At 38.5% G+C, this 72089-nt stretch overlaps 1 pseudogene; it reads left to right on the top strand.

Annotated features, from left to right (window-relative positions):
• The first annotated feature begins 24407 nt into the window (after positions 1-24407).
• LOC129619561 (amine sulfotransferase-like) lies at positions 24408-68613 on the top strand (annotated as a pseudogene).
• The last annotated feature ends 3476 nt before the right edge of the window (positions 68614-72089 follow it).

Genomic DNA, 72089 nt, shown 5'->3' with positions numbered 1-72089 from the left:
ATGTGTTCATGCTAAGTCACTTCAGTTACGGCTGTCTCTTTGCAACCCTGTGGGCTGCAGCTCACCAGGCTCCTTTGCCCATGTGATTCTCCAAGCAAGAATACTGGAATGGGTTGCCATGCCCTCCTCCAGGGGATCTTCCCAACCCAGGGAATGAACCCATGTCTCTTATATCTCCTGCATTGGCAGGTGGGTTCTTTACCACTAGCACCACCTGGGAAGCAAAACAGGGTGGTTCATCAAGATGATTAATCCCCATTCTTATGCCCAAGACCCAGGCACATACTAAGAAAGTAAAGAGCATAATTTCTGTCTCTATAACTTGACTTTTCTGGACATTGAAGTTCATTCATGTTGTACCATTGTATTAACATTTTTTCCCAGTTTTATTCCTCAATAGTATGCTGTTTTATGGATATACAATATACATATTTTACAAAATTTACCAACTATATACATAACATACTTTAATTTTGTACAATGTTAATTATAGTTCAGTTTTAGCTAAGAGCATTGTGGGAAAGAAAAGAAAGAAAAGAGGTGGGATATGGTAGGGTGCAGATTTGCTTTTCTAGAGCATAGAAAAGTCCCATCAAATTCAGTGAAGGATGAAGAAGTGATAATAGAACCTACATAAATAGTTACGAATTTTGTAGAATGTAAATTACCTGCATAAAAAGAGGCAATCTGTGGCATCAAAATACAAAAGGTGAGGAGTAAAAGGGTAAATCCATTAAAGGTAAATAAAGATAAGTTTTTATCAGCAGAAAAAAAGAATATTTTAAGCTATTCGATGTTTTATGTAAGCTTCTATACTAAAGATATGAAACATAAAAGAAAGGGGGACCTAGCATGTTACTATGGAAAAACCACTAATTCACAAAGAAAGAAAGAGGAAAAATGGAGTTATAAAATATCTAGAAGTCAAAAAAGAAGGTGGGAGTAGTAATTCCTTCCATGTCAATAATCACTCTAAATCTAAAGGAAAAAGCAATAAAGATCAAAGTGGAACAAAATGAATCATCAACAAGAAAAACAAACAAACAAAAAAAGGGTCAATTAAAGAGCTGGTTCTTTAAGATAAATAAAATTGACCAGCTGTTAACTAGATTGAGATAAAAAGAGAGAAGACTGAAACAAATACAATTAGAAATGGAAAAGGAGACATTGCAGGGGATACTACAGAAACACATAGAATCATAGACATCATTACGAACAATGATATGCCATTGAATACATAACCCAGCAGAAACGTATATAGTTCTAGAAATACAATCTACCAAGACCAAATGAGAAAGAAATAAATAATCTGAATAGAAAAACACTGAGATTAAATATGTAATCAAAAGCTTCCCAATAAAGAAAACACCAGGATATGAGGTTTTTACTACTGAAGTCTATTAGATATCTAAAAACTAACACAAATTCTCCTCAAAATCTTCCAAAGGATGAAGGACAAGGGAATATTTGTTAACTTATAGTAGGAGGCCAGAAATACCCTGGCCAAAAGCACATAAAAATACCACAAGCAATGAAAACCATTTATCAGTATCCCTGATGAATATAGATGCAAAAGTTCTCTACAAAATATTAGCAAGCTGAATTTAAGAACATATTAAAAAAAATTACACACTGTGGCCAGGTGAGCTTCATCCCTGGCATCAAAGATGATTCACCAAAAGGAAACCAATAATTATAATATATCAAATCAATTATATGAAGGGTAATAAAAATATCATCTCAATAGATACAGGAAAAGAGTTTTTAAAAATAAATAGTTTTGTAAAGAAATAAAGCATTAATAGATTGGGTATAGAAGGAAAATATTTCAACTTAATAAAAACCACATACAACAAACTCACAGCTAACATCATCCTCAGGAAGAAAAGTTTAAAACCTTTCCTCTAGGAACAGGAACAAGACAAGGATGCCTATTCTCCTGGCTCCCATTCAACATAATATTGTAAGTCCTACCAGAACAATTAGGCAAGGCAAAGCAATACAAGTAATCCAAATCAGAAAGGAATGAGTAAACTTGTTGCAATTGACAGATGTTACAATTTTATAAATCAGATCAGATCAGATCAGTCGCTCAGTCGTGTCCAACTCTTTGCGACCCCATGAGTCGCAGCATGCCAGGCCTCCCTGTCCATCACCAACTCCCAGAGTTCACTCAGACTCAGTCCGTCGAGTCAGTGATGCCATCCAGCCATCTCATCCTCTGTTGTCACCTTCTCCTCCTGCCCCCAATCCCTCCCAGCATCAGAGTCTTTTCCAAGGAGTCAACTCTTCGCATGAGGTGGCCAAAGTACTGGAGTTTCAGCTTCAGCATCATTTCCTCCAAAGAAATCCCAGGGCTGATCTCCTTAGAATAGACTGGTTGGATCTCCTTGCAGTCCAAGGGACTCTCAAGAGTCTTCTCCAACACCACAGTTCATAAGCATCAATTCTTTGGCGCTCAGCCTTCTTCATAGTCCAACTCTCACATCCATACATGACCACAGGAAAAACCATAGCCTTGACTAGACAAACCTTTGTTGGCAAAGTAATGTCTCTGCTTTTGAATATGCTATCTAGGTTGGCCATAACTTTCCTTCCAAGGAGTAAGCGTCTTTTAATTTCATGGCTGCAGTCACCATCTGCAGTGATTTTGGAGCCCAGAAAAATAAAGTCTGACACTGTTTCCACTGTTTCCCCATCTATTTCCCATGAAGTGATGGGACCAGATGCCATGATCTTCGTTTTCTGAATGTTGAGCTTTAAGCCAACTTTTTCACTCTCCACTTTCACTTTCATCAAGAGGCTTTTGAGTTCCTCTTCACTTTCTGCCATAAGGGTGGTGTCATCTGCATATCTGAGGTGATTGATATTTCTCCCGGCAATCTTGATTCCAGCTTGTGCTTCTTCCAGTCCAGCATTTCTCATGATGGACTCTGCATATAAGTTAAATAAACTGGGTGACAATATACAGCCTTGATGTACTCCTTTTCCTATTTGGAACCGGTCTGTTGTTCCATGTCCAGTCCTAACTGTTGCTTCCTGACCTGCATACAGATTTCTCAAGAGGCAGATCAGGTGGTCTGGTATTCCCATCTCTTTCAGAATTTTCCACAGTTTATTGTGATCCACACAGTCAAAGGCTTTGGCATAGTCAATAAAGCAGAAATAGATGTTTTTCTGGAACTCTCTTGGTTTTTCCATGATCCAGCAGATGTTGGCAATTTGATCTCTGGTTCCTCTGCCTTTTCTAAAACCAGCTTGAACATCAGGAAGTTCATGGTTCACATATTGCTGAAGCCTGGCTTGGAGAATTTTGAGCATTACTTTACTAGCACGTGAGATGAGTGCAATTGTGCGGTAGTTTGAGCATTCTTTGTCATTGCCTTTCTTCGGGATTGGAATAAAACCTGATCTTTTCCAGTCGTGTGGCCACCTCTGAGTTTTCCAAATTTGTTGGCATATTGAGTGCAGCACTTTCACAGCATCATCTTTCAGGATTTGAAATAGCTCAGCTGGAATTCCATCACCTCCACTAGCTTTGTTCGTAGTGATGCTTTCTAAGGCCCACTTGACTTCACATTCCAGGATGTCTGGCTCTAGGTCAGTGATCACACCATCGTGATTATCTGGGTCGTGAAGATCTTTTTTGTACAATTCTTCTGTGTATTCTTGCCATTTCTTCTTAATATCTTCTGCTTCTGTTAGGTCCATACCATTTCTGTCCTTTATTGAGCCCATCTTTGCAAGAAATGTTCCCTTGCTATCTCTGATTTTCTTGAAGAGATCTCTAGTCTTTCCCATTCTGTTGTTTTCCTCTATTTCTTTGCACTGATTGCTGAAGAAGGCTTTCTTATCTCTTCTTGTATTCTTTGGAACTCTGCATTCAGATGTTTATATCTTTCCTTTTCTCCTTTGCTTTTCACTTCTCTTCTTTTCACAGCTATTTGTAAGGCCTCCCCAGGCAGCCATTTTGCTTTTTGGCATTTCTTTTCCATGGGGATGGTCTTGAACCCTGTCTCCTGTACAATGTCATGAACCTCTGTCCATAGTTCATCGGGCACTCTATCTATCAGACCTAGTCCCTTAAATCTATTTCTCACTTCCACTGTATAATCATAAGGGATTTGATTTAGGTCATACCTGAATGGTCTAGTGGTTTTCCCTACTTTCTTCAATTTAAGTCTGAATGTGGCAATAAGGAGTTCATGGTCTGAGCCACAGTCAGCTCCTGGTCTTGTTTTTGCTGACTGTGTAGAGCTTCTCCATCTTTGGCTGCAAAGAATATAATCAATCTGATTTTGGTGTTGACCATCTGGTGATGTCCATGTGTAGAGTCTTCTCTTGTGTTGTTGGAAGAGGGTGTTTGCTGTGACCAGTGCATTTTCTTGGCAAAACTCTATTAGTCTTTGCCCTGCTTCATTCCATATTCCAAGGCCACATTTGCCTGTTACTCCAGGTGTTTCTTGACTTCCTACTTTTGCATTCACAGTAAATCCTAAATGTCAGCCAAAACCCTGTTGGAGTTAATCAATAATCTCAGTGAATTTGCAGGATACAAAATCAATACAGTCAGTTGTATTCCTTCACATTAGTGATAAAATACTTAAAAATAGAAGAAAACTACCTCATTTACAATAACAACAGAAACAATAGAATACTTGGGAATAAATTTAATGAAGGAAATGAAAGATATGTACAATGGAAGCTACATGAATTTGCTGAAATCAAAAAAGACACAAACAAATGGAAAGATGACTCATGTTTCTGGATGGGGAGAAACAGCATTATTAAAGTGTCCACAGTACCCAAAGTTATCTACAGATCCAATACACTTCCCATCAGAATACCAAAGGCATTTTGCACAGATACAAAGAGAATAATCCTAAAATTTGTGTTTCAATGGTTTGCAATGACATACCTTGCTGTAATCTATTCACGTTTTTATTTGTTGTTGGCTGAGCTGCATGTGTGCTTAGTCACTCAGTCATGTCTGAATCTCTGCGACCCTGTGGACTGCAGCCCGACAGGCTCCTCTATCCCTGGGGATTCTCCAGGCAAGAAAGTTGGAACGGGTTGCTATGCCCTCCTCCAGGGGCTCTTCCCAACTGCAGGATTGAACTCAGGTCTCCTGCATTGCAGGTGGACTCTTTACTGACTGAGCTACCAGGGAAGTCCATTGAGCCGCATAAATGCATAAATTGTTTTTCATCAAGTTTGGGAATGTTTTGGCCACAGCTTCTTCAATTTCTTTTCCTACCCTTTTCTCTCCTCTCCTTCTTGTACATATGTTGATATAATCAAAGCTTTTCGTGGGTCTCTGAGAAGAATTTTTATTTTTCTTCATTATATTGTTTTTCATTTCTACAGATTGATGGTTTCTATGAATTTATCTTCCTATTACCTGATTCTTTCTTTTGTAAAATGCCACTTGCTGTTGAACTCTCCTAGTGACTCATCATAAAGAATATATTTTCAACTGTTGCTTTGTTTGCTATGTCCAACACCTGGGTGCATTCAGAAACTTTTGAAAATAAACTGCTTTTTTTTTTTCCTGCATGTGTGGCACACTTCCCTGCTTCTTGGCATATTTAATTGACCATTTTATTAGAAACTGAACATTTCAGGTAATACAGTTTCTCTAAATTCTGATCTCCTCCTGAAGGAGGTTTGTTTCTGCCTTTTTGCTTTGTTTTGTTTGTAATCATTTGTTTTAATGATTAACTGGGCTTCCCGGGTGGCACTAGTGGTAAAGAACCCACCTGCCAATGCAGAAGACATAAGGGAGATGCAGGTTTAATCTCTGGGTCGGGAAGATCCCCTGGAAGAGGGCATCGCAACCCACTCCAGTACTCTTGCCTGGAGAATCCCATGGACAGAGGAGCCTGGCAGGCTAAGGTCCATGGGTTCGCAAAAGAGGTGGACACGACTGAGGTGACTTAGCACGCAGCACGGAATAGATTCTACAGCCACTTTCCTCAGCAGTGTGCTGATTTTGATGTCTCCACTCATTTCTTTTTTAAATTCTTGTTTATTTACATCTGAGCCAGCACAGCTTAGTGCTCAGTCAAAACTTGGTCAGAGCTTGTGCTTAAACATCTAAAGTTGGTAAGATTTTCATCTTACAACACAGGCGAAAGTTAAAATTTTCACTTTTATAAATTTCCATTTACTTTCTTCAATTACTTATTTTGGGAGAATTTCATAATTATTCTTTTCTAATTATTAATGTATTTTCTCCCTAGAAATAGATTATGTTTTAAAATTTAGAAATCCCAGTGGACAAAGGCAGTCTGAATAATTACAGTATCAGATTTCTGTCATATCAAACCCTATTTTCTTAGCTGTCAATATTTCTCCAATAAAAGAAACTGAGGTTTTCATTTGAATCAAATTTTTATAAGGAAAGATAATAATAAGAAAAATGAACCCATGAACTCCTCAGCTACTAAGAGCAGTTATAAGTAGGGAATCCAATGTGACTTTCCCTGGTGTAGTGACTACAAGATAGGGATGAGGGAAATTGTGTTATGAATAGCTTGAGTTTTGTTCCAAATCCAATAATGTGCCCAGTGTAAAATCAACACGTGCAAAGTAGTCATGATTTTCCTTAGTTTATGGGAATAAATATCTGTGTGTCAAGAAACACTAGCAATAGAAGAGAGCCATCAATTAATGTCAATAACCCAAATGAATATACAGGGAATTTGAATAGACTTTAGACTATCTATCCTTATGTCCATTCCATTTAGAAGACAAATTTACTTGCTAAATTGTAGAACCCATTAAAAAGATGATACGAAACAGTACCTGAAAGCTCAATCCCAGACCTATTTTCCCTCTGTGATATAGTATTATAAGGGCCTTCCCCGGTGACTCAGCAGTAAAGAATCCACCTGCAATGCAGAAGTTGAGGGGACACTGATTTGATCCCTGGGTCAGGAAGATGCCCGGAAGGAGGGTATGACATCACACTCCAGTTATTCTTGCCTGGAGAACCCCATGGACAGAGGAGCCTGTCAGGCTACAGTCCATATGGTCACAAAGAGTTGGACAGGACTGAAGAAGCTTAGCACGCATACACACACGTCTGGCTTTATTTCACTAAGCATAATATTCTCTAGGTCCATCCACATTGCTGCAAATGGCAATATTTCATTATTTTCATGGTTGAGTAATATTCCATTGTATTTGTCTTAATCCAATCATTTGTGAATGGGCAATTAAGTTGAAAACACCCTCTTCCAAAAACAAAGGAAGACTCTACACATGGACATCACCAGATGGTCAATACTGAAATCAGATTGACTATATTCTTTGCAGTCAATGATGGAGAAGCTCTATACAGTCAGCAAAAACAAGACTGGGAGCTGACTGTGGCTCAGATCATGAACTCCTTATTGCCAAATTCAGAATTAAATTGAAGAAAGTAAGGAAAAACACTAGACCATTCAGGTATGACCTAAATCAAATCCTTTATGATTATAGAGTGGAAGTGAGAAATTGATTCACGGGATTAGACTGATAGACAACATGCCTGAAAATTATGGATGGAACTTCAAAATGTTGTACAAGAGGCAGTGATCAAACCATCCCCAAGGAAAAGAAATGCAAAAAGGCAAAATGGTTGTTTGAGGAGGCCTTAAAAATAGCTGTGATTAGAAGAGAAGTAAAAGGCAAAGGAGAAAAGGACAGATATACCCATTTGAATAGACTTTGAATTTGGAATATTCAAATAGGGAATTTGAATAGACTTTAGAATATCTATCCTTATGTCCATTCCATTTAGAGGACAAATTTACTTGCTAAATTGTAGAACCCATTAAAAAGATGATACAAAACAGTACCTGAAAGCTCAATCCCAGACCTATTTTTCCCTCTGTGATATAGTATTATAAGGCCTTCCTGGTGGCTCAGCAGTAAAGACTCCACCTTCAGTGCAGGAGTTGCAGGAGACACAGGTTCGGTCCCTGGGTCAGGAAGATGCCTGGAAGAAGGGCATGGCAACACACTCCAGTATTCTTGCCTGGAGAATCCCACAGACAGAGGAGCACAGCAGGATATGGTCCATGGCATCGTAAAGAGTCAGATAGGACTGAAGCGATTTAGCACACATAGTTCTATAAAGACCTTATCAACATTTTCCCAATTCAGTGACAAAGAGCACACAAATGATGATTGACTGTTAGATAGGTATTAAATTTGTGGCAAAAATACTGCAGAATTTGGGAATACCCTAATCTTTCAAAGTAAATCTATTTACTACATGGAGATATCACATTCTTCCCTCATCATCTCAGTTCTTCATACTACACCTATTCTCAGTTCTGTTTCATCAGAAACAAGACAACCACAATGATTTAAAGGTGCCATTCTAGTGCTATTGAAGTAGAACAACCCAATCTATTGTATTTATGATGTACAGACATAGGAAGACAATGAATGGGACACCAAGCAACACATCCTTACTCTTCAGAATTATTCAAAAGTATGGACCTTGAACCTTACCCAGAAGAACTGAGTAGCACTGAGCTGGTTGAATCATTTGCTAGCATTATTTGTGGTGAATGGATTACACTCTGTCACCATTCTACAGTAGATCATAAGAAGATCTACATTTCAGCATCAGCCTATCACTCCTCTTGAGAGAATTATTGATTTTGGGAGCAGTACTATAATTGGTCATCCATAATATCTCTTTGTGGAATATTCAGTCTTCACATTCTCCTTTGGAGGCAAAATAGTTATTCTTTTAACTTGCATTTGTGTCAGAAGTTACCTCTTCATTTCAGCTAATCTCTCCAGTGAGTAATTTCATACATGAGTAGAGGTGGAAAATGTTTCCCTTCTTTTCCTCTGTGTCCTTTGGCTGGTCTAGTAATTCAAGAACACAAACCAGATTAACAGAAGAAAAGCAAATTCAGTTTCATATTTGACAGTGCCCCACAAAGATACGAAAACTCAAAGATACAGTGGCAATTGTGTTTATATTACATTCTTAGCTAAGGAGAAGGGGAAAAGAGTCTAGGATTGGAAGGAGAGGAAGAAAATTCACAGGAAGGTGAGGAGAACAAATGCCTGGCAAACAGATGGTGGCTTTGCCAAGCAGATGATACAATAAATTATCTCTAGTGCTCAAACTACTGCCCAACTGCACTTATACCACACGCTAGTAATGTTCAAAATTCTCCAAGCCAGGCTTCAACAATATGTGAACTATGAACATCCAAATGTTCAAGCTGGTTTTAGCAAAGGCAGAGGAACCAGAGATCAAATTGCCAACATCTGCTGAATCATCAAAAAATCAAGAGAGTTCCAGAAAAACATCTATTTCTGCTTTATTGGCTATGCCAAAGCCTTTGATTGTGTGGATCACAATAAACTGTGGAAAATTCTGAAAGAGATGGAAATACCAGACTACCTGACCTGCCTCTTGAGAAACTTGTATGCAGGTCAGGAAGCAACAGTTAGAACTAGACATGGAACAACAAACTAGTTCCAAATAGGAAAAGTAGTACATCAAGGCTGTATATTGTCACCCTGCTTATTTAACTTATATGCAGAGTACATCAAGAGAAACGCTGAGCTGGATGAAGCACAAGCTGGAATCAAGATTGCCAGGATAAATATCAATAACCTCTGATATGCAGATGACACCACTCTTATGACAGAAAGCGAAGAAAGACTAAAGAGCCTCTTGATGAAAGTGAAAGTGGAGACTGAAAAATTTGGCTTAAAGCTCAACATTCAGAAAACTAAGATCATGGCATCCAGTCCCATCACTTCATGGGAAATAGATGGGAAACAGTGGAAAGAGTGACAGTTTATTTTTTGGGGCTCCAAAATCACTGCAGATGGTAACTGCAGCCATGAAATTAAAGGACCCTTACTCCTTGGAATAAAAGTTATGACCAACCTAGATAGCATATTGAAAAGCAGAGACATTACTTTGTTAACAAAGGTCCGTCTAGTCAAGGCTATGGTTTTACCACTAGTCATGTATGGATGTGAAAGTTGGACTATAAAGAAAGCTGAGAGCCGAAGAATTGATGCTTTTGAAATGTGGTGTTGGAGAAGACTCTTGAGAGTCCCTTGGACTGCAAGTAGATCCAACCAGTCCATTCTAAAGGAAATCAGTCCTGAATATTTATGGGAAGGACTGATGTTAAAGCTGAGCTTCCAATACTTTGGCCACCTGTTGCAAAGAGCTGACTCGTTTGAAAAGACTCTGATGCTAGGAAAGATCGAAGGCAGGAGAAGGGTTGACAGAGGATTAGATGGTTGAATGGCATCACCAACTCAATGGAGATGAGTTTGAGTAGACTTCAGGAGTTGGTGATGGACAGGGAGGCCTGGTGTGCTGCAATTCATGGGGTCGCAAAGAGTCAGACACAACTGAGTGACTGAACTGAATGAGCTGAGTATCATTTTTGGCCTCACCATGTTGAATGCAGGATCTTAATTCCCAGACCAAGGAGTGGATCCATGCCCCCTGCAGTGGAAGCACAGAGTCTTAACCACTGGACAGCCAGAGAAGTCCTTCTAGTAATATTTATTTTTCTGGTACTGGGCTTTTATCTAAATTCTTTCATACAGATAAACCAGAGATGAAAAAATTTCCAAGGCTGTTTAGTCTTAATTGCCTTCAACTCAAAACAATGCACATGCCAAAGTAACAAATATATTCATCTTCCCTTCGCTTGTTTGTACTGTACTAATCAAGACTCTTTAGTTATTTGATAATTTTTAGAGCCACCTAAATATATGAAAGCTGTATGCTCATATAAGAGGGCAAAAATTCTGTAACTGTTTTGCCTTGATTTCTGATAAACCTAGCCCTATATAATTCCAAAATATTTATTTAGAGATTTAGGAACATATTCTGGGTTAGGAGTATATCCTGCAGGAGGGCATGGCCACCCATACCAGCAGTATTCTTGCCTGGAGAATCATGGACAGAGAAGCCTGGTAAGCTACAGACCACATGGTTGCAAAGAGTCAGACATGATTGAAGAGACTTAGCAAAAAAACAAAACAAAACAAAACAAAAAAAACACTAACACAAAATTTTAATTCACCATGATGGTGATATTTACCATGATTCTAGTATAAGTAGACAATAAACAGTAAAATCTTACATGATTTGTGACAGTAGACTGAATTTTTTTGTCTTTTTTTTCTATTCTCTTCCCCTATGATCACATTAAACGTTTCCATATCTTTCAAAAAATGTCTCTCTAGGAAAAAAATCCCATTCATTCATGATGGGTCCCTTTTTGTCTTCTCATTTTGTTTCATTATCCTCTTTCATTACAGTAATACATAAGAAGAAAATTGATGCTTCCTATTATTAGGATGTTCACACAATTCTACACAAGCATCCAGCAGCACCAATTTGTTCTTCATTGGCTCTCCTCCTAAACTAGGCTTGATCGTTGTTCTCAGAAGCAGTATCTTTTGGCTACCTGTGTTCTTTTCGGAAGGCTCTGGGAAAGAATTCACTTCCAAGCTTAGTCAGGCTTTTGGGAGAATTTGAATCCTTGGGGAGGTAGGACTGGACTTATGTGAGGAGACATGTAAGGCCTTGGGGAATACACCCTGGAGATTTGGGGAGGGGATCATATATAAGCCTACCCCAAAACGCATGATCTAGGCCAGATGTTTAACACATGGCAAATGCTCATCACTTTCTGTGGGGCTTTGAGATATTCTACTGTTTACTCTCTGCTGCCTTCTATGAGAATGGCTCAAGGAAGAAGTGGGAGGAAAGTCTTCTTCTTAACCAAACTGCCTTTTTCTCCAATCTGAAGGGTCGAACTCTTGGAGCAACCAAGTCCAGGATGGCAGTATGTGATCTGTGGAAACTTAATCCAGAAAGGAGGGAGCTCAAAAAATGCAGACACCTCACGACTAAGAATGGCATGACCTCCTTTAATGATGAACATTTGTGACTTGCAATGAAGAATTTATTTGCATCAAAAAACACAGAAAAAAGTACTTACATGAAAAAAGGGAAGCTAGTCAGATAGGTGAGGTCTTCTCAGTGGAGTTCACTGCTCCTGTTCACTCAGGTGGCCAATAACATGAACGACCTGAACCACCGACACAGGTATTACGCCTCTTAAGTAACATTCCATATTTTCAAATGAAAAATTGGTCTCTCACCTGCACTGTAAATTGGTACCAATGGGAAAGAACCCAGGAGTCTGGGGGCATAGGAGGAAGCTGGGAAAATAAGATGGTGATTTTAGCTTGTGTTTTAGAGATCATAAAGAGATCATTAGGTTGTATTTTATTTCTTTTATTATGAAATACAAAAATTATCAGATCAGATCAGATCAGTCGCTCAGTCATGTCCGACTCTTTGCAGCACGCCAGGCCTCCCTGTCCATCACAAACTCCCGGAGTTCACTCAGACTCACGTCCATCGAGTCAGTGATGCCATCCAGCCATCTCATCCTCTGTCATCCCCTTCTCCTGCCCCCAATCCCTCCCAGCATGATAGTCTTTTCCAATGAGTCAACTCTTCCCATGAGGTGGCCAAATGAACAATTTATCTACAAACCAGTTTTAGAAATAAGATATTACTCTACACTGCTTCCCTTGTAGCTCAGTTGGTAAAGAATCTGCCTGCAGTGCAGGAGACCTGAGTGTGATTCCTAGGTTGGGAAGATTCCCTGGAGAAGGATATGCCAACCACTCCAGTATTCTTGCCTGGAGAATTGCACAGACAGAGGAGCCTGGCAGGCCACAGTCCATGGCATTGCAAAAAGTCAGACACACTGAAGCAACCTAGTATGCATGCACACAGAGTCTTACCCATGCAGAGTGTGGGTAAGCATGCAGACTTTAGTAGCTGCAACTTATGGGCTCTCTAGATTTTGCATAGCCAGTTCAGTTGCTCCTTTGCTTGTGGGATCTTAGTTTCTTGACTAAGGATTGAACTTGCATCCCCAGCTTTGGAAGGCAGATTCTTAACCACTGGACCACCAGAGAAGTCCTATTATACTCTATTTTATTTCCATCAATAGTACCAAAGAGTTTCTATTGCTCCACATTCTCCCGTATACTTAATATCACTTTCCTTCTGACAATCTAATGGGTATGATGTAGTTTTAGTTTGTATTTCCGTGATTAGTAGCAATTAAGTATATTAAAAAGTATTTAAACTCCTCATTTAATTCCTTTTATGTTTGCCTATTCATAATTTTTGTCATTTGTTCTTTTGTGTTATATATATTTTTGTTACATATTTATGTGAAATTTTATAGATAATAAATGCTACTGTTTCATAATTACATGCATTCCAAATAACTTCTAGGAAATTAGGGTAAATAGAATTTTTATATAATTTCAAACATAAAAGTTATAAAAAAGGGACAAGGAATTCTCGTGTGCCCTAAAGACATAAACCTCAAATGTTCATATTTTGCCCCAACTGCTTTGCGATTCTCTCTCTCTTTTTCTCTCTGGACTGTTTGTGATTCATTTTCTCATTTTTCTCAATTACTTGTTTAATTATTTCCGAGAAATAAAGACATTCTCTTTCATATACACAGTAGCACTAACAAAAATCATGAAAATCTGTTCAAAATTCTTTGACTGTTATAATGTTTTTTTTTTGTTTGTTTTTTATTTTTATTTTTTCTGGGACAGGATGAAATCCATACTCATGCATTACATTAATTGACAAGTTTCTTTAGTATCCTAATTCTGAAGTAGATTTTTTCCTTTCTCAGTGTTATTTGACCATAGTATTTCTGAATAGTACATATTAGAATGCTGCTCATTTTTAGTTTTTCTAATGTTTCCTCAGCATAGGTTAAGATTTTGACATAGGAAAGATTTTGACATAGGAACATTTTGACAAATTATAGTGAAATTTTGTGTCCTTGTCGATCATAATAAAAGTTCATTAGGTTGATGTAATTCAATAATAGGGATGTTGGATTTGACAACTTGAAATTTTCTGCAAGGGTTTTTGCATTGTGAATTTATTTGCTTTTGTTATTAACAAATTAAGAACTTATGGGGATTTATTTTGAGAATATATACAGCGCTGACTTAAAGTTTTTACACATTTTTAAAACATAATAAATAATTTCCCCATTACTTATTCTAAATGTATTACTTGGTACCATGAAAGTGAAAGTGAAGTCGCTCAGTCGTGTCCCGACTCTTTGTGACCCTGTGGACTGTAGCCCACCAGGCTCCTCTGTCCATGGGATTCTCCAGGCAAGAGTACTGGAGTGGGTTGCCATTTCCTTCTCTAGGGGATCTTCCCGACCCAGGGATCGAACCCTGGTCTCCCACATTGCAGGCAGATGCTTTAACCTCGGAGCCACCAGGGAAGCCAAATTTCCCTTCTCTATATTAATTTATTAATCTATTCATTCATATAGCATAGATAAGGAGTTGTCAACCTATAGCTGTTAACCAAACCCAACTCATTACCTGTTTTTGAATGAGTTAAGAATTATTTTACAAGTTTTAAAGACTGAAAAATAATTAAAAGAGGAATATTTTGTGACACAAGCAAATTATATGAAATTAACTTTAAGCTTAAATGCATAGAATTTTTTTAATACATACACTTACGAATTTATGGATGTCTATGGCTGCTTTTGCACTCCAATGACTGAGTCGAGTAATTGTGATAAAATCAGTCCATCATACTATACATGCTTGTTGCTTCATTCTGCTGCTTGTAGCCACTACTAATCACAATCATCATTATTATTGTTGATTATTGGAATAGGGTCATTTACCTTTTTAACATAAGAATTTAGTATTTTCTTGTGTATCCTTCCAATATTTTTACATGTCATTATTAATCAATAGCATTTCATATGCCATTATATGGCCATACTGAATATTTTATTTTTCTGTTATCAGTGCATACTCATCACATTAAAATAAATGAAGAAAAATAATGTTTAAATGTCATGCTTTTAAGGCACAGTGCAGTATGGATTACTTTTATTGAAGACAGTAAATAAAGCATTGTGATAATATAACTGTGCTCAAGACTAAGTACTCATCACACTATTCCCAACTTACGAGAAATAAATGACCAGAAAACATTTTAAATGTTAAAAGTATATCTTGTCACAAAATTGCTTTACCAAAATTATTTAAAGTGACTTTGAGAAAAGCATCTAAAGTGTGTTCAGAGAAAATAAACTTGCCCAAGACTGTAAATCACCACTCACCTGCCCATAAATCTAATTTTGTCTTTAGTAGACCTGTATTACCGAAAAAAGTTGCAATTTATTATTATAGTATGAATTTTATTAAGAAAAAGCCCTGGTGACTTTTTCTGCCTTGTTTTATAAGCACTTTCATATCTTTGTTCTTGTCACTTGACCAGTAAAGCTAAAATATTTACTCTCTGGCTCTTTTACCAACAAGTTTGCCTATTCCTTGATAAATATATGTTTTATTATTTAGTTCAAAGGGTTATAATCCACACAATCATTATTAATTTCAATACACATATTGTCCCAGAATTGGATGGGTACTGTCATTCCAAACTGGTTCTGATATGCTTTTGGCATGTCTGCAGAGTATTTTGTACTTCTTTACTTTCTGATATAATAAGACCTTCAGACTCACTCATACGTTGTACTTTCCTTGCCCCATCTCTCCAAGTACTTCTGCTGAAATCTTGTAATAGAAAATGGTATTTAGAAACCAAGATCTGGGCTTCAGGTATGTTCATTGCTCTGACTTCTCGTTGCTTTTAGGTCACCGAGCAGACAGAGTCAGGAAATAAGGTACAATTAATGTGATATGATATGAAGCACTCCCAATTACCTTAATTCTTTGAGCTCTTAAAAGATATAAAAGACAAGATAAGTTGATTATTTGGAATAAGAGGAGCTACTTATTACATCACAATTATGCCAGGCTTTCTAGATCCTTTATTCCATTTTGCCTTTAGATTATATTTTGGACACAGAATTACTGGACTAGGGCATGCTTCTGAAACCTTAGAAAATTAAAATGTCACTGAATTTTGGAAAGTTCAAGGAAACAAAAAGGTTAAGTGATATTCATTGTTGCAGGATGCCTCGTATCATTGTTTTATATGGAAATGAGTAAACAGAAACCATGTCTTTGGTCACTGATGCCATACTGTCTCTTTCACTTGTGTTAATACAGACTGATCTAGAGAGAAAGAATAGGGGAAGTTATCAAGCATCTCAAAAGACCCCTGAAGCATTTAGTTCACTGAAAATCTGTGTTATGTAAACAGCACCTCTTGGTAGACTTTTTCCCACTGCTTTCTGTCTTTCATACTATGACACAATCTCACAATGGATTTCTACCTTTAAGCTATGCCACTTCCGCAAAATGGATTAGTGTCTAATTTAAAAACTTGTTGTGTAAAACAAAACAAGATTGAATATTTACAAGCTTAACTTCAGTTCAGTTCAGTTCAGTCACTCAGTCCTGTCTGACTCTTTGCCACCCCATGGTCCCGGTGGATGCCAGGCTTCCCTATCCTACACCAACTCTCAGAGCTTACTCAGACTTATGTCTATTGAGTCGGTGATGCCATCCAAAAATCTCATGCTCTGTCGTCCCAATGTCCTTACACCTTCAATGTTTCCCAGCATCAAGGCCTTTGCAAATGAGTCAGTTCTTCACATCAGGTGGCCAAAGTATTGGAGTTTCAGCTTCAGCATCAGGCCTTCCAATGAATATTCAGGACTGATTTCCTTTAGGACTGACTGGTTGATTCTCCTTGCAGTCCAAGGGACTCTCAAGAGTCTTCTCCAACACCACAGTTCAAAAGCATCAATTCCTTGGCACTCAGCTTTCTTTACAGTCCAACTCTCACATTCATACATGACAACCGGAAAAAACAAAGCTTTGACTAGATGGACCTTTGTTGGCAAAGCAATGTCTCTGCTTTTTAATATGCTGTCTAAGTTAGTCATACCTTTTCTTCCAAGAAGCAAGTGTCTTTCATGGCTGCAGTCACCATCTGCAGTGATTTTTGGGGCCCCTCCAAATAAACTCTTTCACTGTTTCCATTGCTTCCCCATCTATTTGCCATGAAGTGATGGGACTGGATGCCATGATCTTCGTTTTCTGAATATTGAGTTTTAAGCCAACTTCTTCACTCTCCTCTTTCACTTTCATCAAGAGGCTCTTTAGTTCTTCTTTGCTTTCTCCCATAAGTGTGGTTAAGCTTAACTTACCCTCACGTTAAACTTTATATCCTACCAGTGAAGATTTGTGTATTGAAAGAATTAAAAATCTCCTCAGGGATAAAACACTGGGTCTGGTGGAAATCTGAGAATCATTATCAGAGAGAAAGTTATGTAGGCAAGATAAAGGAAGAATTGGTGAAAAGTCCAAGAAGATGTTAGGATATGTCTGAGACAAGTGCCAATTGTTGGAGGATACAGAAAAGATGGCATGTCTCATTAAAATTATAGCAATGCATTTAAGCACAGTGTACTCACTTTTGTATATATAATTTTATGATAGTTTTATATGAGAAACACAAATTAATATGTATATTAAAATATGTTCTCCATTTTAGACTTCTTTATATGATTTTTGCATTGACTCTACTCCTCATCTATATCCTAGATGAACTTCAAGTGAAAATCTTTCATCTTCTTTTGGAATATTCTGTCAAATCTTTCATCTTGCTCCACTGTGAAGTGATGTTTCCAGTCTCCAGTGGTACCTAGTGGGACAAGCTCATGGACAGCCATGGGTGAGGAGGTAGCACTGTCATGGAAACACTTCCTACACCCTACTCTAATCTCTTCTCACACAGCTAAATATTGAGAGTTCTCCATGGGGTTTGATACTTCAATTTTCCTTGCATAGGATTGAGCTAAGAAACAAATTTAGTATGGAATAATTCTGAAAATGACTTATAGTCCACTTTCTTATCTGTTCAACTTCCATTACCATACCATTAAATAATAAACTTTCTTTAGAAGGAAAAACAAAACTAAAATTTATTTGTATGCTTGATTAATATTACAAATAATTTTGCAGAGAAGATGTTCAGTTTACCCTAAGAATTAAGTGACATTTGATATACAGCCAAGGTAGCATTTGAGATGAGTGAAAAATGAAAAATCTACTTAACAAATGATGTTGGCTATATAATTATCCATCCAGGAAAAAAACGAAGGAAGATGGATTCTATCTCACATAATATATATAAAAACATGATTACAGATGAATTAACAATTTAAATTTGAAAGCAAAGCTTTGCTGTTTGAGAATGCATTTATTAAAATATACCATAGTGTTACAAAAAGCAAAATAATAAAAAAACCTGCAACACATTATCTGTAATAGATTAGTGCACAAATGCTCAGTCGTTCAGTTGTGTCTGACCTTTTGTGATCCCATAGATTGTGGCCCACCAGGCTCCTCTGTCCATGGGACTCCAGGCAAGAATACAGGAAAAGTTGCCATTTACTTCTCTAGAGGATCTTCCCAAGCTAGGGGTCGAACCTGAGTCTCCTATTGCTCCTGAATTGGCAAGTGTATCCTTTACCACTAGTGCCACCTGGGAAGCCCTTAGTAGATCAGTACCCAGATTCACATATATATTTATACTAGTTAAATATATATAGTTAATAGCATAAATATATACAACAGAAATACATGTATAATAAATGAGAAAAAGCATAAAAACTAAGTAGTGAATAAAAGTTATACTTGTTTAACAGAATAAGAAATAATTATGGCCAATAAACATATCATTAGTGCTTAGTCTTCATCATTTGCAACGATCTTCAGAAAAAAATGAGGGCTATATCATGTAAGAGTTGTTTATGTACATATATATATTATTCAACCGTATAAAAATCGCTGACATTTTCAACAACGTGCATAAATCTGGAGGGCCTTATGTTTAAGTGAACTGAGCTAGAAAATGAAGGAAATATTGTCAAGTATCACTTATGTGTGGAATCTAAACTAAAGAAAGGTCTGGCTTGCAGAAAAAGAGAATAGAATGGTGGTTATGAGAAGCTGGGAGTCGGAAGAAACAGGAAGTTGTTGATCTAAGGGTAAAAAATCTAAGTGGTTTAATGCATAAGTTCTGAGGTTTTAAATTAAAAATATTAATTGATTAACTTAGGGCCTGGCAATGAAAATGAACAAGAATTTCCCTAAAATATTCTAGTATGTTTTCACTACAGAATTGAGGTCATGAGTAAACTTGAGTTTACCAGGCTGTTCCGTAAAGTTCAGTCTTCCCTTCTTGTGATGAAACCATTGAGGAGATGAAATAGTGTAATTTTCTGTTTTCTGTCTTGAGGAGATAATTTTGTTTTTTTTTTATTTTTTAACTTTACTTTTTCTTTTTTAGCATGTGATGATCTTCAGGAAACTGAAAACTATAGTAGTACTTTCAAAGATCCTGAGGATTTCCTTTGACTTAGTTAAGTAAGAATTATTCTGGAGATATTTATTGGGAAAAGTCTTTAAATCTGAGCCTAAGCTTAGAGTCAAGAATAGCATTAAAACTTGTTACTTTCTACACATGAACTTCACCAGATGATCAATACTGAAATCAGACTGATTATATTCTTTGCAGGCAGAGATGGAGTAGTTCTATGCAGTCAAAAAAAAAAAAAAAGACAGGGAGCTGACTGTGGCACAGACCATGAACTCCTTATTGCCAAATTCAGAATTAAATTGAAGAAACGAGGGAAAACCACTAGACCATTCAGTTCAGTTCAGTTCAGTCGCTCAGTCATGTCTGACTCTTTGTGGCCCCATGAATTGCAGCACACCAGGCTTCCCTGTCCATCACCAACTCCTGGAGTCTACTCAAACTCATGTCTATCAAGCCTGTGATGCCATCCAGCCATCTCATCCTCTGTCGTCCCCTTCTCCTCCTGCCCCCAATCCCTCCCACCATCAGGGTCTTTTCTAATAGTCAACTCTTTGCATGAGGTGGCCAAAGTATTGGACCATTCAGGTATGACCTAAATCAATTTCCTTACAATTGTAAACTGGAAATGACAAATAGATTCAAGGGATTAGATTTGATAGAGTGCCTGAAGAACTATGGAGGGAGGTTCATGACATTATACAAGAGACAGAGATCAAGATCATCCCCAAGGAAAAGAAATACAAATAGGCAAAATGATTGTCTGAGGAACCCTTACAAATAGCTGTGAATAGAAAAGAAGTGAAAGGCAAAGAGGAAAAGGAAAGATATACCCATCTGAATGTAGAGTTCCAAAGAATAACAAGGAGAGATAAGAAAGCTTTCTCCTTCAGTGACCAAAGCAAAGAAATAGAGGAAAAACAATAGAAGGGGAAAGACTAGAGATATCTTCAAGAAAATTAGAGATACGAAGGGAACATTTCATGCAAAGATGAGCACAATGAAGGACAGAAATGGTATGACCCTGACAGAAGCAGAAGATATTAAGAAGAGGTAGCAAGAATACACAGAAGAACTACACAAAAAAGATCTTCACGAACCAGATAACCATGATGGTGTGATCACTAACCTAGAGCCAGACATTATGGAACACGAAGTCAAGTGGGCCTTAGAAAGCATCATTATGAACAAAGCTAGTGGAGGTAATGGATCTCCAGTTAAGCTATTTCAAATCCTGAAAGATGATGCTGTGAAAGTGCTTCACTCAGAATGCCAGCAAATTGGGAAAACTCACCAGTGGCCACAAGACTGGAAAAGGTCAGTTTTCATATCAATCCCAAAGAAAGGCAATGTCAAAGAATGCTCAAACTACCACACAATTACAGTCATCTCACACGTTAGTAAAGTAATGCTCAAAATTCTCCAAGCCAGGCTTCAACAGTATGTGAACCATGAACTTCCAGATGTGCAAGCTGGATTTAGAAAAGGCAAAGGAACCAGAGATCAAATTGCAAACATCCTTTGGATTATCGAAAAAGCAAGAGAGTTCCAGAAAAACATATATTTCTGCTTTATTGACTATAACAAAGCCTTTGACTGTGTGGACCACAGAACTCTGGAAAATTCTTAAAGAGATGGGAGTACCAGGCCAACTGACTTGCATCTTGAGAATCTGTATGCAGGTCAGGAAGCAACAGTTAGAACTGGACATGAAACAACAGACTGGTTCCAAATCAGGAAAGGAGTACATCAAGGCTGTATATTGTCACCCTGCTTATTTAACTTATATGCAGAGTACATTATGAGAAAAGCTGTGCTGGATGAAGCACAAGCTGGAATCAAGGTTGCTGGGAGAAATATCAATAACCTCAGATATGCAGATGACACCACCCTTATGGCCGAAAGCAAAGAAGAATTAAAGAGTCTCTTGATGAAAGTGAAAGAGGAGAGTGAAAAAGTTGGCTTAAAGCTCAACATTCAGAAAACTAAGATCATAGTATCCGATCCCATCACTTCATGGCAAATAGATGGGGGAAGAGCAGAAACAGAGACAGAGTTTATTTGGGGGGCTCCAAAATCACTACAGATGGTGACCGCGGCCATGAAATTGAAAGACACTTCCTCCTTGGAAGAAAAGTTATGACCAACCTAGATAACATATTAAAAAGAAGAGACATTACTTTGCCAACAAAGGTCTGTCTAGTCAAGGCTATGGTTTTTCCTGTGGTCATGTATGGATGTGAGAGTTGGACTGTGAAGAAAGCTGAGCGCTGAAGAATTGATGATTTTGAACTGTGGTGTTGGAGAAGACTCTTGAGAGTCCCTTGGACTGCAAGGATATCCAACCAGTCCATCCTAAAGGAAATCATTCCTGAATATTCTTTGGAAAGACTGATGTTGAAGCTGAAACATCAATACTTTGGCCACCTGATGGAAAGAGCTGACTCATTTGAAAAGACCTTGGTGCTGGGAAAGATTGAAGGCAGGACGAGAAGGAAACGATAGAGGATGAGATGGCTGGGTGGTATCACCAACTCAGTGGACATGAATTTGAGTAAAGGCCAGCAATTGGTGATGGACAGGGAAGCCTGGCAAGCTGCAGTACATGGGGTCACAAAGAGTCAGACACGACTGAGTGACTTCACTGAACTGAACTGAAAGAGGATCCTCCCCTGTGCATCTCGGTCCTTGGGAAGAACACAAAGAAAACTCTGAACTCTTACCTGTGGCCAAAACAAGTATATTAAAGACAGAACAGAAAGAACATGTGAAGGGAGAGGTGGATCAAGCCAAGAGAGGCACTGGCCCAGGATTTCCTGAAGAAAGAACAGAAAGAGCACCTGAAGGGAGAGTCGGGCCAAGCCAAGAGAAGCACTGTCCTCGGGTTTATTGAAGAAAGAACAGAAAGGACACCTCAAGGGAGAGGTGAGCCAAGCCAAGAGAGGCTTTGGCCCCAGGTTTACACAAAAGAGAACAGGAAGATCTCAAGGGAGAGATGGGCCAAGCCAAGAGAGGCACTGGCACTGGAATGATGAGGTATGGGTGTGTTCAAACAGGGCTTTTACATGTATATCTAGGTGGTCGTGGACTGATGGATTTGATTGACAGTTGCAAGTTATGTAACAACAGGCTTGAATGCACATGCCTTTCCCATAATTCAGTCTGTTATAATCAGATGTGTGTCCGTATAGAATATTTGTGAACCCTTAATGGGCTTCTGGCTACCTAAGGTCACCTGAAGACACAGCTGTGCATCAAGGATGCATGTGCCTGAATTGGAGAAGCCACTGTGGTCAGTCTTATCCATTGTGTGGTGCCTAGGGTACACAGGCAAAATTGGAACAGTCCTTTTGGTTATTTTGCAGCATATCTGTGAGCTGTCTTGTGCCACATTGGAGTGTGTGTGGGGTGGGTTTAGAGCAGCTTTAATCTCTTTCAGCTAGACCAACCCCTGTGGCTCCTGCCTAACCTACTACCTAACAGGTGACAATGGTGTGCCTTTCTTTATAAAAGAGGTACTTACATTTATCATCATTTATATATTCACTAGAACAAGCAGTCTGAGGATTACACTCTGTTTTGCAAAAGGAACTCTACTATGAACAAAAAGTTTCTTATGAAACAGTGTAGATGCATTTGTATCATATGGCAGTTCCCAAGAAATTTCACATAAATTAGTAATAAAATTTACATGTCAGATAAGCTTGACACATGCTTATTTTTTGCTTCTTTTTTCACTATAAAATGATAAACAATCAATAGAAAAGAAACTCGTCTCACCTGCTCCAAAACAAGCCCTGCTGTCTTTTGAAATAGCTGACCCAAAATTCTTGAAGTGTAATTATAGGACCTCCATGATTTCATATTCATAGGGATCTTTAACAGATACTCTGCTTATTCACTGGCAAAGGGACTTGTTCCCTGGAAGCCAGCTCCTAGGACTGAATCAAATTCAAGACAAGGCTTTAATTGTATTTAATTAGAATACAATCAAGTAAGTGGATTACACTCTGTGACATGTGTGCAAAAATTAATTATTTTGTTTGTATTACCAATTCATCTTATTCTCAAATTTCCCCTCCCGCTCATAAGTAAATAAGTAAATTAGCAAATGAAAAAGTGAAACTTTGAGATTAAAGATCACCTTTCTTTTCATCGTTCTACTATTGATTCACATGCAGTTTCAATTGTTTTTTGAAGATGCACTTGCTTCTGGCTGTGCTGGGTCTTGGTTGCTTTCTCCAGTTGTGGTACACAGGCTTCTCACTGGGGTGGCTTCTCTTGTTTCGGAGCATGGGCTGTAGGCGCCCAGGCTTCAGGAGCTGCTGCACGTGGGCTCAGAAGTTGCAGCTTGCAGGCTCTAGAGCAGTAGCTCAGTAGTTGTGGTGAAGGGGCTTATTTGCTCTGAGGCATGTGGGATGCTGGACCACGGATTGAACTGGTGTCCCTTGCGTTGCAAGGTGGACTCTTAACCACTGGACCACCAGGGAACTCCCCTCATGCCATTTTAATTTACATTTAAGATAGGTAGTTAGAGAGCTTTTCCACAGCCAAGACGGTCCAGTGCAGTGTGAGGAATTTGTGCAGGATTCAAAACCAGTTTTTCATGTTATGACATTGTTCTTCTATCAGAAAATAGTTAGTGTCTCTGATTGCTAGCCACCCTGACAGCCACAACACCCCGCCTGCACTCTAACAACCCCCACCCAGAGCCACTTCCGAGCACCACTTAGAGTCTATGGGCAACCAAGGGCAATATCTCAAGATGTGTCCCACCAAAATGCCCTCATAGGTTCTGCTCAGTTGTTGTTCTGTCACTGGTTCACCCTGATGCTTTAAATTATGTTGTAAGACTTTTTAGGTTGGGGTCCCCAGGAAACAGACGGAGACGTGCATGCAGCCTGGAAAATGCTCTCAGGGACAATACCTCTGAGGAAGGGAAGGAAGCAAGAAAGGGCGCAGGGAGAAGTTAAACTGCAATGTGGGGCAACAAAATCCACAGAGGACCTGGGGCTCAGGAGCTGGGATGCCCTTCAGAGCTGTTTCACTTGAGGCAGTTTTGCTGCTACAGATGCAAATGCAGAGCAACACTTCTGCATCTGTAAGTGAAGGAGGTGGTAGCTAGGCTGCAAGTGAATCTTTTGTTTTTTTTGGAATTTGATTCTTTGATGAAACACCAGCAAAGGAATATGGAGGAGTATTTGTTTTAGTCCATTTGGGCTGACATGACAAAACAGCAGACTCTAAGTATTTGCATTTATTTCTTACAGTTCTGGAGGCTGGGAAGTCATGGTTGTGACACCTACATGTTCATGTTTGGTGAGAATCTTCTTCCGAAGCTGTCCTCTCACTGCCACCTCACGTGGCAGAAGGAGCAGGCAGCTTTCAAGGGCCTCTTGTACAAGGGCACTAACCCCATTCAGACTTCCTCAAGAACTCTCCTCCCAGCATCATCACCTTGGGGGTTATAATAACAACATATGAATTTTGGAGGGACGCAAGTATTCCATTCATAGCCATAGACTTCATTTTGGTATTCCTTTTGTGTAGTACAGTTAGAATAAGATGAACTGGGCAACGTGCAGATTTGTAGACAAAACCAGGTGTAGAAATTCATTGGTAAATGGACTCTTTGGGGCCATTTTTCATGTTTATTTATTTTCCCTTTAAAAATAATTTTTTAAATATATAAATTAAGGAAGAGTGGTAGCTCAGCTGGTAAAGAATCTGCCTGCAATGCAGGAGACCTCAATTCAATTCCTAGACCAGGGAGATCCCGTGGGGAAGGGGGAGGCCATCTATTCCAGTATTCTTGGGCTTCCCTGGTGGCTCAGCTGGTAAAGAATCTGCCTGCAATGCAGGAGACTTGGGTTGGATCCCTAGATTCAGAAGATCCCATGGAGAAGGAAAGGGCTACTCACTCCAGTATTCTTGCCTAGACAATTCCATGGAAAACGGAGCCTGGCAGGCTACAGTTCCTGGGGTCAAAAAGAGTCTGCCAAGACTGAGCAAATTTCCTCACTTACTCATTATAAATCTCACTGTACAGAAGAGAAAATGGAAGATCAGATGTCATATGATTTTTTTCTAGCTCCCAGTTAGTAGAAGAGCCCATTACTGCAATTCTCACACTTTTTCAGCAGAATCATCTCAATTATCTGTATACAAAACAATGTGTTAAATTTTAGTAGTGACCTAAGGTCCGTCTAGTCAAGGCTATGGTTTTTCCAATAGTCATGTATGGATGTGAGAGTTGGACTGTGAAGACAGCTGAGCACTGAAGAATTGATGCTTTTGAACTGTGGTGTTGGAGAAGACTCTTCAGAGTCCCATAGGCTGCAGGGAGATCTAACCAGTTCATTCTGAAGGAGATCAGTCCTGGATGTTCTTTGGAAGGAATGATGCTAAAGCTGACACTCCAGTACTTTGGCCACCTCATGTGAAGGGTTGACTAATTGGAAAAGACTCTGATGCTGGGAGGGATTGGGGGCAAGAGGAGAAGGGGACTACAGTGGATAAGACGGCTGGATGCCATCACCAACTTGATGGACTTGAGTTTGATTGAACTCCGGGAATTGGTGATGGACAGGGAGGCCTGGCGTGCTGCAATTCATGGGGTCGCAAAGACTCGGACACAACTGTATGACTGAACTGAACTGAACACTATTAGGTACTAAATAATAAATCTTCATTTTATGTCCCCATTTGCTCAAGCACCCAGGGGCTGGATCATAGTTGTTGTTGCTCAGTCACTCAGTTGTGTCTCACTCTTTGTAACCCCATGGTCTGCAGCACACCAGCCTTCCCTGTCCTTCAGCAGCTTCTGGAGTTTGCTCAAAATCATGTCCATTGAGTTGGTGATGCCATCCCACCATCTCGTCCTCTGTTGTCCCCTTCTCCTCTGGCCTTCTATCTTTCCCAGCATCAGGGGGTTTGGCCAATGAGTGGGCTCTATGCATCAGATGGGCAAAGTATTAGAGCTTCAACTTCAGCATCAGTCCTTCCAATGAATATTCAGGGTTGATTTCCTTTAGTGTTGACTGGTTGGATCTCCTTGCAGTCCAAGAGACTCTCAAGAGTCTTCTCCAACACCACAGTTCAAAGGCATCAATTCTTCTGCCCTCAACCTTCCTTATGGTCCAACTATCACATCCATACATGACTACTGGAAAAACCATAGCTTTGACTAGATGGACTTCTGTTGGCAAAGTAATGTTGCTGCTTTCTAATACACAGTCTAGGTTTGTTGAAACTTTTCTTCCAAGGAACAAGCATCTTTTACTTTCATGGCTGCAGTCACCATCTGCAGTGATTTTGGAGCCCAAGATGGTAAAGTCTGCCTCTGTTTCCATTGTTTCCCCATTTATTTATCATGAAGTGATTGGACCAGATGCCACGATCTTAGTTTTCTGAATGTTGAGTTTTAAGCCAGGATTGAGAATTTTTCACTCTCCTCTTTCACCTTCGACAAGAGGCTCTTTAGTTCCTCTTCCCTTTGTCCATTAAGGTGGTGTCATCTGAATATCTGAAGTTATTGATATTTCTCCTGGCAATCTTGTTTCAGTTTGTGCTTCCTCCAGCATTTCACCCGATGTGCTCTGCGTTAAGTCAAATAAGCAGGGTGACAATATACAGCCTTGACATACTCCTTTTCCTATTTGGAACCAGTCTGTTGTTCCATCTCCAGTTCTCACTGTTGCTTCCTGACCTGCATACAGGTTTCTCAAGAGGCAGGTCTGGTGATGTGGTATTCCCATCGCTTTCAGAATTTTCCACAGTTTATTGTCATCCACACAATCAAAGGCTTTGGCATAATCAATAAAGGAGAAATAGATGTTTTTCTGAAACTCTTTTGCTTTTTTGATGATCCAATGGATGTTCGCAATTTGATCTCTGGTTCCTCTGCCTTTTCTAAAACCAGCTTGAACATCTAGAAGTTCACAGTTCACGTACTGCTGAAGCCTGGCTTGGAGAATTTGGAGCATTACTTTACTAGCGTGTGAGACGAGTGCAATTGTGTGGTGGTTTGATTTTGGAGAAGGGGTACATACAATCAAGTACCCACAGTGGTAGAGGGTTGCTGCTTCTCATGAGCAACAGTTATCTCAGCTAATGATTTTAGTGAATTTTCAGGTATGGAAAGGTGCAAGAAATTGGGTTCATAAATTTTATCCTGAATATGCTAATAATCTGAAGTCCTTTTCAGCCAGTTTCCCCAAAGCACAGAGCTCTTCATTCCTGATCTCCACCCAGACTCCTTTCAGTGTGTGTTGATGGTCAGCGATAGCAGGCGCTAATGACTCAATCCTTGTAGAGCCAGATGAGAACAACCTTCTTTAGTTTAAAGTCTAAAAATTTTCCTAAACATGTCATGGCTAACAAAGTTGTTGCTACTACCTTCAAATACTTTATTTTCTGTGTTGTATAACTGTCAACTGCTTATAGGAAGATCTTGTTAGTATCTACAACAGTTTTGACTGCTTTATTGTTTCTGAAGAAACCAGATTATCATTTTCCTCATTCAACAAAATGTTACCCAGTTTATTTATCCAAACTGAGCAACCTGCTTACATCCTACAGCTCTACTCACTGGCCAGGACAAACTCTTCACAGAATATATCTTTCTCAGCAACATAGGAATTCTCACCATTCCTAAATTTATATCAGAAGTGGATTTTGCCTCCTCAGTTCATATGTAACAGTGAGTAGTAAAAGTGTTGACTTAGCCTCTTTCAATTCTCACCCTCTCTTCAGCACACAAATGTATATTTTTCTTTTAAGTTTTCTGTCTTTCCTCCTTTTCTTTCAGATTTCAATGCAAGAATAAGAGAGGGGCACAAGATGTCCTTTCTCTTCATACAGTCATTGTCTCTTGCAATCATCAAGGAGATGCAAACAGTACATGTCTTACCGATGCTGACATCCTATGTATATCCATGTGCTAGACTTTTTTTCTTGTTTCTCTAACAAACAGCTCTTAAATTCCATCCCTCTTGAGACTGTGTAAGGTAGACTAAATATGTAAATAGAAAAAAACTAAAACAAAACATGAGTGATGTTCAGAATGTTCATGGAGGCTCAGTTCAGTTCAGTTCAGTCACTCAGTCGTGTCCGACTCTTTGTGACCCCATGAATCGCAGCACGCCAGGCCTCGCTGTCCATCACCAACTCCCGGAGTTCAATCAAACTCACGTACATTGAGTCAGTGATGCCATCCAGCCATCTCATCCTCTGTCGTCCCCTTCTCCTCCTGCCCCCAATCCCTCCCAGCATCAGAGTCTTTTCCAATGAGTCAACTCTTCGCATGAGGTGGTCAAAGTACTGGAATTTCAGCTTCAGCATCATTCCCTCCAAAGAAATCCCAGGACTGATCTCCTTCAGAATGGACTGGTTGGATCTCCTGGCAGTCCAAGGGACTCTCAAGAGCCTTTTCCAACACCACAGTTCAAAAGCATCAATTCTTTGGTGCTCAGCCTTCTTCACAGTCCAACTCTCACATTCATACATGACCACAGGAAAAACCACAGCCTTGACTAGATGGACCTTTGTTGGCAAAGTAATGTCTCTGCTTTTGAATATGCTATCTAGGTTGGCCATAACTTTCCTTCCAAGGAGGAAGCGTCTTAATTTCATGGCTGCAGTCACCATCTGCAGTGATTTTGGAGCCCCAAAAAATAAAGTCTGATACTGTTTCCACTGTTTCCCCATCTATTTCCCATGAAGTGATGGGACCAGATGCCATGATCTTCGTTTTCTGAATGTTGAGCTTTAAGCCAACTTTTTCACTCTCCACTTTCACTTTCATCAAGAGGCTTTTGAGTTCCTCTTCACTTTCTGCCATAGGGGTGGTGTCATCTGCATATCTGAGGTTATTGATATTTCTCCCAGCAATCTTGATTCCAGCTTGTGTTTCTTCCAGTCCAGTGTTTCTCATGATGTACTCTGCATAGAAGTTAAATAAGCAGGATGACCTGGCACTTTTTTCCTTTTTCTCAGCATATAGAGTTTCTTTGAAATTGTTGTATTTAGGGAAAATTTAGGGTAAGATTGTTGAGTGTTGGGAGGCATTTGATAGTGACTCAGACTTTCATCTTTTCCTTCCCCTTCAGCTATACTTCCTACTTATGACCTTCTGCACCTGTCCATGTTACACAATAGAAATTCTCCCTCACCATACTCTACAGGCTGAGTTCGGTTAGGTTTATCCTGGAAAATTTGTGATGCCAATGTCAAAAGAGCTCTAAATCTCCCTCTATTGAAACTATTCTTTGTGGTTTAACAGCCACTCTATTTTATTCCACAGTCAAGATTGAGTGCACTTCATTTGAGTGAGGAAACTTATAGAAGTTTCGTAAGGATTTAACTGGACATTTTCATTGGCAGTCAAATAACGTGGCACAAAGTCTTCTCTGAAAGCTGAGCTAAAATATCCATTTAAACAAAAACCGTGCTTTAACACTATTGGGACTCTTTTTTTTCCCCCCTTTGTATAAATGGCTGGGGTTTTAAGAGGCAGATTTGTAGGTCACACTCCTAAGAAACTAAGATTCTACCTTTCTGATATAGGGCCTGCAACTATGAACGTTTACCCAAAAACCCGGGTGGTTCTACACAAGTCATTTTCTTCTCTTACTCAGAAAAACTTTAACCTTGGCCTCCTTCTATTGATCAGATGAGACAGATGGTTTGTAGAGGTATTAAATGTTCTTGACACATACTTTCCACAAAGCCATATTTACAACTTTAAAAAAAAATTGTTTTCTTAGTGTACACAGAAAGTTTTTAACAGTTCATAACTGAAAAGTATCTTCATTCTAAGTTAATATTATTAGAACATCTGGAATTTCTAATCTATTAGCATTCTAAATAGATTTCTAGGCAGAGCTAATGAAGAACTACTTGAGGTCAAATTTTTGCACAGATACATCGTAAGAGTATTTACTTTCCATTTTGACTTTCTTTTATAGATTTCTTTTAGATTTCTCACAAAATATAATAATTTCCCTACAATATCTTGCAACTACATGATGCCAATGCTTTGTAGATTGGAAGAAAAACATACACAACCAAAATGCTGCAAAATAAGTTTTTTGGGGACATCTTACAATATCTGGAGTATATTAGGTGTCATTGTTGTTCAGTCGCTCAGTCCTGTCTGACTCCTTGCAACTCCATGGACTGCAGCACGCCAGGCTTCCTGTCCTTTACTATCTCCTGGAGTTTGCACACACACATGCCCACTGAGTTGATAATGCTACCTAACCATCTCATCCTCTGACACGCCCTTCTCCTCCTGCCCTTTATCTTTGCCAGCATCAGTTCAGGGTCTTTTTCAATGAAACAAACAATACCTGGAGACAGCCTCTCAAATAGCTCTAAGGAAGTGTGCTTAAGAAGTTAAGAGAGGAGCTAGGATATATATGACTTTTTTTTTGTTGGGGGGAGAAACGTGCTAATCACAAGAACTGACATCTTAAGCTAACGATCTTAGCGCTTTTCTGTGTATGTGAAAATGCAAAACAATCTGGGGTCATAGAAATTGTTCCTTACGTATGTATCTTAACTACCTAAGGCCAGTATCCAAAGCAAAGAACGCTTCATAGACTTCTTCATCTGGAATTTCCCTCAGGGTACATCATCCTTGGGTGACTGCCCTGGCTAGTGGCCTGATCCTCATGGAACTGGAGCGGTAGGCAATATTATTTTCTTTGCAATTTTGAGAGTAAATTGAATTTCTATTACTCATGCAGAGCATTTACAACTCACTTAATGTTCCAGATATCAAAGCCTCAAAACTTCTTTCACAGCAGGCTATCTTAACTCCAGAAATCGACAGAAATAAAAAGTACATTTATTAAAGAATTTCAACTTCCAAAACAGTGAAAAATATAAGATTGAAGTTATAAAAGACTAAGAAACTATATGATAAGGTGATTAAAAGCCTGGATTCTCCAGCCAAATTATCTGAAAAATCTTACAGCTCCACCAACTGAACTCTGTTGAACGGTTTGCTGAACTTCTTGCTCCTCAATTTTCTCATCCGTGTGTTTTGGATTATCGTAATACTGCCTTCATATGCTTTTAGGAAAAACTGTTTCAACTCTTAGGATCTTAGTTTCCTCATCTGTAACATGATGATAAGAACAATATCTCACACTGAGTACTGCAAAGATTAAGTGATGTAATACATGTAAGGTGGGTTTTATGGTAAATGAGTTGATACACATATGACATTTGCATCATTCTTGGCACATAGTGAACATTCAAGAAGTCTTAGTCATTATTGTAAAACACTAAGAGCCTGAAAATAATTATATTTGTTTTTATTTGTAGGTGATAATTATGGACAACACTGCCACATATCTGCTGAACTTTAAAGGCTGTGATGTTCATCATTCTACAGTTGATTTTAATCTTCTAGAACATCTGGATGATTTTGAAATTAGAGATGATGATGCCTTCATAATTGTGTATCCAAAATCTGGTAAGTTTGAGGAGAAGCCGCCTGTGTCAGTCTTGACTCTGGCTTGGTAATACACATGCACAAATGTGTATTGTCCAGACATTGATGGTACCCCAGCCTATGATTATGTAATCATTTAGCATAATTGACTGTGTGGACCACGACAATCTGTGGAAAATTCTTAACGAGATGGGAATGCAGGACCACCTTACCTGCCTCCTGAAAATCTGTATCCAGGTCAAAAAGCAATGGTTAGAACCAGACATGGAACAACAGACTGGTTCCAAATTGAGAAAGGAGTATATCAAGGCTGTATATTGTCACCCTGTTTATGTAATTTATATGCAGAGTACATCATGTAAAATGCCTGGCTGGAAAAACTCAAGACGGAAATCAGCATTCCCAGGAGAAATATCAATAACCTTAGATATGCAAATGATACCACCCTTAAGGCAGAAAGTAAAGTGGAACTAATAGATTTATGTTTTAAATCTATTAGAACATAGATTATTGGATTTGACCAGATCAGTCCAAACATATCTCAATGTGCTATAGTCACTGTAGTTAAATAAATTATACTTCAAATTGGGTAGTATTTTTAGTGGTTTGATTCTTGAGGAAGTGAGACTCTTTTGAAAACATGGATTTAGAACATTTTCCAACTATAATTTTGACATAAAGTTTCATTTAAGAAATTCTTAATGTTAATTTGGATGTAACTTCTCATTTAGTCTTTCAATTTAGCCTTTAAAGTATCAGAATGTTCCATCTTTATGTGAAAGCCCTTAAGACATGAACATGTGTTACTAAGGGAGTTGGTATTAAAAGGTAAATATTGACAGTGAAGCCATCAGTATTAGGCACATTCTCAAGGGTAAGCCCTTAATGTCTGTCTTCCATGCAATTGTGAACTAGTTTTATGGGATTCAGCTTGAAATAGGGAGTGTCTCTTGGTGCGCGTGTAATTTTTACTCAAGGAGATTGGGATTTCTCTCTTTCTGACACTGATGCTCCATTATTAACAACCACCACACTATGTCAAAGAATGTTCAAACTACCACACAATCACACTCATTTCACATGCTAGCAAGATAATGCTTCAAGCTAGGCTTCAACAGTAGGTGACCGAGACCTCCACACTGACAAGCTGGATTTAGAAAAGGCAGAGGAACCAGAGATCAAATCACCAACATCGCTGGATCATCCAAAAAGCAAGAAAATTGAGAAAAACATCTACTTCTGCTTCATTGACTACGCTAAAGCCATTGTGTGGATCACAACAAACTGTGGAAAATTATTTAAGAGTTTGGAATACCAGACCACCTTACCTGCTTCCTGAGAAATGTGTATGCAGGTCAAGAAGCAACAGTCAGAACTGGAAATAGAACAATGGACTGGTTCCAAATTGGAAAAGGAATACGTCAAGGCCGTATATTGTCACCCTGCTTATTTGACTTATATGCAGAGCACATCAGGCGAAATGCTGGGCTGGAGGAAGCACAAATTGAAACAAGATTGCCAGGAGAAATATCAATAACTACAGATATTCAGATGACACCACCTTAATGGCAGAAAGGGAAGAGGAACTAGAGAGCCTCTTGTCGAAGGTGAAAGAGGAGAGTGAAAAAATTTCAATCCTGGCTTAAAACTCAACATTCAGAAAACTAAGATAATGGCATCTGGTCCAATCACTTCATGGTAAATAAATGGGGAAACAATGGAAACAGAGGCAGACTTTACCGTCTTGGGCTCCAAAATCACTGCAGATGGTGACTGCAGCCATGAAAGTAAAAGATGCTTGTTCCTTGGAAGAAAAGTTTCAACAAACCTAGACAGTGTGTTAGAAAGCAGAAACATTACTTTGCCAACAGAAGTCCATCTAGTCAAAGCTATGGTTTTTCCAGTAGTCATGTATGGATGTGAGAGTTGGACCATAACGAAGGTTGAGGGCAGAAGAATTGATGCCTTTGAACTGTGGTGTTGGAAAAGACTCTTGAGAGTCCCTTGGACTGCAAGGAGATCCAACCAGTCCATTCTGAAGGAGATCAGCACTGGGATTTCTTTGGAAGGACTGATGCTGAAGTTGAAGCTCTAATACTTTGGCCATCTGAGGCATAGAGCCCACTCATTGGCCAAAATCCCTGATGCTGGGAAAGATAGAAGGCCAGAGGAGAAGGAGACAACAGAGGACGAGATGGTGGGATGGCATCATCAACTCAATGGACATGATTTTGAGCAAACTCTGGAAGCTGCTGAAGACTAGGGAAGGCTGGTGTGCTGCAGACCATGGGGTTACAAAGAGTGAGACACAACTGAGTGACTGAGCAACAACAACTATGATCCAGCCCCTGGGTGCTTGAAAATGGGGACATAAAATGTAGATTTAATATTTAGTACCTAATAATGTAGATCACTACTAAAATTTAACACATTGTTTGGTATACAAATAATTGAGATGATTCTGCTGAAAAAGTGTGAGAATTGTAGTAATAGGCTCTTCTACTAACTGGGAGCTAGAAAAAAATCATATGACATCTGATCTTCAATTTTTTCTACTGTACAGTGAGATTTATAATGAAATAGTGAGAAAATTTGCTCATTCTTGGCAGACTCTTTTTGACCCCAGGAACTGTAGCCTGCAGGGTTCCTTTTTCCATGGAATTCTCTAGGCAAGAATACTGGAGTCGGTAGCCCTTTCCTTCTCCATGGGATTTTCTCAATCCAGGGATCCAACCCAGGTCTCCTGTATTGCAGGCAGATTCTTTACCATCTGAGCCACCAGGGAAGCCCAAGAATACTGGAATAGATGGCCTCCCCCTTCCCCATGGGATCTCCCTGATCCAGGAATTGAATTGAGGTCTCCTGTATTGCAGGCAGATTCTTTACCAGCTGAGCTACCACTCTTCCTTAATTTATATATTTAAAAAATTATTTTTAAAGGGAAAATAAATAAACATTAAAAATGGCCCCAAAGAGTCCATTTACCAATGAATTTCTACACCTGGTTTTGTCTACAAATCTGCACGTTGCCCAGTTCATCTTATTCTAACTGTACTACACAAAAGGAATACCAAAATGAAGTCTATGGCTATGAATGGAATACTTGCGTCCCTCCAAAATTCATATGTTGTTATTATAATGCCCAAGGTGATGATGTTGGGAGGTGGGTTCTTGAGGAAGTCTGAATGGGGTTAGTGCCCTTGTACAAGAGGCCCTTGAAAGCTGCCTGCTCCTTCTGCCACGTGAGGTGGCAGTGAGAGGACAGCTTCGGAAGAAGATTCTCACCAAACATGAACATGTAGGTGTCACAACCATGACTTCCCAGCCTCCAGAACTGTAAGAAATAAATGCAAATACTTAGAGTCTGCTGTTTTGTCATGTCAGCCCAAATGGACTAAAACAAATACTCCTCCATATTCCTTTGCTGGTATTTCATCAAAAAATCAAATTCCGAAAAAAACAAAAGATTCACTTGCAGCCTAGCTACCACCTCCTTCACTTACAGATGCAGAAGTGTTGCTCTGCATTTGCATCTGTAGCAGCAAAACTGCCTCAAGTGAAACAGCTCTGAAGGGCATCCCAGCTCCTGAGCCCCAGTTTATGGTCCTCTGTGGATTTTGTTGCCCCACATTGCAGTTTAACTTCTCCCTGCGCCCTTTCTTGCTTCCTTCCCTTCCTCAGAGGTATTGTCCCTGAGAGCATTTTCCAGGCTGCATGCACGTCTCCGTCTGTTTCCTGGGGACCCCAACCTAAAAAGTCTTACAACATAATTTAAAGCATCAGGGTGAACCAATGACAGAACAACAACTGAGCAGAACCTATGAGGGCATTTTGGTGGGACACATCTTGAGATATTGCCCTTGGTTGCCCATAGACTCTAAGTGGTGCTCGGAAGTGGCTCTGGGTGGGGGTTGTTAGAGTGCAGGCGGGGTGTTGTGGCTGTCAGGGTGGCTAGCAATCAGAGACACTAACTATTTTCTGATAGAAGAACAATGTCACAACATGAAAAACTGGTTTTGAATCCTGCACAAATTCCTCACACTGCACTGGACTGTCATGGCTGTGGAAAAGCTCTCTAACTATCTATCTTACAGTGTAAATTAAAATGGCATGAGGGGAGTTCCCTGGTGGTCCAGTGGTTAAGAGTCCACCTTGCAACGCAAGGGACACCAGTTCAATCCGTGGTCCAGCATCCCACATGCCTCAGAGCAAATAAGCCCCTTCACCACAACTACGGAGCTACTGCTCTAGAGCCTGCAAGCTGCAACTTCTGAGCCCACGTGCAGCATCTCCTGAACCCTGGGTGCCTACAGCCCATGCTCCGAAACAAGAGAAGCCACCCCAGTGAGAAGCCGGTGTACCACAACCGGAGAAAGCACCCAGGACCCAGCACAGCCAGAAGCAAGTGCATCTTCAAAAAACAATTGAAACTGCATGTGAATCAATAGTAGAACTATGAAAAGAAAGGTGATCTTTAATCTCAAAGTTTCACTTTTTCATTTGTTAATTTACTTATTTATTTATGAGCAGGAGGGGGAATTTGAGAATAAGATGAATTGGTAATAGGAACAAAATAATTTTTTTTGCATACATGTTGCAGAGTGTAATCCACTTACTTGATTGTGGGAGAATTAAATACAATTAAAGCCTTGTCTTGAATTTGATTCAGTCCTAGGAGCTGGCTGGAGAAGGCAATGACACCTCAATCCAGGACTCTTGCCTGGAAAATCCCATGGGTGGAGCAGCCTAGTAGGCTGCAGTCCATGGGGTGGCTACGAGTCAGACACGACTGAGCAACTTCATTTTCACCTTTCACTTTCATGCACTGGAGAAGGAAATGGCAACCCACTCCAGTGTTCTTGCCTGGAGAGTCCCAGGGATGGGGGAGCCTGGTAGGCTGCTGTCTATGGGGTCACACAGAGTCGGACACGACTGAAGTGACTTAGCAGTTAGGAGCTGGCTTCCAGGGAGCAAGTCCATTTGCCAGTGAATAAGCAGCTGCTAAGTCACTTCTGTACAATGTCATGAACCTCATTCCATAGTTCATCAGGCACTCTATCTATCAGATCTAGGCCCTTAAATCTATTTCTCACTTCCACTGTATAATCATAAGGGATTTGATTTCGGTCATACCTGAATGGTCTAGTGGTTTTCCCTACTTTCTTCAGTTTAGTCTGAATTTGGCAATAAGGAGTTCATGATCTGAGCCACAGTCAGCTCCTGGTCTTGTTTTTGCTGACTGTGTAGAGCTTCTCCATCTTTGGCTGCAAAGAATATAATCAATCTGATTTTGGTGTTGACCATCTGGTGATGTCCATGTGTAGAGTCTTCTCTTGTGTTGTTGGAAGAGGGTGTTTGCTGCTCAGTGCATTTTCTTGGCAAAACTCTATTAGTCTTTGCCCTGCTTCATTCCATATTCCAAGGCCAAATTTGCCTGTTACTCCAGGTGTTTCTTGACTTCCTACTTTTGCATTCCAGTCCCCTATAATGAAAAGGACATCTTTTTTGGGTGTTAGTTCTAAAAGGTCTTGTAGGTCTTTATAGAACCATTCAACTTCAGCTTCTTCAGCGTTACTGGTTGGGGCATAGACTTGGATTACTGTGCTATTGAATGGTTTGCCTTGGAAACGAACATTCGTGACATTGTACAGGAGACAGGGATCAAGACCATCCCCATGGAAACGAAATGCAAAAAGCAAAATGGCTGTCTGGGGAGGCCTTACAAATAGCTGTGAAAAGAAGAGAAGCGAAAAGCAAAGGAGAAAAGGAAAGATATAAGCATCTGAATGCAGAGTTCCAAAGAATAGCAAGAAGAGATAAGAAAGCCTTCTTCAGCAATCAACGCAAAGAAATAGAGGAAAACAACAGAATGGAAAAGACTAGAGATCTCTTCAAGAAAATTAGAGATACCAAGGGAACATTTCATGCAAAGATGGGCTCGATAAAGGACAGAAATGATATGGACCTAACAGAAGCAGAAGATATTAAGAAGAGATGGCAAGAATACACAGACGAACTGTACAAAAAAAGATCTTCATGACCAAGATAATCACAATGGTGTGATCACTGACCTAGAGCCAAACATCCTGGAATGTGAGGTCAAGTGGGCCTTAGAAAGCATCACTACGAACAAAGCTAGTGGAGGTGATAGAATTCCAGTTGAGCTATTTCAAATCCTGAAAGATGATGCTGTGAAAGTGCTGCACTCAATATGCCAACAAATTTGGAAAACTCAGCAGTGGCCACAGGACTGGAAAAGGCCAGTTTTCATACCAATCTCAAAGAAAGGCAATGCCAAAGAATACTCAAACTACCACACAGTTGAACTCATCTCACAGGCTAGTAAAGTAATGCTCAAAATTCTCCAAGCCAGGCTTCAGCAATATGTGAACCATGAACTTCCAGATGTTCAAGATGGTTTTAGAAAAGGCAGAGGAACCAGAGATCAAATTGCCAACATCCACTGGATCATGGAAAAAGCAGGAGATTTCCAGAAAAACATCTATTTCTGCTTTATTGACTATGCCAAAGCCTTTGATTGTGTGGATCACAATAAACGGTGGAAAATTCTGAAAGAGATGAGAATACCAGACCACCTGACCTGCCTCTTGAGAAATCTGTATGCAGGTCAGGAAGCAACAGTTAGAACTGGACATGGAACAACAGACTGGTTCCAAATAGGAAAAGAAGTACGTCAAGGCTGTATATTGTCACCCTGCTTATTTAATTTATATGCAGAGTACATCATTAGAAACGCTGGACTGGAAGAAACACAAGTGGGAATCAAGATTGCCGGGAGAAATATCAGTAACCTCAGATACGCAGATGACACCACCCTTATGGCAGAAGGTGAAGAGGAACTCAAGAGCTTCTTGATGAAAGCGAAAGTGGAGAGTGAAAAAGTTGGCTTAAAGCTCAATGATTCAGAAAACTAAGATCATGGCATCTGGTCCCATCACTTCATGGGAAATAGATGGGGAAACAGTGTCAGACTTTATTTTTGTGGGCTCCAAAATCACTGCAGATGGTGACTGCAGCCATGAAATTAAAAGACGCTTACTCCTTGGAAGGAAAGTTATGACCAACCTATATAGCATATTCAAAAGCAGAGACATGACTTTGATAACAAAGGTCCGTCTAGTCAAGGCTATGGTTTTTCCAGTGGCCGTGTATGGATGTGAGAGTTGGACTGGAAGAAGGCTGAGGGCCGAAGAATTGATGCTTTTGAACTTGGTATTGGAGAAGATTCTTGAGAGTCCCTTGGACTGCAAGGAGATCCAACCAGTCCATTCTGAAGGAGATCAGCCCTGGGATTTCTTTGGAAGGAATGATGCTAAAGCTTAAACTCCAGTACTTTGGCTACCTCATGCGAAGAGTTGATTCATTGGAAAAGACTCTGATGTTGGGAGGCATTGGGGGCAGGAAGAGAAGGGGACGACAGAGGATGAGATGGCTGGATGGCATCACTGACTCAATGGACGTGAGTCTTGGTGAACTCCGGGAGTTGGTGATGGACAGGGAGGCCTGGCGTGCTGCGATTCATGGGGTCGCACAGAGTCGGACACAACTGAGCGACTGAACTGAACTGAACTGAAGTCACTTCAGTCATGTCCAACTCTGTGCGACCCCATAGACAGCAGCCCACCAGGCTCCTCCGTCCCTGAGATTCTCCAGGCAAGAACACTGGAGTGGGTTGCCATTTCCTTCTCCAATGCATGAAAGTGAAAAGTGAAAGTGAAATTGCTCAGTCGTTTCTGACTCCTAGCGACCCCATGGACTGCAGCCCACCAGGGTCCTCCATCCATGGGATTTTCCAGGCAAGAGTACTGGAGTGGGGTGCCATTGCCTTCTCCAGTGAATAAGCAGAGTGTCTGTTAAAGATCCCTGTAAATATGAAATTATGGAGGTCCTATAGTTACACTTCAAGAATTTGGGGTCAGCTATTTCAAAAGTCAGCAAGGCTTGTTCTGGAGCAGATGAGAATAGTTTATTTTCTATTATTTATCATTTTATAGTGAAAAAAGAAGCAAAAAATAAGCATGTGTCAAGCTTATCTGACATGTAAATTTTATTACTAATTTATGTGAAATTTCTTGGGAACTGCCATATGATACAAATACATCTATACTGTTTCATAAGAAACTTTTTGTTCATAATAGAGTTCCTTTTGCAAAACACAGAGTGTAATCCTGAGACTGCTTGTTCTAGTGAATATATAAATGATGATAAATGTAAATACCTCTTTTATAAAGAAAGGTACACCATTGTCGCCTGTTAGGTAGTAAGTTAGGCAGGAGCCACAGGGGTTTGTCTAGCCAAAAGAGATTCTAGCTGCTCTAAACCCACCCCACACACACTCCAATGTGGCACAAGACAGCTCACAGATATGCTACAAAATAACCAAACGGACTGTTCCAATTTTGCCTGTGTACCCTAGGCACCACACAATGGATAAGACTGACCACAGTGGCTTCTCCAATTCAGGCACATGCATCCTTGATGCACAGCTGTGTCTTCAGGCGACCTTGGGTAGCCAGGAGCCCATTAAGGGTTCACAAATATTCTATACGGACACACATCTGATTATAACAGACTGAATTATGGGAAAGGCATGTGCATTCAAGCCTGTTGTTACATAACTTGCAACTGCCAATCAAATCTATCAGTCCATGACCAACTAGATACATATGTAAAAGCCCTGTTTGAACACACCCATACCTCATCATTCCAGTGCCAGTGCCTCTCTTGGCTTGGCCCATCTCTCCCTTGAGGTGTCCTTTCTGTTCTTTCTTCAATAAACCCAAGGACAGTGCTTCTCTTGGCTTGGCCCGACTCTCCCTTCAGGTGCTCTTTCTGTTCTTTCTTCAGGAAATCCTGGGCCAGTGCCTCTCTTGGCTTGATCCACCTCTCCCTTCACATGTTCTTACTGTTCTTTCTTTAATATATTTGTTTTGGCCACAGGTAAGAGTTCAGAGTTTTCTTTGTGTTCTTCCCAAGGACTGAGATGCACAGGGGAGGATCCTCTTTCAGTTCAGTTCACTTAAGTCACTGAGTCTTGTCTGACTCTTTGTGACCCCATGTACTGCAGCTTGCCAGGCCTCCCTGTCCATCACCAACTGCTGGCCTTTACTCAAACTTGTGTCCATTGAGTCGGTGATGCCCTCCAGCCATTTCATCCTCTGTAGTCTCCTTCTCCTCCTGCCTTCAATCTTTCCCAGAAACAGGGTCTTTTCAAATGAGTCACTCTTCCCATCAGGTGGCCAACTTTGGAGTTTCAGCTTCAACATCAGTCCTTCCAAAGAATATTCAGGACTAATTTCCTTTAGGATGGACTAGTTGGATCTCCTTGCAGTCCAAGGGACTCTCAAGAGTCTTCTCCAACACCACAGTTCAAAAGCATCAATTCTTCAGTGCTCAGCTGTCTTCACAGTCCAACTCTCACATCCATACATGACTACTGGAAAAACCAAAGCCTTGACTAGATGGGCATTTGTTGGCTAAGTAATATCTCTGCTTTTTAATATGCTGTCTAGGTTGGTCATAACTTTTCTTCCAAGGAGGAAGTGTCTTTTAATTTCATTGCCGCAGTCACCATCTGCAGTGATTTTGAGCCCCCAAAATAAAGTGTACCACTGTTCTGCTGTTCCTCATCTATTTACCATGAAGTGATGGGACTGGATACTATGATCTTAGTTTTCTGAATGTTGAGCTTTAAGCCAACTTTTTCACTCTCCTCTTTCACTTTCATCAACAGGCTCTTTAATTCTTCTTCGCTTTCGGCCATAAGGGTGGTGTGATCTGCCTATCTGAGGTTATTGATATTTCTCCCGGCAACCTTGTGCTTCATCCAGCCCAGAGTTTCTCATGATGTATTCTGCATATAAGTTAAATAAGCAGGGTGACAATATACACCCTTGATGTACTCCTTTTCCTATTTGGAACCAGTCTGTTGTTCCATGTCCAGTTCTAACTGTTGCTTCGTGACCTGCGTACACATTTCTCAAGAGGTAGGTCAGGTGGTCTGGTATTCTCATCTCTTTCAGAATTTTCCACAGTCTATTGTGATTTACCACTGTGTTAAAGATGGGGAAAGGAAGATACTAAGTTGAAGAGCTTGCCTTGAGGGTAATATTATCATGATTCCAAACATACAGGTCAGTAAGTGAGCAAACTGCTCAAGGTGGCCCAGATAGAAGAAGTACAAGATTTTGAGAGGGTGACCAGCAGGAAGGCCAGGGTCTCCAAACAGAGGAAATAGGCTGTAAGTGTCAGAAATTTTTTATCTCTCCTAAGCAGCAGGAGGAAGCAAACTACAAGTGTTAGATTTTTTCCCCTTCTCCATACAAATTTAAAAAGAGGTGTCTTTTAAAATTCTGTGTTATCATAAGGACACCTGGTTCCACCTTAACTTGACTTTTCTCAAACCTTGAGTTTAGCAATGTGCTTTAGTTGAATGGTTCTATGAAGACCTACAAGACCTTTTAGAACTAACACCCAAAAAAGATGTCCTTTTCATTATAGGGGACTGGAATGCAAAAGTAGGAAGTCAAGAAACACCTGGAGTAACAGGCAAATTTGGCCTTGGAATATGGAATGAAGCAGGGCAAAGACTAATAGAGTTTTGCCAAGAAAATGCACTGGTCACAGCAAACACCCTCTTCCAACAACACAAGAGAAGACTCTACACATGGACAGCACCAGATGGTCAACACCAAAATCAGATTGATTATATTCTTTGTAGCCAAAGATGGAGAAGCTCTACACAGTCAGCAAAAACAAGACCAGGAGCTGACTGTGGCTCAGATCATGAACTCCTTATTGCCAAATTCAGACTTAAATTGAAGAAAGTAGGGAAAACCACTAGACCATTCAGGTATGACCGAAATCAAAATCCCTTATGATTATACAGTGGAAGTGAGAAATAGATTTAAGGGCCTAGATCTGATAGATAGAGTGCCTGATGAACTATGGAATGAGGTTCATGACATGGAACAGGAGACAGGGATCAAGACCATCCCCATGGAAAATAAATGCAAAAAAGCAAAATGGCTGTCTGGGGAGGCCTTACAAATAGCTGTGAAAAGAAGAGAAACGAAAAGCAAAGGAGAAAAGGAAAGATATAAGCATCTGAATGCAGAGTTCCAAAGAATAGCAAGAGATAAGAAAGCCTTTTTCAGCGATCAGTGCAAAGAAATAGAGGAAAACAACAGAATGGGAAAGACTAGAGATCTCTTCAAGAAAATTAGAGATACCAAGGGAATATTTCATGCAAAGATGGGCTCGATAAAGGACAGGAATGGTATGGACCTAACAGAAGCAGAAGATATTAAGAAGAGATGGCAAGAATACACAGAAGAACTGTACAAAAAAGAGCTTCACAACCCAGATAATCACGATGGTGTGATCACTGACCTAGAGCCAGACATCCTGGAATGTGAGGTCAAGTGGGCCTTAGAAAGCATCACTATGAACAAAGCTAGTGGAGGTGATGGAATTCCAGTTGAGCTATTTCAAATCCTGAAAGATGATGCTGTGAAAGTGCTGCACTCACTATGCCAGCAAATTTGGAAAACTCAGCAGTGGCCACAGGACTGGAAAAGGTCAGTTTTCATTCCAATCCCAAAGAAAGGCAATGCCAAAGAATGCTCAAACTACCGCACAATTGCACTCATCTCACACGCTGGTAAAGTAATGCTCAAAATTCTCCAAGCCAGGCTTCAGCAATATGTGAACCGTGAACTTCCTGATGTTCAAGCCGGTTTTAAGAAAGGCAGAGGAACCAGAGATCAAATTGCCAACATCCGCTGGATCATGGAAAAAGCAAGAGAGTTCCAGAAAAATATCTATTTCTGCTTTATTGACTATGCCAAAGCCTTTGACTGTGTGGATCACAATAAACTGTGGAAAATTCTGAAAGAGTTGGGAATACCAGACCACCTGATCTGCCTCTTGAGAAACCTGTATGCAGGTCAGGAAGCAACAGTTAGAACTGGACATGGAACATCAGACTGGGTGCAAATAGGAAAAGGAGTACGTCAAGGCTGTATATTGTCACCCTGTTTATTTAACCTATATGCAGAGTACATCATGAAAAACGCTGGACTGGTAGAAACACAAGCAGGAATCAAGATTGCCGGGAGAAATATCAATAACCTCAGATATGCAGATGACACCACCCCTATGGCAGAAAGTGAAGAGGAACTCAAAAGCCTCTTGATGAAAGTGAAAGAGGAGAGTGAAAAAGTTGGCTTAAAGCTCAACATTCAGAAAACGAAGATCATGGCATCTGGTCCCACCACTTCATGGGAAATAGATGGGGAAACGTGGAAACAGTATCAGACTTTATTTTTGTGGGCTCCAAAATCACTGCAGATGGTGACTGCAGCCATGAAATTAAAAGACGCTTACTCCCTGGAAGGAAAGTTATGACCAACCTATATAGCATATTCAAAAGCAGAGACATTACTTTGCCAACAAAGGTTCGTCTAGTCAAGGCTATGGCTTTTCCTGTGGTCATGTATGGATGTGAGAATTGGACTGTGAAGAAGGGTGAGTGCTGAAGAATTGATGCTTTTGAACTGTGGTGTTGGAGGAGACTCTTGAGAGTCTCTTGGACTGCAAGGAGATCCAACCAGTCCATTCTAAAGGAGATCAGCCCTGGGATTACTTTGGAGGGAATGATGCTAAAGCTGAAACTCCTGTACTTTGGCCACCTCATGTGAAGAGTTGACTCATTGGAAAAGACTCTGATGCTGGGAGGGATTGAAGGCAGGAAGAGAAGGGGACAACAGAGTTTGAGATGGCTGGATGGCATCACTGACTCGATGGATGTGAGTCTTGGTGAACTCCGGGAGTTGGTGATGGACAGGGAGGCCTGGCGTTCTGCGATTCATGTGGTCAAAAAGAGTCGGACACGACTGAGTGACTGTTCTGATCTGATCTGATCTGTTTCAAGTTAGTTCCTTCTAAGACTCAGAACCAACATGACAAATCAGTATGATTTACTCATTCAGGTGTTTTCTTAAGCTATATTAATGAGACTGTATTTGCTTGGAAACCTGCCTTTCTTCAAGATTCATGTCAATCATTTTATGGTCCAGGACAACTGACATTGTGCCAATGTTATCTCAAAATGCATGTTGTGAGTAGGGGCCTGATGCCAGTCTCTGAGTTTTGAGACATTTCCTTTCTCTAATTAGTCGACTGCTAGTAGCTATATAACATTCCACTCAGGTCTGCAGGGGCGGGTGGAGGGGGCACTCTTTCTGCTCCCTTCAGATGTCTATATCAGAAGCTTACTCTATCTCTTTTATACTTTAATAAAACTTTATTACACAAAAGCTCTGAGTGATCAAGGCTCATCACTGACCCCAGATTGAATTCTCCTCTGGAGGCCAAGAATCCTGGTGTCTTTCAAGGCTCAGCAACAATCTTTTAATTTGATGCCAGACAATTTGGCAACAGAGTCCATGCTCTTAAACATTTTATCATACAGTTTCTTAGGATTTCTATGTTTATACTTTACATTGTTATAGAAGTAGACATTTCTTTAATGAATGTACTTTTTTCTTCTGGAACATGAAGAATCTGCTACCTCTTAAAGAAGCTTTTGAGGTTCTTGGATCTGATATGCTCTTTCAAATGAATTGTGGAATATGTTCTGTGGGAGAAATACTAATTGGATTTACATTGGAAATATTCCTTCATATAGTTGCAAGATACTATTTGGTAATTATTGCATTTTCAAATACAAGTTTTTTTTTTTTAATCAGAATTCTGAAGTAAGTCTGAAAAAGAAATTAAAAGTTGGAAGCAGTCTAAAGATGCATCTTCAAAAATCATACCTGCCAAACACTTCTTAATTAGCTCTGGCAGAAAAATCTATTCTTTTTTTAAAATTAATATCTAAGATTTTAATTTTAGTAATTACTTTTTTGTCAGGAAGTAAGATTTACTGATGGGTCTGAGTGAGGAAAGGACAGGGCCCTTGTCCAGGGGCCCTTTATTAGGGAGAAATCTATTCCTAATTGTTAAATAGATGAGGGAATCCAAGAAGTTCTAATAATATTATATTTAGAGCCAGCATGTATTTCAGTTATGTACTTTTTAAAAATTTCTGTGCACACTAAGAAAATGAATTTGTTAAAAAATTTTCAAATATAGCTTAATCACAAAGCAGCATTTAATCCTTTCAGACAATCTGACTCATTTGATCACTGCTGTTGTTGTTTAGTCACTAAGTGGCATCTGATTCTTTTGTGACCCAATGGACTATAGCCTGCCAGGCTTCTCTATGAAGTTGTTCACAACTGAACAACTGAACTGAACTGATGCGTTATAGTCCATGGGGTCACAAAAGAGTCGGACAAGACTTGGCAAATAAACAGTAACAACAAAAACAATTTGCCTCTCAATTGAAGATTCAATTAGGGTTCTCCCAACCTGCTTGTAGTTATCTCACTCAAGTTGCAGTCCACAGAACCTCAACTATTGAGGACTGAGAACAGAATAGACTGATAAACTGCAAAGAATAGTTTCAATATACGTAGCACTATTTTGACATTGGCATCACAACGTTTCCATGAAAAACCTTGGAGAATTCATACTGTGGAGTGAGGTAAGGCAGAATTTTTTCTGTATAACACAGACAAATGCATAAGTTCATAAATAGAAAGTATAGTTGAAGTGCAAGCAAAGATGAAAATGAGTCACTATGACAAACCACCTGACACCCCACAATGCCCAAAACAATCGCTTAGAAAACAAATTCCAGACACTGAATGTTAAGAAAAGTTGAAAGCGTATCAGGCAGTCCACACAAACATTCTGAATACCACTTCTTTGCTATTAATAGTTCAGTCTGTCTTGCACAGCCTTGGGAGAAAATCATAAGAGTTGGTTGTCACAGATGCAAGAGCAGAAGAGTTGGTTATGGGGTGGATTCATACAGGATCTCAGCATTGGCAAGACTTGTATGTATCTTCATGATGAACATAGGAGAAAGTGACAGTAGAGAGAAAGGACATCTTGTTTCTCCTTATTCTTGCACTGAAGTCTAAAATAAAAGGAGAGGTAAAAAACAGAAAACTGAGGAGAAAAAATTAAATGTGTTTGTGTGCTGAAGAGAGGGTAAGGCTTGAAAGAGGCTAAATCTACCCTATTACTACACACTGTTAGAGGGGAACTGATGAAGCAGGATTCACTCTGATACAACCTTAGGGGTGTTAGGGATTGACATGTTGCTGAGGAAGAAATACTCCTTGCAGAGTTTGATTTGACCAATGAGTAGTGTTCTAGAATGTCAGCTGGTAGCCCAGTGTGGATAAACAAATTGAATAAGATTCTGTTGACATTAGGGAAAGGATATCAGGTTGCTCAGAAACAATAAAGTAGTCAAAACTGTCGGCGACACTAAAGAGAAATGTATGTGGCCAGTAAGTTATATTTACTTAACTTTGAGAACTGTACAACACACAAAAGGATGTATAATATTTAAAAACTATAGAAACAACTTTGTTGGGCCTGAAGGGAGGTTAATAAAATCTTTTAGATATATCCCAGAGGGCAGGTGTGCATTCTCATTTCTTTATATCATCCCATGTAAAACTGGCTATGGAAATATCCAAAAGCCTTCTTAACTCACTGAATATTTAAATCAATTTTTCAAAATGCCCAGACTTGTCCATCACTTAAATGATGGCTTTCATTGCTCTTTATTTTTTTATTAGATGTTACAGAAGATTCAGCCCATCTTTTTTGTATTCTACATAATTAACACTTGTCTCAGAACTGTGCAAACATCTCTTTGGAGTTTTCACTCAATATTTTGTTAGTTAACCTGCATAAGCTGCTCTTCAATAATGATTCTGAGGTTTCCACTAAACCCATTGTTTGATCCTAGAGGAGATTTTTAATCCTTTCAATGTACAAATCTTCACTAGTATGAGCTAGTGTTTAATCTGAGGGTGAGTTAAGCTTCTAAATATTCCATCCATCTGGTTTCTTACAATGATTGTAAATTAAACATTAATCCATTTTGTGAGAGTGGCATAGACTTAAAGATAAAAATCAATAGTAATAGACTTGTTATTTAAATTAATAGCTCAGTTAAGAATTTCTGAACGTATAACATGAGTTTTCATTAAACTAAATACTTAAGAGTTCTTTTGAGAAGCTCTGAGATCTTTCCCCTATTCTTTCTAGATCAATCTGCAGTAACACAAGTTTAAAAAAAAAAATAGTGCTGCATCAGTGATCAAAAGCATTGTTTTAGTTGTCTCAGTTCTCTACCAAACATGATACGGTTCATGTAGCGAGTAAGAATGTTAGTAATCTTCTTTCCATGGAACTTTCAAAGGCTTACTGAAATCTTAGCTTTCTAAGGTTTTGGATGGTACAATAATTGTTCAAAATATTAACTAAAGGCAAAATGGAAGAAAGGATTTAGAAAGTCCTATATAGTTGTCATATAGTAACTGGCTTCTCTTCCTCACTCCAAATAATCAATTCATCTTTTCTTTTTATGTCTTTCGAGAGCTCAAAAAATTGAGGTAACTTGGGGCACATTATTTCATATCATCTCAGACTGTTCCATTTTATATTTCCTATGTCTGTCTGCTAGGGGACATAAAAGCTACGAAAAGTCAGAGCAGTGAGCACAAATAAAACCAAGATCTTGGTTTCTCAATACCAATCTCTAGTTACAGAAATCAGGAGAAATGACTGATTACAGAGATGAAGCAAAGAAAATACAAGCGAGATTGGAACAGTTTATTATACCAGAAAGAAAAGAGGTATACAAACAGTCTTGGGAGACATGTCAAAAGGACACCAGAACCAGCCTTAAAATATTGCATCTGACCAATTCTGGAACAATTTGAATCTTAAATCCTTTCTTCCATTTTTGCCTTTAGTTAATATTTTGAATAGACACATATGTCACAGTGGTGAGATAATATCTTATTTCTAAACTGGAAATAAGTTTACAGACTGATTTATAATTATAGCATTACCAATTTTTTTGTATTTTATACTAAAATAATAAAAGACAACCTAATGTTCTATATTACCATTTTTATCCCAACTTCGTGGCATGCCCCCAGACTCCTGGGTTCTTTCCCATTGATATGAATTCAGGGTGCAGGTGAGAGATCTGGTTTCTCACTTGGGAGTGTGGACTGTAATGTATGAGGTGTAATACTTGGCCAATAGTCCTGATTATTGATAATGTTACTGGTCCTCTGAGCACACAAGCCCGTTGTTTTCCATTGGTCAGACTGCATGTATCTGACTAGTTTCCCACTTTTCATTTAAGTTCTTCTCTTTTGTGTTTTCTTTATTGCAAAGATATACTTCACTGAAGTCCATGGTAAAGAATCCCTAAGGGGGACCTCTCTGGCCATCCAGTAGTTAAGACTGTGCTTTTACTTCAGGGGGCACAGATTTGATCCCTGGTTGGGGAACTAAGATACAGCATGCATGCCATCTTAAAGGTCCATCTTAACGGAGGACATGCCATTTTTAGTTGCAAGGTTCCCCCTTTCTGGAAGCGGTCCTTAGAGTGGCCCTACTTTTTCCACACAGCATATACTGCCTTCATAAATGCCATTACTCCAAGGTTCAAAGTTTTTAAATGGAGAGAAAGACAGTTTGCTTAAGAAGGGGATTGCCCCCATTTCCTTCTCTAACCATCCCATTAAAAGGCAGAGGACAAGAGAACAAAGGGGTAGTTTAGCATTTCTATCATCCTCATAGAAACTGATGCGCTCTTGCTATGGGGCTTAAATCAAATTAACATTCTGGGATAGGCAGAGTTAGGAATCTTCTCCCAAGAAGTTCCCCCATTCTACACAACTATGCATGTGTTTGCCTTCCAAGGCAAAAAAGGACTTTGCAGATGTAATTAAGGTTGCTAATTAGCTGACATTAATTAAAATTGGGGGACTATCCTGGCTTATCCATTTGGACTCAATGTGATCCAGTGAACCTGTGGGGCAGAAGAGGAAGGTGAAAGTCAGCAAGATTTGAAGCACAGGAGGGATTCAAGAGGCCATGGCTTGCTAGAAGATGAAGGGGTCACCTGTCAAGTAAACAGTTTTGCAACCACAACTAACTAAATTCTTCTAACAACCTGAATGCACTTGGTAGTGGGTACCCCCCAGAGTATTCAAAAAGAAATAAAATTTGGCCAACTCTTTGATTTCAGCCTTGGCGATTTTAAGCAAAGAACCCAGCCATCATGCTGGACCTTTTGTCTACAGAACTCAGAGATAATAAATGGGTGATATTTTAAACCATAGGCTTGTGATAATGTGTTATGTAGTAATACAAAACTGCTGCTGCTGCTAAGTCGCTTCAGTCGTGTCCGACTCTGTGTGACCCCATAGACGGCAACCCACCAGGCTCCCCCGTCCTTGGGATTCTCCAGGCAAGAATACTGGAGTGGGTTGCCATTTCCTTCTCCAATGCTTGAAAGTGAAAGTGAAGTCACTCAGCAGCGTCCGACTCTCCGCGACCCCAACTAAAGCTCGCTATATTTATTATTCAACACACTTCAGTGATTTAGCTATTGTCAATGTCACCATTAAAAGTGCAGTGTCCAGAAACTATCAATCAAACAACTGATATGAGGCTGAGCTGTGAACGTTCAGGACCCGGGATTATGTAGAATTAATAGATAAGAACTACTATGGTTCATGTGAAGAGGAGCCCTGGTGTCTAATTGCATTTCTATGAATTACTAATTGTATGGCAGGTTATTTAATCTAAGTTTCAGTTTCCACAGTTGTAAAACATTGGGAATTAAAATATACTGTAAGGCCAGGTACAGCATTCTAGGATTTCCCTGGTGGCTCAGATGGTAAAACATCCTCCTGCAGTGTGGGAGACCTGGGTTCGATCGCTGGGTTGGGAAGATCCCCTGGAGGAGGAAATGGCAACTCACTCCAGTAGATTTGCCTGTGAAACTCCATGGACAGAGGAGCCTGGCAGGCTCCTGTCCACGAGGTTGCAAAGAGTTGGATACAATTGAAGGACTTTCACTTTCATACTATTCTAAAGCAAGCATACTTGGGAATCAGTTTAAGCACACCTGCAAAATTGTGTGTCCAAATTTTATTACCCCCCAAAATTTGGGATGTCATAATTTGACACCTTGTTTATCACTTGACTTCACTTTCCCACTTGTTCACATTCTTTCATTTGTCTATAGTCATTTTAGTGACTGCATAATACTTTTAGGTGTAGGTTTCAATTTCCTTGAAGACAGAGACCAGTTTTTTGTTTCCATGTGACCTCAGGATCTAGAGCAGAGTGAGTAGCCAGTAAATGCTTATTCAATGGAAATAAATAGTTCAATTGTTCTTATCATATCCTAATAAGATCACAGGATTGCCAATGCATAAAACAGTTACCCACAAAGATTCTATATCCCTGTACTTAAAATTTTTTTTTATTAGCATATAGGTGATTTACAATGTTGTGTTAGTTTCACATGTACAGCAAAGTGAAATCAGTTATACATATACATTGGATTGGGTTAAGTCACTCAGTCATGTCTGACTCTTTGCGACCCCAGGGACTGTAACCTAACAGGCTCCTCTGTCTATGGGATGTTCCAGGCAAGAGTACGGGAGTGGGTTGCCATTTCCTTCTCCAGGGGATCTCCCCAACCCAGGGATCAAACCCTGGTCTCCCGCATTGCAGGCAGACACTTTACCATCTGAACCACCAGGGAAGCCTTACATATACATGTATCCACTCTTTTTTGTAGGATTCTTTTCCCATGTAGGTTATTACAGAATATTGAGTAGAGTTCCCTGTGCTATACATCATTACTGCACTTTTCCTGAAAATGATTACAGTTAATGTAATTCACTACATATTATTCTTCTCTCTTGCTGGCATGTTCTGTATTGTTGACCAGTATGAATGTTATTCTTAAAGAGATAGGAAAACCAGACCACCTTACCTGCCTCCTGAGAAATCTGTATGCAGGTCAAGAAGTAACAGTTAGAACTAGACATGAAACAACAGACTGGTTCCAAATCACGAAAGGAGTACATCAAGTCTGTATATTGTCACCCTGCTTATTTAACTTATATGCAGAGTACATCATGAGAAACACTGGGCTGAATAAAGCACAAGCTGGAATCAAGTTTGTTGAGAGAAATATCAATAACCTCAGATATGCAGATGACACCATTCTTATGGCAGAAAGCGAAGAAGAACTAAAGAGCCTCTTGATGAAAGTGAAAGAGGAGAGGGAAAAAGTTTGCTTAAAATTCAACATTCAGAAAGCTAAGATCATGGCATCTGGTATCATCTAGAAATTTACATTTTAACAACCAAGCTATTCATCCTAAAACATGAGAATCAAAATAATGCCAAAGCACTGTCTTGATTTCATTGAATGCTTATCTCAACCTACAGAGAAGCCTTTGTGGAATGTTATTTGGCACCCAGGTTAGATCCTACTAAACTTTTGGAGGGTTCCTCACTCCTGTTGAACTTCAGTCAACATCTATTGAGAACTAAGGACTGAATAGATTGGCTGATAAACCACACAAAGAATGGTTTCAATAGAGGTAGATGGAGAGCATTCTTTTGACATAAGCATCACAAATTCTCCAGTAAAAAACATAGAATACTCAGAGCCTAAGGAGAAGGAAATGGCAACTCACTCCAGTGTTCTTGCCTGGAGAATCCCAGGGACGGGGGAGCCTGATGGGCTGCCATCTGTGGGGTCGCACAGAGTCGGACACGACTGAAATGACTTAGCAGCAGCAGCTAGGAGTATAGTAAGGGAGAATCCATATTGTATAATATGCACAAATGTAGAAGTTCATAAGAAGAAAATGTGATTGAAGTGAAAAGCCAAAATGGCAGTATGAGTAACTATCACACATTTTCTGACACCCCACATTGTCACCCCAAACAGTCATTAAAAGGCAATAATTTCAGAGGCTCTGGATGCTGTGAAAAGAGGAAAGTGGCAGGCAGCAACACATTCTAAACATCACTCTATTTTTTGCTAATTTAGTTCATTCTGTCTTGCACAGTCTCAGGAGAGAGCATTATAAGACCTCTCAGAAACAATGCAGAAAGAGCAGGGAATAGGATAGATACATGTAGGAGCTCAGGATTGGTGAGACATAAATAGTTTGTCTTTCCGTGATGAATATAATAAAAGATAATGACTATATAAAGAGAAAGGAGATCTTGTGTCTCCTTACTTTTGTATGGAAGCTCAAAAGAAAAGGAGGAAAATTAGAAAACTGAGGAGAAAAAGTACATTTTTACATTGAAATGAGGGTGAGACTTGAAAGAGATCGAGTCTACCCTATTACTACTCACAGATGAACTGATGAGACAAGATCCCTTCTGATGTGATTTCAGGGATGTGAGAGACTGATGTGTTGCTGAGAGAGATATATTCTGTGCAGGTTGTCTTGGTCAATAGGTAGCTTTCTAGTGTGTCAACCAGTAGCTCAGTTTGGATAAATAAATTGGGCAAAATTTTGTTGACTTTAGGAACATATCAGGTTCCTCCAGAAACAAACAAAAAAAATGGTCAAAAGGGTTGGAGATATTAAAGAGGTCTACATGTAACCAGTAGTCATATTTACTTAACTTTGACAAACTGTACAGCGCACAAAAGGATGCATTTGAAAGCTATAGCAACAGTTTTGTTGGTCATGGAATGCTTAGTAAAATCTTTTAGACCATTCTCAGAAGACTGATGCTCAATCTCCAGGCTTTTATTTGCACTATCCCATGGGCGCCCCTTTTGGCTCAGGTGGTAAAGAATCCGCCTGCAATGTGGGAGACCTGGGTTCAATCCCTGAGTTGGGAAGATCCCCTGGGGAAGGGAAAGGCTACTCACTCCAGTATTCTGGCCTGGAGAATTCCATGGACTGTATAGTCCATGGGGTCGCAAAGAATCAGACACAACTGAGTGACTTTCACTTCACTTCACTTCATAAGGGCTTCCTAGGTAGCACTAAGTGGTAAAGAACCTGCCTGCCAGTGCAGGAGACATGAGATGCAGGTTCGATCCCTGGATTGGAAAGATCCCCTGAGGAGAAAATGGCAAACCACCCCAGTATTCTTGCCTGGAGAATCCCCATGGACAGAGGAGCCTGGTGGGCCAAGGTCCATAGGGTCACAAGGAGTCAAACAGGACTGAAGTGACATAATATCCAGTTCTCAGTCCAGCTTGCTGAGTTTCATTCATCTTTAGAGAGAAGCTTACAGAGTCTCCAGGATTCACTATAAATTGTATCAAATCAATCATCTATATAAATCAGTAGAGTAGTGACACTACAAGACTGTTAACATCTCACATCCTTTTAGATTACTGATGCTATTTTTGTGAAAATAGATGCAAAAATCTGCTGTCCTTTGTTTTATTCAACACTGTGTAAGAAGACATGCTGCTAAGTCACTTCAGTCGTGTCTGACTCTGTGCGACCCCATAGATGGCAGCCCACCAGGCTTCCCCGTCCCTGGGATTCTCCAGGCAAGAACACTGGAGTGGGTTGCCATTTCCTTCTCCAATGCATGAAAGTCAAAAGTGAAAGTGAAGTCGCTCAGTCGTGTCTGACTCTAGCGACCCTATGGACTGCAGCCCACCAGGCTCCTCCATCCATGGGATTTTCCAGGCAAAAGTACTGGAGTGGGGTGCCATTGCCATGCTACATGATAATAAAACAGAAAAAGAAGTGAAAGCTCTTTTTTAGTCTTGAGCTCTTAATTAGTCTATACTTTAAAAGATAAAGTGTAAGAGAGAAGACTAAGGAAGAAGAAACAGGGAGCCTCAGAAAAGTGTATAAAGGGAGTTTACTTGAAGTGCAGGAAACAGAAAAGCTGAAGGATTAATCTGAATCACTGTCTTGGAATCAGAATCACCACAGCTCTTCAGGTTGAAAAGGAAGTAAGAGGCCATGATACCACCTTTATTAATGTTAATGTAAAAATAAAAATAAAACAAAAAACTTGGGCAAATTCATTGGCACATTTAGAGTGGTTCAGTTCAGTTCAGTCGCTCAGTCGTGTCCAACTCTTTGCAACCCCATGAATCGCAGCACGCCAGGCCTCCTTGTCCATCACCAACTACTGGAGTTCACGCAAATTCATGTCCATCGAGTTGGTGATGTCATCCAGCCATCTCATCCTCTGTCATCCCCTTCTCCTCCTGGCCCCAATACCTCCCAGCATCAGAGTCTTTTCCAATGAAAAGACTGCCCCCACCTCTTCGCATGAAGTGGTCAAAGTATTGGAGTTTCAGCTTTAGCATCAGTCCTTCCAAAGAACACCCAGGACTGATCTCCTTTAGAATGGACTAGTTGGATCTCCTTGCAGTCCAAGGGACGCTCAAGAGTCTTCTCCAACACCACAGTTCAAAAGCATCAATTCTTTGGCACTCAGCTTTCTTCACAGTCCAACTCTCACATCCATACATGACCACTGGAAAAACCATAGCCTTCACTAGATGGACCTTTTTTGGCAAAGTAATGTCTCTGTTTTTGAATATGCTATCTAGGTTGTTCATAATTTTTCTTCACACAATAGACCATGACAAGAGACCATCCCCTCTCATCTTCTCTTCCCACAACCCATATTATTTGGCACCAAAAGATCTCAAGAACAAAAAAGCTAAAGTATGTCATAGAAATAACTTATGAATATTTTGCATAAACAAAAGTATTTTCTTCAAATATTGTTCTCCATCCCTACTCATCCACATTCTTTGAAATGTGATTATTATAGTCTTTCTGATCTTGTCTTATACATTAAACCAATTTATATGTAAATTAGATCATCACAAACATTGCTTGCAGTGTTATTATATGTGTTGTGCTTAGTCACTTAGTCATGTCCAACTCTTTGAGACGCTATGGACTGCTCCCCTGACAAGCCACCCCCCATGCTCCTCTGTCCATGGAATTCTCCAGGCAAGAATACTGGAGTGGGTTTCCATGCCCTCCTCCAGGGGATCTTCCCAACCCAGGGATCGAATCCATGTCTCCCTCATAGCAGGTGGATTCTTTACTGTCTGAGCCACCAAGGAAGCCCAATATAACATATAGCAAAAACTCTTTTATGTCAGCACACAAAATTCTATTCTTTCATAATTTCAGGGTGGCAGAAGAATATATAGCATGTACTGGTGGACAGGTAGGTGGCAGCAAATAAACACACCAAATTGCAAATTGCAATAAACATTCTTATAGATCCTTGTACGTTTTTGGTCTCTGGTGAAATATTTCCCTGAAAGTGGAGTTTTCAGATTAAAGGGTCCAAATATTTTATATGTTGGTAGGTATTATCTATTTGCATTCTAAAATCTATCAATCTGCATTTCATGAAGTACTTTTTTCACATCTTGCCAAAGATTGACATTATCAGTCTATGCTAATGTGCTAGATAAATACAATGCTATTCTTGAGTAATCTGAAGCCCTTTTTTTCTTGTTAAAGTTTGAGCATCTTTTTTTTACATTTTTGGGCCTTCATATGTCCTTTATATCCTTTATTCATTTTTCTTTAGCCTGTCCTTTATTTGCTTTTTTATTGAAGTATTTATATAGGGGCAAATATTGTTCTAATTAACAGTTTACCTTTAAAAATTGTTCACTGCTTTTAATTTTATAGAACCAGTCTATTAATCTCTCCTTCATAACTTCTGGCTCTTGAGACACCCAAAAATACACCTCCTCCACAAATATGCAAATTCTCTTCAGAGTTTCTAATGAACTTTTATATTTAATTATAAGTTATATCTGATACTACATGTGATTTGAACTATGACTGTTGCATGATATTTGCCAAACTGGCTTGCCAATGGACCCAATATATTTTAAGCATTTGCTTTTTACATATTATTTTGAACTCTACATTTTGACATACCAATGTTCCTTAGTTCCTGCCTCTAAGGTTGCATTTTTATTCCTAAAATTGGTAAATCTGTTTAATATGTGGCAGTTCTTCACTGTTTTCAATATTATACCTGGTAAGGCAAATTCCCATCAATTTAGATTCTGATTAGATTTGATTAAAGATATATATTAATTCTGGAACATTCACTGCATTGCAATATTCCACCATTCCTTCCAGCATCATTGTATCACTGTTTATCAAGTCTATTTTCATGCGCGTTGTATGTGATGTATTTTATATGCTTCTACACATCTTTTCCTGAATCTTCAGTTGATAATTTTTTTATTGATAGTAAAAACTGGAAAATTTTCACCGTCATATTTCTATTTAGTTACTACTGTTTTAAAATAGCGACATTGATTTTGTTACACTATTTTAGTTGGCTCCATTAATCTCTTTTTTAGTTTTATTAATTTGAATATATTTCATTTAAGAAAATACAATTTTTGCTTTCCTTTCCAATCTTTGCACTTCTTTTCCTTTTCTTTCAGTGGTTAAAATCTGCAGAAAAAAAATACAATAACACAGATTATGACAAATGTCCTGGACTCTAGTACTCTTAGTATCTTTTCTTGGTTTTGTTTTGTGTTGTTTTGCAATTGGTTTTTGAGGGACATAATGCTGAGAAATACATTTTTGTTATCTTAGTTTACTTAGAGTTTTACTTGTAGTTTTGTTTTACTATTCAGTAGAGGTTTAATTACATAAAATGCCTTTTTAGGCAACTCAGTGTACCGTGTTCTTCCTGCCATGCTTTAATCTAGAGTGAAATGAAATCCACTAATAATTTACTAATGTTCTATTCCTGGGATAAATCCTACTTCTCTATAGTAGAGTTCTTGTGTTAACAAACAGCTGGAATAGTTTTGTTAATTTTAACTCAAGAATTGTTGCTGCTGCTGCTGCTAAGTCACTTCAGTCGTATCTGACTCTGTGCGACCCCATAGACGGCAGCCCACCAGGCTCCCCCGTCCCTGGGATTCTCCAGGCAAGAATACTAGAGTGGGTTGCCATTTCCTTCTTCAATGCATGAAAGTGAAAAGTCAAAGTGAAGTTGCTCAGTCGTGTCCCACTCTTAGCGACCTCATGGACTGCAGCCTACCAGGCTCCTCCATCCATGAGATTTTCCAGGCAAGAGTACTGGAGTGGGGTGCCATTACCTTCTGCTATTTAAAAAACACACTTTAATATTCCATAATTGTTCTATTATTTGACTGTAGAATCACTAGAAATCTAATGTTGCAGATTTTTTTGAATCTTTGTGTATTTTTTCTAAGTCATCAAGTGATTTTTAAATATAAGACAACATATTTTTTTGAAGATTTGAGTATAGTCCATTATAAATATGTCTGATCCTATTAAATTTATAATCTACAACATCTGTCTTTTTCTCCTGAGTTTAACTTACCTGCCTTTCCTAATCCAACAATATAATTTTCTTTTCAGAGTAAATTATCCTCATTTCATCTAAATTGCAAAACACTGAAAAAAATCACAATGTATTCTGTTATGACTTGATCATTTTGTCTTGTTTGCACATCTTTTTCAATCATTTGTAATTTTGAAAACTTTTACATTTTTTGAACACTTTTCAGGATATCACAGTTTTCTATTACATGGTTTTCTTTCAAAAATCTGGCTTCTTTTTTAAAGATAATTTAAAGTTTTCTATTTCATCAATTTCTGATTTTATTTGAATAAATTATTTCCTAATTTTTTCCCTGCAAATATTTTTCTGTGTTTAATTAAATACTAATTTTATCTTTTTTCCAAAATTGACATTTTAAGATGATAAAATTCTTTTTAGTATAGCTATGGATGTAATTTTGTTATTTTATAAATAATCTATCATTTTAGTTTTGATTTTATAATAAAATTATATATAATATATAAATTTTATACATTATATATAATTATAATATATTATAAAATATAATTATAATTTTATAATAAAAATTATTTTGAAGGTGTTTTCAAGGTTTTTTCTACAATTTTCTTTTTAAAATGTTTTCATCACTGATTATAGTACTATGATATTGTCATGAGGTAATGGTACTAAAGAGTTCCAACTTTTAAGATTTAATAATAAGTTTTATTGCCAAATGCATGATCAATTTTTCAATATGATCTATGAATATACACTATTTTTGTGAAAAATAGTGTATATTCCATGTATCAGGCATAACATACACACATATATATAATATATTTTGTTAAACAACATTGTAAATTTATTATGTTAATCTTTTCATTCTCAAGTCTAAAGATAAATGTGCCTAACAACTCCCAGTATGATTGTTGCTAAGCCAAAATCTTCAGTGACTTACTAGAAACTGTAGTGCTTATACGTTGATGTTATTTATTACACAAAATTTCCTGTCCTTTGCTCATTGCAAACAAATTACATGTTGTTTTGTTAAACTATTTGACTTTAAATTTTACTATACTTTATTTTGACACTGTTTCCTGCCCCCACTGGGGTTTTCCCATATGACATTTTTTGTTCTTGACTTATAGTATTATTTTCCATTGTTTTATAATTTAAGAAGTTGTGTATATTATCCTATCTGAACTGTATTTTCTCTAACTGAATAATGAGATTCTTTGAATATTTTGTTATCATAACACATGCTGCTATAAACATTCTTGAGCACATACCCTGGTGCACTTCTGAATGAGCTGCCCTAGAATAAACACCCTAGAATAGAAATGCAAAAGAACAAAATAAAAAAACATTCAACTTTATAAGAAGATGCTGTTTTATTTTCAACAAAGCAGTTGTGCTAACTCAAGCTGAAATCAATATATGAGCTCTTATTTCTCATCTAGTAATTTTCCTATCAAACTTCTTAATTTTTTATAAATATATAATTACAAAAAAGTATCTCAAATGTCAATTTGCATTTCTTAATCTTTGAAATTAACCACATTTTAATATATTATTGGCCATAATTATTTCTTTCTCTGTGAAATTATTACAACTTTTGCTCAATATTTTATGATGTTGTTTATCTTTTTCTTTTTGATTTGTTATTTGCATATATATATATACAAATATATACACTCTGAGTACAGATCTATTATTGGTTATATACACTGATCCTCATATTTTCTTGCATTTTGTAACACTATGCTATATTTTGACTAATAGCATTCTTAATGTTAATGTAGTCCAATTGATCGATTTTTATTTTAAATAATTTTTCCTGTTTAGGAAATCCTTTACTTATCCAAGACTAGAAATACATTCTTAATTGTTTTAGATGTTGAGGTTTTGCTTACATTTTCAAATCCTTAATTCACTCATAAATGTGTTTGAATGCATGCTGTGAGGTTGAAATTTATTTTCTTTGGTTTTTTTTTCTTATATGGAAATTTATTTGCTCCACCGTCATCAGTTAAGCAGTTTTGCCTTGTTTCAGGAATGTCCAAACCTTAATATCACTTAATATTCATGGAGAGTAAATTGAAACAAATTCAATGCAAGGTAATTTCCAGTACTAATTAAACTTATAAATAAATAATTTCATTTTTAGGAATTAGTCCTGTATGCTTGCACAGTATGAAATATCTTATGAACAAAGTTATTTATTACAACAGTCTTTGAAATAGCAAAAAATTGGGAAAAATAAATTTCCATGTATAATATACTGCATGAAATATTAATAAATTATTATTCATTGATGTAACAATGCTATGTCGGAGAAGGCAATGGCAACCCACTCCAGTACTTTTGCCTGGAAAATCCCAGGGACAGAGGAGCCTAGTGGGCTGCCACCTATGGAGTCACAGAGTCGAACACGGCTGAAGCGACTTAGCAGTAGCAGCAACAATGTTATATAGGCATTAAAAACCCTGTAAAGATAACCAAGAATTATTAAAATTATTTCATTATTCCTCCTGCAGATTTTTCACATCTACAGAAACCCCAAGGATGTTTTGATCTCTTTCATTTTTCAAATTTGGTGGCTGCATTAGAAGGTCCAGACAACATGGGGGATTTCATGGAGCAGTTTCCAGATGTAAAAGGTAACTGTAAATTTAATTACCAAGCAACATGTTTATGAAGCAATGTTGGCGTATAGCCAAATTCCCAAACCTGGAGAACATATTTTAGGAAGATGGAGAAGTGGTAATCATAAAGATAGAACACACATTGAAGATAGAATGTCACTATAGTTAGAACTGGACATGTAACAATGGCCTGGTTCAAAACTGGGAAAGGTGTATGACAGGTCTGTATATTGTCACCCTGCTTATTTAACATTTATGCAGAGTGTATCAGAGGAAATGCCAGGCTGGATGAATCACAAGCTGGAATCAAGATTGCTTGGAGAAATATGAACAACCTCAGATATGCAGATGATACCACTCTAATGGCAGAAAGGAAAGAGGAACTAAAGAACCTCTTGATAAAGGTGATAGAAGAGAGTGGAAAAGCTGGCTTAAAGCTCAACATTTAAAAAACTAAGATCATGGCATCTGATCCCACCACTTCGTTGCAAATAGATGGGGGAAAAGTGGGAACAGTAACATATTTCATTTTCTTGGTCTCCAAAATCACTGCGGACAGTGACTGCAGCCATAAAATTAAAAGACATTTGCTCCTTGGAAGAAAAGCTGTGGCAAACCTAGACAACATATTAAAACCAGAAACATCACTTTGACAACAAAGGTCTATATAGTCAAAGCTATGGTTTTTCCAGTAGTCATGTATGGATGTGAGAGCTGGACCGTAAAGAAGGCAGAGCACCAAAGAATTGATATTTTTGAATTGTGGTGCTAGAGAAGACTTTTGAGCGTCCCTTTGTCTGCAAGGATATCAAACCAGTCAAGCTTAGAGGAAATCAACCCTGAATATTCACTTGAAGGACTGATGCTGAAGCTGAAGCTCCAATACTTTGGTCACTTGATGCAAAAAGCCAACTCATTGGAAGAGTTCCTGATGCTGGGAAAGACTGAGGGCAGGAGGAGAAGAGGGTGACAGAGGGTGAGCGGGTTGGATGGTGTCACTGACTCAGTGGACATGAATCTGAGCAAACTCTGGGAGATAGTGAAGAATAGGGAAGCCTGACATACCGCAGTCCATTGGGTCGCAAAGAGTTGGACACAACTTGGAGACTGAACAACAATTGTCTGTCTACTTAGTCTGCCATCCAGTGGCTTTTCTGTCCTCATGAGGAACACTCTGGGAATTGTCAAGGTTGCAGAAGCAATTGTACAGGAAATATTTTTACCAGAGTATAAGATAATCACAAACAGTCTAACAACTCAAACTAGCCAGATTCAAAGCTAGATCCTCCAAGTGTTTCAGAATAGTTAATGTTCAGGATGGGTGAAGGTTTTGGACTCTGTCATGGACGTAGGGTAGGTCTTATATGGCAGCTGTGGAATGTTCATTCCAGCACTGAGAATAGAGTGATGCAAGAGGCTTGTGCAATGTTGGATCAGGGCTGTCACTCATTTAAAAGATTATATTCAGGTGCTGTCCTGTTGTAGATAATTAAAATTGCTACCCACAGACCTTAAAATAGACAATAAGATGTATGTTTTCAGATGAAAGAAGTAGGAAAAGAAAGGGGCTTACCTTAACAAAGTTTTCAAAATTAGATCTTTGGGATTCTTTTGTCTACATTGCTGTTTTCCTATAGACACAGACAGTAGGTTGCAAAGGCAGGTATGGTATTTAAATGAGGTAATAACTCCCCTGAACACCATTTTTAAAAGATAGTAAAGATGTCCAATGGTGGAATCTTGTCTATGTGGGAAATCCAGAACAGAAAAGAAACTATAGTTACTGTTCAATAAGTATAAGGACTTTATCTTGTTCTTTATTAATTTTCCCACAGTCTTAGGAAGGCTTTGGTCTGATCACATCAGAGGCTGGTATGAACACAGACATGACTTCAATATACTGTTCCTGATGTATGAAGAGATGAAGACGGTAAGAGGTGTGTTTTTCTTATTTTAATTATTTCTTTGAAATCCTTTCTTATCTTGGTTTCAATGAACCATATTCTCCTACAGTTATCTTTATACCTAACTATTCAGGCTTCTTTTGATGTTTCTAATTTCCTGCCCCTTCATTTGTCAGAGCTCTCCTCTCACTGTGTACAAGTCATCTCTTGTGATTGATTCCTTTTCATGTAACAATTTATAGCAATAAAGGCAAACTCAAATGTGCAGAGCAACCATAACTTTGAAAAATTGAAAAGGGACTGTGGGAGCACTAGGGTGAGGAGCCACTAAGCTATGACCAATTAGAAGTGAATGTGTGCTATTGATGCAAATTCTTCCCAATTTTAAGGAGAATTTTCAAAGGTAGCTTTCTTGTGAAATCACAAAATGTTTCCATGCAGGCATCTGATCAAAACTGTCTTAAAATATTGCATAAACCAAACAACCTTTGTGAAAGACAAACTTCTCTCAATCCATGATACCCTTTTCCTAGTCCAGATCAGCCTTCCTAATTGGTCTACCTACCAGCAATCTCAGCTTATCAACATTTATTCTCATATTTTTCAACCAGAGTTATCAACTCAAAAAGCAAAATCTGATTTTCCCCCTATTTTTATATTTGATTTTCTCCATATAAATGTGCTCATGACAAAACTATCTATAAATACAGAATTTATTGAAAATTTGGACATAAAGACTACAGAGGAACTGGGCAAGATCTCTTGAATATTAATATTTCTATGTCTGTTATCAATACACTATCACCAGGTGTCACTTTTAAATTATCTTCCATCAAGTAGCAATTACTTATGTATTTTTGATCTAGGTTTTTGCCAGTCTTTCAAATAATAATTTTTTAGTTATGTAATATGGAGAGAATCTTCTTTCAACTTCCCCTATCAAAGAAAAATAGATCTTAGTCAAATTATGTTTTCTGTTTTAAAGCTCTGTCTAGATAAAGATCTCAATTTTCTCAAGCTATTGAGTATACACTATGTTGTGGATTTTTAGGTCTTTCTGTGCCTACTACCTCCCATGGAAAATTTTTGGTAATTTTACCTAAAACTATTGATGCTTGGCTTGCTAATTAATTGCATCGGAAATACCCAAACTCCATATAAAACTTATCTCAGAGGATTTTGCATGTTTCCCACAGATTTGGGGGTATTATCTCCAGGATCATAGTGACCATGAAGAGTCATTTTATTCTACCCTGTCTCAAGCATCAAGCAGTATGTATTTGGAATGAAGGCAAGGGTAGCCATACTGTTTGGAGATTCATATTTAAATGAGTAAAATAAAAATAAAATCAAAGAAGTAGTACTTATAAAAATAAGGTAGTAGTTATTTAGGGGGTGGAGGGCAAGGTTTATGATTAGGAAAGGGATGTATTTTGTGGGGGGTCTGAGATACTGGCAGAGTTTAACTTGATGAGCAGGTTGTAATCATGAATATTCACTTTATAATAATTCATTATGCTTCATGTTTATTTTATGCCTTTTCTACATGTGTGTTTTGTTAAATGTAAAAAACACCTCATGAAGATTTTAATTTATCTTAAGTGAAATGGGAAGCTCCTGAGTGACATAACCTAGAGAAAGCCTAAAGCCTAATTTGGGGAGAGAATGAATCTTTCATCTTTTGTGATGTTTCATTTATATATTGATGTTGGTTGAAACCTTCATAAAGAAACTCATACACACCTTTATGTGTATATGTGTGTGTGTGTATGGGTGAAGTAGTCTCTGGAGGCTGAAGTCATAGCGTGATAAAGGAGAAGGGTGCTCATTGTCTTGTTTGGAGTACAGTTCACAAGTTCATATATTGAAATCCCCTCTGTTATTATTTTTTTAATCATTTTCAGTTTTCTGTCAAATTTTTATTTTTGTCTCTTATACCTTGAATATCATAAGCATAGTGACTTAAACTTTCAGATAATTGCAGCATCTGTAAAATGTATCATTCTATTATTCCTATATTTTTGCTGATCGTTGACTGCATTGTCTTTTGCTTAATGTTCTTGCATATTTTGATTTACATGTTATTCTATATAAAAATTATTTGTAGAAATAATATAGTAAAGATGGTCCTGTTATTTTACTCACCAACTAACACTCAACCTATCCCGCTGACAGTTGTCATCTACAAGGTAAATATTAAGATGTTCATTAACCTGCATTGGAAAAGAATCTGAAAAAGGAGAGACACACATGTATATGTATAACGGAATCACTCTGTTGTACACCTGAAACACTGTAAATCAACTATACTTGAAAGAATTGTTTTGCTGTTTGCTCTTTGTACTGTGCATTCTTATTATATAGGAATGCGACTCATTTTTGTGGTTTTGCATTGTGCAACTCTGTTCAACATGTTTATTAGTTCTAAAAGATTTTGTGGCATCTTTAGGATTTTCTATGTATAAAGTCATCTTGTCTGCAAAGAGAAGTAATTTTACTTCTTACATCCAATTTGAATGCCTTTCATTGATTGATGGCTTAGTTACTCTAGCTAAGATATTCAGTACTATGTTGAATAAGTGATGAGAATGGGTATCCTTGCCTTCTTCCTGATCTTGGCAGAAATAGTTTCAGTCTTCCACCATTGAGTATGATGCTGGCAGTAGTATTTCACATATCTCCTTTTAATGTTGAAGTATTTTCCTTCTATTCTTTGTTCATTGAGTTATTTTATTGTGAAAATGTGTTGGATATGAAATGCTTTTTTTTCTGTATCAGTTGAGATGCTCATGTGGTTTATTTCCCTTCACTCTGTACATGTGGTATTACAAAAATTAATTTTCATATTTTGAACCATCTTTGCTTCCCAGGAGTGTATCCCACTTGATCATGATGCACATAACCCTTTAATATGTTGCTGAGTTTATTTTGCCACTAATTTTTGAGGAGTTTTGCATCTTACATTTTACAAGTTATATGGATCTTTAGTTCTCTTTCTTCTAGTGCTTTTCTCTGACTTTGGTATCAGGGAAATGCTGGCCTTATAGAATAATCTTGTGAATGCTTCCTCCTCTTCAATTTTTTAGAAGAGTTTGAGAAGGACTGATGTTAGTTCTATAAATATTTGATAGAAGTCACCAGTGAAGCCACATAACCTTGGGTTTTCTTTTTCATGTGCCCACTATATTTAATTACTTGAATTTAATTACTCTTTAATTACTTTTTCCTCTTGAAATTGTGACTCTTAAGCACAGCTAGCATATTATTGTTCTCAATCTTTGTGAGCAATTATCACAGTTTCTGAAATATATAATATATTCTAAAAGTGCTGCATGAATGAATGATGAGCCGTCCTTATAAAATCAATCAGTAGGAAGCTCTAACACAGCTGACAATCAGAACACTCCTTTTCATGGGTGCTCTGTGATATATCCTTGAAAAGCTCTAGATGTAAAATAAACCCAAGGACTTCCAGTTTTCAAAAACATGGAAAAGATGTTGGGCTGTAACTCATGTATTCTGTATAGACTGAATAGTTTCTCATACAATTCTTTCAGGATCTCAGAAGGTCTGTGACTAAAATCAGCAATTTTCCTGAGAAGGAACTGAATGAAGAGGATGTGGATGCTATAGTGAAGCAGGCTTCATTTCAGAATTGAAGGATGATCCACGAGCTAATTACAATAATATTCTGACCTCTGAAGTTGGGACAAAAACAAGCCAAGGACGTTTCCTGTGCAAAGGTGATATTCAAAGGTTTATAGAAGCAAAACTGTTGAGAGTTTCCTTGAGTACTTGGCTACTACACTAATTAAGTAGTGCTTCCAAAATGTGTCTCCCAGTACTGCCATTTGGTCCCTGGAGAGAAACAAAATCCTAACTGAAAATGTCCCTAAAAAGTATTCCAGGAAACAGAACAGTACAGAGCCAGACACTTTAACCTGACTAATGAATATTAGGATCTTCCTTTCAGATCACAATGACCCTACTCTAACATCTGTAAGCAAGTCTTACCTGGAGGCACAAGAGAGCTCCAACTTCAATTTCCTTTATTTCTCTTAGAACATACTAGAGATTTAGTTAATATGTACTTTTCTCTGAGGGAGGGTGTTTGGATTACTGTTACTTTCTCATGTGTCAGATTTCTTCTTGTAAAAATTAGGCTGATACCTCATCAAACCAATCCGCTATAAATTCATTTATTCAACAATAGGTAGTAAATTTCTATTGTATTTTTGTAACATGCCAGGAGTCATTAATAATAAATATATTTCCCTTCCAATACTTTTAAACTTTATTTTAAATTCAATTTTTAATGCACATTATTCTAAAACATAATTTGTACTTCTCTATTATATTAAGATTTTATTCCCTAATGTATACATAACTTATATTATGCTGATGAACATATATTCTTAATTATGTAAAGTTATTTTACTGAAATTGCTATAGATACTGATTATTTTAAAAAATCATTGCTGCTTCTTTTGTCCCATTTATTATTTATTTTTTTAATTTATTTATTTTAATTGGAGGCTAATTACAATATTGTATTGGTTTTGCCATACATCAACATGAATCCACCACGGGTGTACACGTTTTCCCAATCCTGAACCCCCCTCCCACCTCCCTCCCCATACCATCCCTCTGGGTCATCCCAGTGCACCAGCCCCAAGCATCCAGTATCATGCATCAAACCTGGACTGGTGATTTGTTTCCTATATGATATTATACATGTTTCAATGCCATTCTCCCAAATCATCCCCCCCCTCCCTCTCCCACAGAGTCTAAAAGACTGTTCTATACATCTGTGTCTTTTTTGCTGTCTCGCATACAGGGTTATAGTTACCATCTTTCTAAATTCCATATATATGTGTTAGTATACTGTATTGGTGTTTTTCTTTCTGGCTTACTTCACTCTGTATAATAGGCTCCAGTTTCATCCACCTCATTAGAACTGACTCAAATGTATTCTTTTTAATGGCTGAGTAATACTCCATTGTGTATATGTACCACAGCTTTCTTATCCATTCATCTGCTGATGGACATCTAGGTTGTTTCCATGTCCTGGCTATTATAAACAGTGCTGTGATGAACACTGGGGTACACGTGTCTCTTTCAATTCTTGTTTCCTCCGTGTGTATGCCCCATTTATTATTGATTTTCACTTCTTGTTGCTCAACTGTGTAAAGCATTTCTCATGCCTATAAAAGCTTGTTTACTCTTAAAAATGCCAACAATCTGATAGCTAAAGGTACCAAATGTTAATCTTAATTAAAAAATAATTTAATAATGGTTTCAATCTTCCATCAAGTAAAACTGCAGAAATAACAACTCAGGATACCCTCTGTGATATTGATTTCATTATTTAAAATCTTTGGGTATCATTTTTCTCTATTTTACAAATGGAAAAATACTTAACTTGAAGAGTTTTGCTAAGAATTATATTACATGATAGGTGTAGTTTGCTTAGCATGTTGTGTGGAATTTAGTAAAACATACTCAGATGTTTTAATATTTTAGGGTTTTCTAAAGAAAGGTTATAATTTAATGGTAATAGTTGGTGGAAGTCAAACAGATAAGGAAGTGAACTATAACTCTATTTTCAGTGTTTACCGCATGCAAAGTTTTCTTAGCTTAAAATTGTGAAAGGGAAATAAGATAAAATCCCATGGAAATCTAATAAATATTTAGCTTGGCTTGAAGAAGAGATTAAGCGGACTGTAGAAAATGTTGGTCCTGACTGTGCTACCTTCCTACTCAGGTGCTTTTCATGTGCTTGTCCCACTAGGTACCATTGGAGACTGGAAACATCACTAGACTGTGGAGCAAAATGAGAAATTTGACAGAGCATTTCAAAGGAAAATGAAAGATTTCCCCTTGAAGTTCATCTGGGATATAAATGAGGAGTAGAATCACTGTGAAAGAATCACATAAAAATCTACTAGTGACAGAGCATATTTTAACATACACATTAATTTGTGATTCTCCTACAAATTATAAGTTAAAGTTAATTACATAACTTTTATTCTTGTTCAGTGGCTAAGTCATGTCAGCTCTGTGACCCCATGAACTGCAGCATTCCAGGCTACCCTGTGCTTCACTAATCTCTCGAAGTTTGCTCAAACGCATGTCCGTTGAGTTGGTGATGCCATCCAACCATCTCATCCTCTGTTGCCCTCTTTTCCTCCTGCCCTCAATCTTTAGATAACTTTATTAATAAACAAAATGAGGAAACTCTGGTTAGATTTGTTGCCTCGAATTTTATGACCACTTTGAAATTTCGAGAGTAAAATGATTTGGGTGATAGTCTGCATTGGTATTATGTATGATAAAGGGAAAGGAAATAAGCATGGAACATGAATTAAAAAATTTTGAGACCATTTTCTATAGTGTGTATTTTTCCTTTATTTATAAATTTAGGATCAGACATTAAAAATCCTTTCATCTTTCTAAGAAATTTTAATTATTAATTTAAAATCAATGTGAATGTTGAAATAAAGAACTCACAATAAAACATGCATCATTTCAATAGTTTCTGTCAGTCAGTTCATTCAATCAGTCATGAACAACTCTTTGCGACCCAATGGACTGAGCACATCAGGCTCCCTGTCCATCACCAACTCCTGGAGTTTACTCAAACTCATGTCCATTGAGTCAGTGATGCCATCCAACCATCTCATCCTTTGAGGTGGTTGTTGTCCCCTTCTCCTCCTGCCTTCAATCTTTCCCAGCATCAGGATCTTTTCCTATGAATCAGTTCTTCGCATCAGGTGGCGAACATATTGGAGCTTCAGCTTCAGCATCAGTCCTTCTAATGAATATTCAGGATTGATTTCCTTTAGGATTGACTGGTTTAATCCTCTGGTCTAGGGACTCTCAAGCTTCTTTTCCAACACCACAGTTCAAAAGCATCAATACTTTGGTGTGCCCAGCCTTCTTCATGGTTCAAGTCTCACATCCATACATGACTACTGGAAAAACCACAGCTTTGACTAGATGGAACTTTGTTGGCAAAGTAATGTCTCTGCTTTTTAATATGCTGTCTAGGTTGCTCATAGCTTTTCTTCCAAGGAGCAAGCATCTTTTAATTTCATGGCTGCAGTCACCATCTGCGGTGATTTTGGAGCCAAAGAAAATAAAGTCAGTCGGGGTTTCCATTGTTTCCCCATCTATTTGCCATGAGGTGATGGTATCAGATGCCATGATCTTCCTTTTTTTTAATGTTGAGGTTTATATAACCCAGCTTTTTCACTCTTCTCTTTCACTTTCATCAAGAGGCTCTTTAGTTCTTCTTCACTTTCTGCCATAAGGGTGGTGTCATCTGCATATCTGAGGTTATTGATATTTCTCCCAGCAATCTTGATTCCAGCTTCATTCAGCCTGGGATTTCACATGATGTACTCTGCATATAAGTTAAATAAACAGGGTGACAATATACAGCCTTCAAGCACACCAACAGACAACCCCGGTCCATTGTTCCATGTCTGGTTCTAACTGTTGCTTCTTGACCTGCTTACAAATTTCTCAGGAGGCAGGTAAGGTGGTCTGGTAGTCCCATCTCTTAAAGTATTTTCCATAGTTGGTTGTGATCTACACAAAGACTTTAGCACAGTCAATGAAGCAGAAGTAGATGTTTTACTGGAATACTCTTGCGTTTTCTATGATCCAACAGATGTTGGCAATTTGATCTCTGGTTCCTCTGCCTTTTCTAAATCCAGCTTGAACATCTGGAAGCTCTCGGTTCATGTACTGTTGAAGCCTAGCTTGGAGAATTTTGTGCATTACTTTGGTGGCGGGTGAAATGAGTGCAACTGTGTGGTACTTTGAACATTCTTTGACATTGCCTTTCTTTGGGATTGGAATGAATACTGACCTTTTCCAGTCCTGTGGCCACTGCTGAGTTTCCCAAATTTGGTGGCATATCGAGTGCAGCACTTTCACAACATCATCTTTTAGGATTTGAAATAGCTCAACTGGAATACCATCACCTGCACTAGCTTTGTTTGTAGTGATGCTTCCTAAGGCCCACTTGACTTCACATTCCAGGATGTGTGGCTGTAGGTGAGTGATCACACCATCATGGTTATCTGGGTCATTAAAATCTTTTTTGTATAGTTCTTTGTATTCTTGCCACCTTTTCTTAATATCTTCTGTTTCTTTTAGGCCTATACCATTTCTGTCCTCTACTTTCCCCATCTTTGCATAAAATATTCCATCAATATCTCTGATTTTCTTGAAAATATCTCTAGACTTTCCCATTCTATTGCTTTACTCTATTTCTTTGCACTGATCACTGAGGAAGGCTTTCTTATTTCCCCTTGCTATTCTTTGGAACTCTGCATTCGGATGGATATATCTTCCCTTTTCTCCTTTGCCTTTAGCTTCTCTTCTTTTCTCAGCTATTTTTAAGGCTTCCTCAGACAATCATTTTGCTGTTTTGCATTTCTTCTTCTTAGGAATGGTTTTGATCACTGCCTCCTATACAATGTTATGAACCTCCATCCATAGTTCTTCAGGCACTCTACAAGATTAAATCCTTTGAGTCTAATCATCCCTTCCACTGTATAATCATAAGGGATTTGATTTAGGTCATACCTGAATGGTCTAGTGGTTTTCCCTACTTTCTTCAACTTAAGTCTGAATTTGGCAATAAGGAGTTTATGATCTGAGCCACAGTCAGCTCCCAGACTTGTTTCTGCTGATTGTGTCAAGCTTCTCCATCTTTGACTGCAAAGAATATAATCAATCTAATTTCAGTATTGACCATCTGGTGATGTCCATGTGTAGAGTTGTCTCTTGTGATGTTTGAAGAGGGTGCTTGCTATGATCAGTGTGTTAACTATGATCAGTGTGTTTTCTTGGCAAAACTCTGTTAGCCTTTTCCCTGTTTCATTTTGTACACCAAGACCAAATTTGCCTGTTATCCCAGGTATCTCTTGGCTTCCAACTTTTGCATTCCAGTCCACCGTGATGAAAAGCACATCATTTTTTGGTATTAGTTCTAGAAGGTCTTGTACGTCATCATAGAACAATTCAACTTTTAGCTTCTTTGGCATTAGTGGTTGGGGCATAGACTTGGATTACTGTGACATTGAATGGTTTGCCTTGCAAATGAACAGAGATCATTCTGTCATTTTTGAGATTGCATCCAAGTATGGAAATCTTTTGTATTCTTTTGTTGACTATGGGAGCTACTTCATTTCTTCTAAGGGATTCTTGCCCACAGTAGTAGATATAATAGTCATCTCAGTTAAATTCACCCATTCAGGTTCATTTTAGTTCACTGATTCCCAAAATGTTGATGTTCACTCTTGCTATCTCCTGTTTGATCACTTCCAATTTGCCTTGATTCACGGACCTAACATTCCCGGTTCCTATGCAATATT

The sequence above is a fragment of the Bubalus kerabau genome, chromosome 9 (assembly GCF_029407905.1).
Source record: "Bubalus kerabau isolate K-KA32 ecotype Philippines breed swamp buffalo chromosome 9, PCC_UOA_SB_1v2, whole genome shotgun sequence".
In the NCBI taxonomy this organism is placed as follows: domain Eukaryota; kingdom Metazoa; phylum Chordata; class Mammalia; order Artiodactyla; family Bovidae; genus Bubalus; species Bubalus kerabau.
The sequence above is the reverse complement of the archived record's forward strand: the minus strand, read 5'-3'. Positions and strand labels throughout refer to the sequence as shown.